This window comes from Anabrus simplex, chromosome X (assembly GCF_040414725.1).
Source record: "Anabrus simplex isolate iqAnaSimp1 chromosome X, ASM4041472v1, whole genome shotgun sequence".
Lineage (NCBI taxonomy): Eukaryota > Metazoa > Arthropoda > Insecta > Orthoptera > Tettigoniidae > Anabrus > Anabrus simplex.
This window is the reverse complement of record NC_090279.1, coordinates 25550886-25622974: the sequence shown is the minus strand read 5'-3', so window position 1 is coordinate 25622974 and position 72089 is coordinate 25550886.

The following is a 72089-nucleotide window of genomic DNA, read 5'->3' as shown; positions in this document are numbered from 1 at the left end:
GGCTAATCTTTTATGAATGTTATTTTGTCACACAAATATACATATTGTATTTGTACATTGTTATCATGTCACTATACCATTTTATTATATCACTCTGTCGCTTATTCGAAATATGTAGCTTTGATGTGCAATCAAACAGAGCCAACCTTCATATAGGACAGTAGGTTTATACAAGGACGTTCATAATTACTACCATGTACTACATCAGCCTACGTCTTAATTGCTGTATTTAACACAAGCCGTACGCAACACGGAAACCACTAATCCTGATGAAATCCTGAAAAAGCTGAAATATAACATGTATACGACGGCTCTCTCCCTAGCATTGATACTGTCTTTTCTCCTCCAGATACTGCTGTTATAGACATTATGAAGGCCACACAGAATATGGCTTTGGTGGTAGCGTATTATTACAATGTTCTAACATCCTGAATTTTAAACCAAACGCAACCTATCATGCCCTTGAATATTCTTAAATGTATTACTTTAACAATACGGATAGAAGGAGCTAGAAAATCAAGGCTTGAGCCAAAATTCGAGATGACAAGACGTTGAACTGCACCGTAGTGGATATTGCTGCTGTGTAAAGGAAGGAATGATATTCCATTTATTTCAAAAGATCGCGGGCAACGTGATTATTTTTAGTGGATTGATAACATAGTCAGATAGCATCCAATTCTGTGCCTGTCTCCCCACCGCAGAGTAGTTCTATATATTCTAGGAAAGAAGGGCGAGAAATACAAATTTCTTGGTTAAAGGTGAGATCCGCTTACAACTCGCACATGGGAAAATCGATCACACAGGCTAAAATATATTGTAACATTAACTGACACCTTGCTATCCATGCTGTATGAACTGAATTCACATGGCGCAGTCGAATGCATGACTGGCTCACAAGCAAAGTAATGGGAGGCTCGACCACGCATTGTTACTGCACTCTTAGGAGAAAATAATTGGACAAATAAAAGGGGGACATGGATTCCAGATATGACAGACTAAACCTCTTGTTCATCTCACAAGATATTGATGTTGACACCACTAGACAACAGGGGGCAGAAAATATGACACTGGATTGTATGTCATGCGTACTGTGGCATATCACGCCAAGCAAAAGTGCAAAAGTCTCTAACCGTTCTTCTTTACGTGATAACATGATTCTTGTGGCAAGTGATTTATCAGGTTCACAATTAGTTTTTCAGTAAAATAATGTTTCATTTTGCATTGATAAATATTCTCTACGAACCAGCTATTTTGCTGTAACACGTGGTGCATCCCAGGTGACGGATACGGGTTCCCCACTGGCCTGCCGATGAACTTCAGCAAAATATAATAGCTCTCGCTTACCTCACACATACAAGGTCTTTCAAGGCAACTTTGGCGGAGATGGAGACGTTCAGTATGGAGCAGATGGCAGAAGAGGTACCCTAAATTTCTGGAAGTTCTCTAGAGGAGTGGCTGCAAAAAGAGTCTGATCCCCATGTCCGGAGCTGCGTTACTACCTTCTGTCATAAACTCTAATATGCTTCAAGACAAGTCGGCCGTAAAATAATCCCGTCACATGATTACAGAAATATGTCTCATGGTATCGGAGCCAAGGTTAGTGCAGCCTCTGGAAGGGACGCGCGTTGGCAGGGCCCAGTCAGCATGAAAAGTATGCAAGGGTTACAGTCGCACGGGCTGTGACGGCTAACCAAGCGAGTACCCCCATTCGGTATCCCTTCATTGAATTATGCCTGGATGAAGTAGCAAATAAGTCACTGCACTAGAGAGAAGGCTAGTAGGCATCTGAGAGGCTCGGGAAAAATATGGAGTGGAAAAAAGTCATGGGAAAAGGGGAGTGGTTACTAACTGATGTACAACAGAAGCCGAAGAACAGCTCATGGTGTTGACATTGTCATATCAGCAAAATTTGACGGTTCAGTCTCCGACGTATAAAAGTTTGACACTCTCTTGATGTAACTCGTCCGCATTGGGGAGAGAAGGAAATTCTAATTTTTCAGCACAACGCTCCACAAACTGACGTGCGAACGGAAACCAAAGATGCGTTCTGGGCACTGTCTGACCAGAAGACCGCTGAATATCTCATCGCTGCCGATGATCTGAATGGACGTGTCGGACGGAGGAAAGAAGAACAAACAGTCCATGGCGTTCATGGACATGGAGAAAAGAACGACGATGGCCTACAAATTCGCGATTATGCAGAAACTCACCATCGCAAACACACGGTTCAGAAAGAGTGATATTCATCTAGTCAGCACTACAGTGGCTCCCATCCAATTCGCTTTGACTACAACCTTGTGAGAGGATGAAATCTCAAAGAAGTTCGAAAGATAACAGTTGTCCCTTATTAAATCCTTGCGATGCAACAACGACCAGTCATCTAAGCGGCGGATAAAGTCACCAAGATCCCAGTACTTCACAGGAAATATACAAATTGGGATCAAATGGTGGCTCCTGAAGAAGGAGACTAACGTTGTTGCAGAAGTTACAGAGCCAAAAATCACCACAGTTGAAGTGAGGCGGACTAAATTGAAAGACGCCTTTCGCCCTATTCCTGGAACAATTAAATCAGGGCGACTACAACGAAGGATTAACCATTACATTTGGCTAAAGAATGAAGATGTTAAATATGCAGTACGGTTGAAGAAGCAGTTGTACCACGAGTTCACGCTCGTTGGGATGCCTACAAAGCAGCCACTAGTAAGGTGAAGGAGGTCTTTGCCGTAACGAAAGCAAACCGGTAGGCAGGTCTATATGTGAAACTTGACATGCGTGAATACGAGCGGAATTTTTAACGGCTAGTCAAAACGAGCCATCGTAAAACGGCACAATGCCAACGTTTTTACGGCATCAATGAGGAAACAGACGATTTGCCACTGGACTGGCGTGAAGCGCGAGTACACTGGCGGAACTATTTTGACTAAATTTCAATCATGGAATATCCGTAACTACCAATCCTAATCACCTCCGCTGTTGAAGGTCCAATGTAGGAAAATGACGTCACTAAAGTTCAGGCTATGGTGAAGGAAATGAAACCAGGAAAAGCCATCTGTCCCGATTATCTTCCGGCAGAGTTCTGTTTCCCTCAAGGTGGGGATGCAGCAGTGTGGCTAAAGCAAGCTTTTCAACCAGATCATCAAAGAAGGTCAAAAACAAACAGACTGGCGACGAAGTATCCATTCAGAAATAAGGCAAGCCCTGCCGATTTTTATAATCACGCCCCGATCATACTTCTGAGCCATGCAATGAGACACTTAGAACAAATCTTCGACAAAAGGATTAGCGATTTAGCCAAACATACAACAAGCCAAGCTGGATTTGTGCTAAACTGTGGCGCAATAGGAGAAACCCACGCTGCCGGGCTGTTACTTGAGGGACACTGTGAGAAGTATAAGAGTCTTCATCACAAATTTCTGGACCCTGAGAAGGCCTTCCATCGGGTACTTCATGACCTAATCAGTCAGCCCTACAAGTACATGGCATTCCAGAGCACCTTGCTGAGAGGGTATAATTGCTCTACAAAGAACAAATGAGTTGTGTTCAAGCTGCCGCAGCAGCGTCTGATGACTTCCGCATAACTGTAGGAGTCCATCACGGCCCCGCTTTATCACCACTGCTGTTCATTCGTGTGACGGACACAATTACCTCAAACCTGCACAGTCGAATACCATGGACACTTCTCTAAGCAAATGATATCATTTGGCTGAAGAGAATAAGCTTGATCTGCAGCGTCAAACAGAAGACTGGAACAATCGACTAGCGCAACAAGCCCCGCGCCTCAACAAGAACAAGACAGAATACATTGCATTACATCGTTGCATGTTGACGTTGAAGATATAGCACGAGTAGGGATATTTAAGTATATTGGCTCGACAGTCTATGATGAAGGCCGACTTAGTGATGAAGACTTAGTGATGAAGTCAACTTAAGTATATAGTAGTAGTAGTAGTAGTATTAGTAGTAGTAGTAGTAGTAGTAGTAGTAGTAGTAGTAGTATTTATTAATGAACAAAACAGGCTTCCATCCCAGATACATGTTCACAAAGCAATAGTAAAATAATAATAATAATAATAATAATAATAATAATAATAATAATAATAATAATAATAATGATAATAATAGTAATAATAATAACAGTAAATATAATAATAATAATAATAATAATAATAATAATAATAATAATAATATTAAATAAGAATCTACCTACAAATAAACCAGTCTAGCCCTACCCTGACCTTGCCTACATCACATGAGCGTCACAACAGATAGTTCTGCAAAAGGAAAGAGAAACCGCTGACCTTACGCTACAGCAGATTCCACTTCAGTCCTTGTATACACATTTGCTTACTTCGCAATCCTTGTTCTTTAACATATCTAACCTGGATTTAAAGCACACCAAATGACAACAATCGCATACTGACTTGCAATCTCGCAATCGGTAAGGCCTCAACCCTTCCACACACCATATTATTTACATACTCAATTACTTCGCAATCTGCATGCCCTTCGCTGTCACCCGGTCATACTTCACCTCCAGGCTCGCATTCTGCATCCTTCACTATGACCACATAACCTACACGTCACTTACTACTGAAAATACCAAACAAACTCAGACCACTGGGTACTGTTATAGAAGACCCCCATAAATATCAAAAACACCCGTCTACATTCCAACATTTACCCCCTTATTCTCTCCAAGCTAGGCTCACAACCATCGCCCTATGTAACCCCATCTTCCATTTTTCTCACACATGCATTTTTAACCACACATAAGTACTTCTTCAAATCTCCTCCTTATTCCCATTCCTTAATAATCCACCTTATAATACTCCGCTCATCACTTATTTCTAACATTTTCTGATGTTAAGCACCCAACATACTAAATCTGATCTTACTTGTTACTTCACAATTACCTAATAAGTGAAAATCATTATTCTCTGCCCCACAAAGTATACATAACGAATTGTCTCCACCTTTCAACCAACCTCTATTTCTATGGAGCCCCATTATCCACCATATCAACCCTCTCCTATTTAACCTCTCAACGTATCTAATATTAATCCCCGTTACTTCCTCCACTTTATTAAAAACACTAAGGGAACTTCTTAATCTACTTTCTGCCAATAATTTCTGCCTACCTAGATCTCTAATCCTCCTTACCAGTACCGTCATCCCTCTTGCATCTCTCTTCGTCCACACCTCTTCCCACATGTACCCCAGGCCTATCATTTCCAAGTATCCCTTAATTTTATCTAGCCAGCCTCCCTTAAACATACTCTTCCGTTGTTGTTCGTACGCGGCCTGTAATACCCTCCCTCCTTCCTGTCTTTTAAAATTCATCCAATATCTAACCATTCTTTTCACACACTCAGATTCCGAATCCTCCCCACACATTAATTCCACCCCTGCATTGGCTGTGCACCTCGGTAGCTCCATCACCATCTTACGGATATTAGTAATAATTCGTCTTAACTCAACTCTTTTATCATCCAACCCCCAGATTTCCGCTCCATACAATGCCCTCCCGAAAATCACCGATCTTAGGACTAACCTCAGGGTTTTATAATTGATACCCGGATATTTCGCTAGCAAGTTTTTGACTGGGGCTAGGGCGGCGCACCCTCCGTTCTTCGCCCTCTTGATATGATCATACCAGGTGTCTTTACCATTAATAATTACTCCTAGATATTCTAACATGCTTACCAGTTCCAACCTTTCTCCCTGCACAACCCATTCCCCGTCATCCCTTCTTCCTTTGTGTGCCTGGGCTATTAGCATTTTAGATTTATTTCCATTAATTTTCAGGGCCCATTTCTTCGCAAAATCCGACACTGAATTTAAAGCCCTCTGCATCCCGCCTGGGGTTAGAGTCATCAAAATCACATCATCAGCAAAAATCAATCCTGGGACCTCCATCCCATTAATTACCGGCACGGCCAACTTGCTAACTCCATGCCCCTCCAAGATATCATTAATAAATAAAATAAACAAAATTGGCGTTAATTTGCACCCCTGCTTTAAGCCAATCTTGGACTCTAATGGTCTACTCAACCTATCGTCTCCCAATGTTACACAGAACCTGATTACCCTGTATATCCCCTCTACTGCCCTCATCATCTTTTCCGAAACCCCCAACCTTCCCAGTTTCTCTAAAAGTGCTTCCCTATCCACCTTATCAAACGCCTTTTCAAAATCGATTGCCGCCACATACACCTTCCTTCTTGACAGGCTCCTATACTTTTCCAGAACTGTCATCATTATCATTACATTATCCACTGTTCTTTTCTTTCTTCTAAATCCTCCTTGGAAATCAGACAATACTTCATCATTTTCTGCCCATTCACCCAACCTGTTCGCCAACACCCCTGTGTAAATTTTGCTCAAGGAATCTAACAGAGATATTCCTCTATAATTATTCAAACCGTTTTTATTACCCTTCCCCTTATATATTGGACATACGATTCCTGTTTCCCATTCCTTCGGGTACATCCCCTGATCAAAGATCTTATTAAATAGTTTCACTATGCCCTCTATCATTGTCTCATATTTGCTAATTTCTTTCCCAAATTTATTATTGATCCCATTACAGCCCCCTGCCGACCTGCCCCTGATTCTATTTATCACTCTTAAGGTCTCCTCCCTCGTAATTTCCTTGTCCAAATCGTAATTTGCCACTCTTCTATTTCTCCAAATTACTTCCTCCCCCGCCTTCCTCCAGCATTCTTCCTCCTTACCCCCGAGTAATTCACCAAAGTAGCTCACCCACTGTACATCTTCAATGCTCTTTACCTCCAAACTCCTTCCACCCTTTATTATTCTGTTAATCCTTCCCAAACTTTTTCAATGCTGTTAGTCATAGATTCTTTATTTATGGCTTCAGTTTGTTCCTCTAACCACGCCTTTTTTACCTCACTAATTTTCTTTTTATACTCCTTCCTCAACTTACAGAAAACCTCCCTTTCTGCAACCCCACCTTTCTTTCTATACTCTTGTAACGCAACCATCACCCTCCTCTGCATTCCTTCACACTCTCCGTTAAACCATTCTTCCCCCTCTTTCTTTTTCTTCCTTCTACATTCAACCTTCTGCGCTATCATCCTTATTGGATGTAGTATCAATTCCAAGGCTTTATCAATATTATTCTCCTCTAACCACCTTCCCAACCTTATTTCAGAAATTGTAATTCCTCTATTACTAACCTATCCCAATCCCGTCCTACTTTCTCTGACCATTTGTACTTGAAATATCCACTCCCTAATTTATCCTTCATTGCAACTTCCTTCTTTATATGCATCTCTTTCCACCTTTTCAACATAACCCACACTGGGAAATGGTGTGTTTCCATCCATCCATCCATCCATCCATCCATCCATCCATCCATCCATCCATCCATCCATCCATCCATCCATCCATCCATCCATCCATCCATCCATCCATCCATCCATCCATCCATCCATCCATCCATCCATCCATCCATCCATCCATCCATCCATCCATCCATCCATCCATCCATCCATCCATCCATCCATCCATCCATCCATCCATCCATCCATCCATCCATCCATCCATCCATCCATCCATCCATCCATCCATCCATCCATCCATCCATCCATCCATCCATCCATCCATCCATCCATCCATCCATCCATCCATCCATCCATCCATCCATCCATCCATCCATCCATCCATCCATCCATCCATCCATCCATCCATCCATCCATCCATCCATCCATCCATCCATCCATCCATCCATCCATCCATCCATCCATCCATCCATCCATCCATCCATCCATCCATCCATCCATCCATCCATCCATCCATCCATCCATCCATCCATCCATCCATCCATCCATCCATCCATCCATCCATCCATCCATCCATCCATCCATCCATCCATCCATCCATCCATCCATCCATCCATCCATCCATCCATCCATCCATCCATCCATCCATCCATCCATCCATCCATCCATCCATCCATCCATCCATCCATCCATCCATCCATCCATCCATCCATCCATCCATCCATCCATCCATCCATCCATCCATCCATCCATCCATCCATCCATCCATCCATCCATCCATCCATCCATCCATCCATCCATCCATCCATCCATCCATCCATCCATCCATCCATCCATCCATCCATCCATCCATCCATCCATCCATCCATCCATCCATCCATCCATCCATCCATCCATCCATCCATCCATCCATCCATCCATCCATCCATCCATCCATCCATCCATCCATCCATCCATCCATCCATCCATCCATCCATCCATCCATCCATCCATCCATCCATCCATCCATCCATCCATCCATCCATCCATCCATCCATCCATCCATCCATCCATCCATCCATCCATCCATCCATCCATCCATCCATCCATCCATCCATCCATCCATCCATCCATCCATCCATCCATCCATCCATCCATCCATCCATCCATCCATCCATCCATCCATCCATCCATCCATCCATCCATCCATCCATCCATCCATCCATCCATCCATCCATCCATCCATCCATCCATCCATCCATCCATCCATCCATCCATCCATCCATCCATCCATCCATCCATCCATCCATCCATCCATCCATCCATCCATCCATCCATCCATCCATCCATCCATCCATCCATCCATCCATCCATCCATCCATCCATCCATCCATCCATCCATCCATCCATCCATCCATCCATCCATCCATCCATCCATCCATCCATCCATCCATCCATCCATCCATCCATCCATCCATCCATCCATCCATCCATCCATCCATCCATCCATCCATCCATCCATCCATCCATCCATCCATCCATCCATCCATCCATCCATCCATCCATCCATCCATCCATCCATCCATCCATCCATCCATCCATCCATCCATCCATCCATCCATCCATCCATCCATCCATCCATCCATCCATCCATCCATCCATCCATCCATCCATCCATCCATCCATCCATCCATCCATCCATCCATCCATCCATCCATCCATCCATCCATCCATCCATCCATCCATCCATCCATCCATCCATCCATCCATCCATCCATCCATCCATCCATCCATCCATCCATCCATCCATCCATCCATCCATCCATCCATCCATCCATCCATCCATCCATCCATCCATCCATCCATCCATCCATCCATCCATCCATCCATCCATCCATCCATCCATCCATCCATCCATCCATCCATCCATCCATCCATCCATCCATCCATCCATCCATCCATCCATCCATCCATCCATCCATCCATCCATCCATCCATCCATCCATCCATCCATCCATCCATCCATCCATCCATCCATCCATCCATCCATCCATCCATCCATCCATCCATCCATCCATCCATCCATCCATCCATCCATCCATCCATCCATCCATCCATCCATCCATCCATCCATCCATCCATCCATCCATCCATCCATCCATCCATCCATCCATCCATCCATCCATCCATCCATCCATCCATCCATCCATCCATCCATCCATCCATCCATCCATCCATCCATCCATCCATCCATCCATCCATCCATCCATCCATCCATCCATCCATCCATCCATCCATCCAGAATATACAAATTTCCCGCCTCTAGGAGTTTCTCTCCATAGCTGTTGATAATTTTATCCTCACTATTTCTATTTCTCATCATAAACCTTCCGTCCTCCTTACTATATACTGGGCTCAGTTCCCCTATTCTAGCGTTCCAGTCTCCGAATAACAACATATCCTCTTCTCCTGCAAACTTCTCTCTTATCATACTAATATCCACCAGTAAATCCTCAAAAAGATACTTATTTGCATATGGGGAATTACTAGGGTGGCAATATACGAATGCTAGATTTATTTTGTTCTCCCTGCTCTCTCCCCCTCCCATATTCAACCTCAACCATATGGTTTCTTTCATATCTGTCTCTATATCCTCCACCATTTCACTAATTTCTTCCCTAATTAATACTATCATCCCTCCTGGTGCGCGTCCCTTCGTCCTCTCCTTTCTTCTATATTTATATTTAATCACAAACCCCTTCCATGAGATCTCCCTCCGTGTTTCTAGCCAGGTCTCCAAGAGTGCCACAACATCAAAACTTTCTATTACTTCCCGAACTACCTTATTTCCTAATTTGTTCATTAGTCCCTCAATATTCACACATCCTATTTTCCCATAAAGTTATAATTTTCCCTCCCTCCCTTCTAAGTCTCCCCCTCTATTCTTGCTTCTTGTAGTTATCGACCTCTCATCCCTTGTCTCCAATCCTCTTCTTTTAACCAACCTATTCCGTTCCATGTCCTCCGTATCCTCCACCCCTTTACGTACTTTTCCCCAGAGGTCTTTTAAACTCCTACTTCTTCCTTTACTCATAATTGCTTTACCTTCCTGTTGATCAGTCTTCTCGTGTACTTGAGGATATACAAAGCCTGACTGAAGTGGAGAATGACAACAGGCGCCCTTCCGAACTTTGACGAAGAACAACCTCTAAACTAAGTTCTACCGAACTGATGTTTGTCCTATCGTTATCCATCCTGTCGTTTTCTACGGCAACGAATGCTGGCCAGCTCTAGAGGTAGAACGTCAATTAAGCATCATGGATACGAAGTTGCTTAGGTGGAAGGCTGGCATAAGTAGACTAGATCACATTTCAAATGATGTTATTAGAAAACCTTTTTGCATTGCACCGATCAAGAAGAAAATTGGGGAAAGGCGTGTGCGCTGGTGTGGGCATGTGTTGCGTGCAGAGGACGATATATTGGGAACGTCAGAGTATACACAGAAAGTCGGCGAAAAGAGGCGCTAGGGACGAACCAGACAGCATAGACTGATAAAGTGCACAACGGCCTGAAAGTTGGAAGACTACATGCAGACATGGCCCGAGACCGAACTAACTGGAGTCAATGAACCACAACACCGGACCCTGCCACCAGATGCAGACTGATAAATATTCTGTTACAAAAATGGAATGCAATGGATATTTTACACATCCTATCATTCAAATTAGTTTATTGTAGGTTCAAATTTTCTCCCCTAAAGCCTGTGTCCGATATCTATAAAAACTTAGTTTCACAAAATAGTGTCTGCATGGCTGAACGCTTCTGGACTTCGTGTTTAAGTGAATCCTATAAATGCATTGTAAAGAAAAACATAAAACTCAAGAAAAAAAAATTGGTATATCTGTGTTAAATGGGAGGGACAGTTTGAATATACCGTGAAATTCTATGACTACCAACAAGAGGGGAGTCCGTCAGTGTATTCTAGTCTGAATAGAATTTTGCAATTCATATTTGTGCTTCCTTACGTCATAGACAGCAGACGATCATATTAATCAGTTTGTTATTTTCACTCCGATCACGTCTCTAAATACGAAGACCATGGAGGAGTGGCAGAAAGTGGTCAGGTCAGGGCCATGTGAGACTCGACGCTATAAAGCTGGAAGGAAACCACATAACTAAGTGGTTAGTACAGGACCATGTGTCCCTACACAAACGAAAGTAAGCCCCATCACTATTTACCTCAGGACGATGTGTCTCTCCACAAACGGAAGGTAATCTCATCACTAATTGGTAACCTCAGAAATACGTGTATGTCCAAGGCCAGCTATTAGGAAAATTTATGAATCTTAAAATCTTTTCTTATGTAATTCAATACCAAACTGACATGGCAAATATTTTAGAAATTTTAAAGGAAGTCATTTAAGTTGTGGCATGATATTTGTAGAGTTCTGAAATGAGAGTGAGGAAAAAATAGCGCGTGAGGTGAGATATAAAACAAAGTGGGAAGTAGCAGATAAGGTCCGATAGATTAAATACTTCAGAAGCATCTAAAATCTATGAAGTAAAATGGACTGAGCTACGTTGACAATGGACTGTCCTCTTCCATATATGCCAAGAAAAAAGAAGACACATAAAATGCAAGTCGCTTTGCTGGTCTGAGAGTTCCTCGGCACAAAATATGTTTAGAAAGTAGAAAGCTAATCTAGACTCCATCAAGAAATAGAAATATGCATTTTGTGTGTGAAAAGCATTCATAAGCAACATTTTTACTGGTGGTCATATTACAAGATGTTCTCTAGCATAGCTTATTGTGTCCTGTTACACATGAATTAAAAAGAAACAGCAGGATTTAAACCTCCAATAATTGACTATTTGGGCGAACTTCAGTTGTGTGCATGGTCCTACTCTGACTAGTAAGGGAGTGTGAGCTGGTACTGGGTAGTTCTGAGGACCGACATGAATATGAATATTTCTCGCCACTAGTTGTGAATGTACAGTAGGAACAAGTGAATGCATCACATAAGAGTCGAGAAGACTCTAACCACCCACAAAATCAAATAAACCATTCAGAATTCTTGGTTTCCATCACAAATCTGGTTTGAAGTCAAACCTTAGGCTATGACTAGCCACTGCATGACCTGCCGATACATGGGCTTGGTTAAGAGCACCCATCCGAGACTCTACAATCATTTCCCAGGGATTACCAAAGATCATTTCACACAGTAACCAATAAAGGTGAGACAGCTAGAAATTAATTAGCAATGGCACAACTACACTTCAAAAACACTACTGCAATAAATGTTTAAAAACAGGATATACACTTGTGCTACTTTGTAAGGTCAGTGACAATAATTTCAATTGTGAAAGAATATTATATCACTACGTTATTTACCTATTATTATTATTATTATTATTATTATTATTATTATTATTATTATTATTATTATTATTATTATTATTATTAGAATAGGGCAACAAGTTAGATACATACCATACGTAAAAGAATATAATATTTACAAATATACACAGACAAGAAACATGTTTTACAGCAGAATGCCCAGTTGGGTGTTCCACTGTATGGCCACATCTACTGGTTCCACAAAGTCACTCGGGCTACCTGTGTAGGAACGTCGTGTTCATTCACTTACAATATGGGGATCATCTGTCGAGATGCACCACAGTCGCACTCTGGTGATGAGATATATTTCCACTTATAAAGGGCATCCCTGCATCGTCCATGATTTGTTCTCACCCGATTCAGAGTGGTCCAAATCTTACGCGGTAGATGATGTTCACAAGGAAGATGTTCACCAGAAAAGATGTGTAAGGAACTGTCTGTGGCAACTTTCCAGCGACTTCTCCATTCTTCTAAAGGGTGAAAATTCCCATCAGCCAATGTGACAACATCATGCAAAGATGGATGTCGTGACTTGAACCTCGTTATCTTGAGAACAGGAATATCATCCAGTTGAGGGTTGATTTCTATCTTCCAGAACTCTAGAATGGGAGCATTTGATCTTCTTACATCATGCGGCATTATACCTGACAGAAATGGAAGCCAATAAAGGGGTGTGGACTGGACAGTACCAGATATTAACCGCATGCTAGCATTCAGTTGAGTATCAATTAGTCTTGTATTTGGGCTATCCAGCCAAACTGGTGCACAGTACTCAGCACACGAGAAAACCAGTCCCAAAGCAGATCATAAAGTCTTTGCTGATGAACCCCAACTTAAGCCATACAATTTCTGAAGGACAATATTACGTGTTTTGAGCTTTTTTGACAGATTCATAAGATGTTGTTTGTAAGATAGTGTGTGATCAAGTGTAATCCACAAATATTTGGGATAGCTGCTAATCCGAAGTTCTTGGTGACAAAAACGTATGTGAAGTTTAATGCCAGCTTGGCGATTATTCAGGTGAAAACATGACACTTCTGTTTTGTTAGAGTTAGGACACAGTTGCCATTTCTTGAAGTACGTTTCAAGTGAAATCAGGTCTCTTTGTAGCACTTCTTCTGCCACACTAAGGTATCGATGTTGAGTGGCTAGTGTTATGATTTAAGCATAAAAAAGTTTCGTGATGATGTTTCTGGGAGATCAGAGATATACAAATTGAACAGTAGGGAAGACAGTACCGACCTTGAGATAATCCATCTTTGAGCTTCCTTTCTCTACTCATACTATTTCCCATACACACTCAAAATCTTCTGTCATTGAGCATATTGCCTATAACCTGCACGATGGTCCTACAGGTTACAATTCGGAGAAGCTTGTAAATTAATCCTTCCCCCCAGACTGCGTCAAATGCTGCTTTGTAAGATCAATGAATGCAGCTGAGGGATTGGGTTGTTTCTGAAAACCTGCTTCCATGTGGAATGTCAGTGAAAGCACTTGTTCGCAGCAGCTGCGATTGGGCCTGAATCCAGCTTGATCAACTGGAAAACGCTGAACAATAGTTGCACTGGTTCTGTTGTGGATTAGCCTCTCAAAAAGAAGGGCAATTGGTCTATAACTGCTTGGGTCATTGGCAGGCTTACCTGGTTTCAAGATGGAAATCATTTTCGTTCGTTTGAATTCTGCCAGGAGTTGTCTGTTCTGTAGAACGTCGGTAAAAAACCTTGTCAGCAACCTTCTAGCATTCTTCCCTAAATGAATGCGAAATTCTGGATGAATGTCATCGAAACCTGGAGCTTTATTTGGTTTAACGTTTTTGAGAGCAGCATTGATGTCTTGCACCGTAAGCGGTTGTGAATTTGATTTCAGAGTTTGGAGCTGGCGCCGTATGTATTTGGTATGTTTCTTATCTGATGGAGTTGGGAAGTTGTGACGATGTGAGATGCTACTTCGTCCGGAGTAACTCCAGGCTGTTGCTTCATCAAAGGTGTCCTTCCTCCAAGTTTTCTGAGGAGACCCTAAGTTCTTCTACTGGAATGAGTTAAGTCGATATTCTCCACTGTTTCAATTCACCGTTCTCTCCGGGTAGTATCCATGCTAGAAAGAAGTTCATCAGCTATGTCTTCATGACCAGTCTGCAGATATTCGTTATAGAGCGCATCAGTCTCAACATTTCAACCAGGCATGTATTCTTTTTCATGGCCTCCAGGCATAATCTTCATAGCCGCCATCATAACTGCACCTACGAAACGCTAGTAATTGTTGTGCTTGGTAGCAATCCACGGAACGCATTTATCCAGTTCAGTGGTGAATGTTGACCAATTTGCTTTTCTGAAGTTCCACCGAGCATGTGGTATTGACCGTACAACAGGAATTTTCATGCCAATATCCACTATAACGGGGCCATGTTGACTGTGGGGAAAATGTCTTAACACTTTACGACTGGTACATAAGGGCTGTCCTCCCACATTGCAGCTAACAAAACACAGGTCAAGATTGGAATCCCTATTCCATGCAGCTGATTGGAAAGTACCAAGATCTATTGGGTCAAAAATCAGATGGAGATTGTTCATCTCTGTCCATTCTACGAGTTTCGTCTCACATTCACTTTTATTTGAGTACTTCCATAGTTCGTGATGGCTGTTGAAGTCGCCTATATAAACTGCAGGGTGTTGAGCAGTAGGTAGTACTGTACTTGGCCACTGTGCGCTTGGGGGTTTATAAATGTTAAAAATAGTAACATGTGCCACATGCACAGCAACACAATGGATGTCTTCGTCATCGTTTTGAAAGAGCATTGAGGCATCTTGGATATTATTACGAACATAAGTAGCTATACCATGTGCACTGTGATATGTTGCACCAAGAGCTCTGTAACCATTAATGCGGCCCCTTTTCCGAAACTCTTCTTCATTGGTTGTATGGGTTCCCTGTATAGACACAACATCTATATTATTATCCAGGATAACCTTGGATAGGTAGTCACATCTTGCTCTGCTGTTGCTTTCTACGTTAAGATGGAAGACATGGATGAAAGGTCCAATGTTTCTTGTCTGGTAGCTATGAGAAGAGCCATTTCCATGAAATAACTTTGTCATTGTTTGGAGATCTTTAAAAAGACAGTTCCAGCAGCCAAAGTTATTGCTTTCTTAGTACCACTCGGCGGTCACGTGTAGGGCACTTTGAGGTTAAACCTACGGACGTGAAGCAATAATGTACCCCCTATTTATCTAATTTTATGAGATAATAAATTCATTTACTTAAAGAATTCTGAATTTTTTAGGCAAGCTGCACAAATTTAAAACTCCACTTGTACCTGTCCATTTTATTTCTTTATACTAATTGTGTAACTATGTTTGCAATCAACACACAACAAGCACCCGACTGACAATGAAGACTAAAATGAATCAACAAGTGTGACCACAACACCGGAACGAACATAAATTCAATACCACATATTTTTGCGCTTACAATAATGCACAAGTTTTATTTGAAAACTATGATATCGAAGATGTAGCTTTACTGGCCTGAACGTTTCATTTCTACAACACATTATCTGCTTTGGCGTCCACAAATGGAGAAATCTGACATAACACACAAGAGACCAGAAATGATCATAAAAAAAGGAATCTAACAAAATAGTTGAAAATGACATTCTTTGAGTTATAACATTATTGAACTCAGCCATCATTATGTTGATTAATGAAACTGATTATGTTAGTTCGAAATAGTACAAAGTACATAAAACTTAACAATTTTGAATTTGTAGATTTAATTTATAACCTACAAACGTCACTTTATCTGTGTGTCACTGTTGGTGTGAACGTACAAAAACTTACTCAGAATATCTGGAGGCAATAGTTTCAGATGGCATTTCAGACGATAAGAATAAGATGAATAAATGATGCAGAGACAGTGAAAGAAAGAACACTTTCTTCATAGTTGCTTAAAGGTATTGTAAGCAAATACACTTCAAAATATCTAGCTTTACCAGAGATTTTTTTTGTAGATATATATTCCATGGTACATTAAATATGATCTTAAAGTTCTTGAATATTTAAGATGATTTTAACCAATAGAATTTTAAGATATTTGCATTTAAATGAAACCTTGTAAAGAAAGGATTCAACTGACGAAAATGGCCAGTTTTTGAAGATAAACCAACCAACACTGAACACAACTGTGAATAGGTACAACATATTCAATATTATATGGGATTTATAGTGTACTTACTTTGTTTCTTCTTTGATGTAAGGCAACAGCTGATCATCAGTATGTTCTTCTATGAATATTTCCTCCTTAGTATCTTCGGAAGGCTATAAGTAAGAAATAAGAAAAGTAGAATAAAGAAGTAAAGGAATACAAATATATAGGCCTAAACAAGAAACAGCTGAGAAAATAAATTTCACAGTGGCACAATAAAGATTAAAATTAATATACCTCTCATTTTAAAAATATAAGAATGGAAAAGAACAATCAATTCAAAATCAATCTAAATACAAGAGAGGAGTCTACCTTGGCGGCAAATGGTACACAAAAATACATTATTATCAAGCACTAAATTTTAAAAGAACAGAGAAGAAGTCAATTTCACAAAATACAGTATTATACAATTTACACTTTCTTTTCTATTAAGCATGTATATAATTTACAAAATTTTATTTATAATACCTTCTGTATTACAAACATAATCAACACATGTACTACTTGTCCAACTACTTCAAATAACAGTAGTACAACTTCTATTAGATTAAAATTTACATTACATTTATTTATTTCTTTTATTTTTTACCCTTTTTGGAACCTAACTTGCATAATGACCTGCTGCGTTTTAACCCGGTCCCTTTTGCCACTGCTTTTCAGACAAATGATAAGAGAGATAAGAACATGAAAAGGAACACAGTGTAGGATAGCAGTAGACAAGGTAGCATAGAAAAGGAGGATCATTTGCAAATATGTAAATTTAAAATTACCTACATATTTGTGATATTCACCAGAGTATGTGTACACATCCATGTGTGGGTGGAAGCACTTCCGTGTATGGGTACATGTATAATTTAAGGAAAATAAATAATAATAAACACTATCTCCAAACCACTACCCAATAACATTCCTTGATTGTGTTTCTCTTTCCGTTGATCCTTATTTCCACAATGACTAGCTATTTTCTTCATCCTTTTATGTTCACATTCCCCTGTTCCCATCCTTCTATACCGACTTGACTTATAACTTCTTTGTTCATTTCCATGTTCTTATACACTTTCTTTCCGAAAACACTTCACTGTAATATCAAATAATCCCACATTATTCCCACTACTTTCCCAACAAGTGGACAATGCTTAAATCATAAGCATAGAAATATCCATCATCCCTCTCTGTTCAAAACACATTAAGACCAAAAATTTAAATCAGTCAATGTCCCAATCAATCAATGAATCAAACAACAGCATTTAGGGCTATTGGTTGTTTATATAGAGAAAGATTGTGGAAATATATGAAACAACTCCCATGGTAGATTATTTCAATCACTAAATCATCTTCACATAAGTGAACATTTCCCAACATTTGTCCCCATGAATTCCAACTTATCTTCATGTTGTGACCTTTCCTACACTTAAAGAACATGACTTAAATGTATTCATCAACTAATGTCATTTCAAGCCATCTCTCCAATGACACCTCCGAATATACTGCTTAATCGAACAGCTTGTCTCCTTTCTCCAAGTCTTCCCAGCTGAAACTTTGCAACATCTCTGTAACACAACTTTTTGTTACAAATCACCCACAAGAAATGGAACTATTTCTGTGGATTATTTCCTGTTCTCCACTTAAGTAACATACTGCTGATGGTCTCATATTCTCATTGTGGTTTTGCTGGAGATTTATATGCCCTCTCCTTTAAAACCCCTAAATAACCTCATAAACATATTAAGGGACCTGTAAATTTTATTTTCAATATGTTTATATGATTACCACAATGAAGATATATACTTATTATGAATAAATAGGTACTGACAGAGGTCCCCATGAATAACTTTCACCCCATCAACACAATAATTAAACCAGAGTGGTCTCTTTCTATTTGTGAAACACATAACCTGACTTTTCACCCCGTTTACCAATATAGCATTGCCCGATGTCCTTCTTAAATTATTGTCAAGGTCCTTTTTGCAGTTACTCACAATCCTGAAACTTATTTATTACAAAGAGCCTCATCACTCTTTTCAGTTCATTATTGATATTGTTTATATATATCAGAAAATGAAGGTCTCATAATACTGCCCTGTGGGACCCAATCCCATAATTGTTATAGGATCAAATAAAGCTTAATCTACTCTAATGCTCTGAGTTCTATTTTTTAGAAATACACCAAACGAGGCCACATTTTAATGGTAAAACGTATATTTCTATCTTTATGTAAATTATTGACCTTTATAGCCTTTGGTAGTAAAGTTACCACTTGGGATATCCCTGTCCTCACTATTGTATTTTTTCATACAGTGGCTACAGTGAGAACCACAATGTAATTTCATTATTCATATGGTTTTGTGCCATTTTTGTTAGTGAACATGTTCTGTTGTTTATCGTCTATATCTGCATATTGTTGCTGTATGAAACTAAATAATGTGACCTATTATTAATACTGTGCGTTCTGTAAGTTACATACATTATTGATACTATTCACGAGATCAGTTGATATTTCTTAAGGGTGATTCTTGAGAACGGTCAAATTTTGAGGTTATGGGGAAACGAAAGGACCTTTCGCCAAGAAAGGCATTATCAGAGAGCTACTTGTTGAGAAACGTTATTCACAGCAAGATATAGATTTTAGACTGCATCCATCACAGCAATCTGTAAGTAGATTTTTAAAATGTGAAGATAAGGGGAAGACAAATTGTCAACAACGTGTTGGAAAATGTGGGCGAAAGAAGAAACTAACCCCAAGGAGGAAGCAAAACTGATTAATTTGCCAGTAAACAACCTCAAGGTTACTAGTTTGTATTTAAGTAAGAAATTAGAAGAGTATGGGTCATTGGTACCAGCCAGAACTGTGAGACGAGAGCTGTTTAATGATACAATGAGAGCAAGACGACCTCAAAGAAAAGCGAAGATTACTCCTACTATGACAGTGGGCCAAGACTCTCCAGAGTTGGTCATCTGATGAATGGAAACAGGCAAGTCCATGACAATTACTGTAATTCCTAAATTATCATCCATTATTCCATTTTAACCCAATCTAATTGGTGTAACTGTACAGTACAGTAAATGTACGAAATTTTTCTTTCAAACTGTACAGCTTATTGCATTTAATGCTAGGCTTATATGTTTTATTTATTTCAGGTTTGTTTTAGTGACGAATCTGTAATTCCTCTCGAAGAAGAGACAAGTCAATGTGTCAGAAGAAGTGGAGGAGAAGCATTCCATCCAGACTGAGTGAAGCATCCATCTTCAGTGATGGTCTGGAGTGTGTTTTCTTGGTACGACTGTGGACGATTATATATTGTAGAAGGAACTATGAGACGTGAACAGTATAGTATTAAGAACCCGTTTGATAGCTCAGGTCCAAGAGTGGTTAGGCCAAAGTGAATTTATTTTTATGCAAGATGGATCTCCTTGCCACAAAGCCTAGAAACAGTCCAGACATGAACCCCATAGAACATCCTTGAGCGATAGAAAAGAAAAGTCCGAAAAACGAATATAACGACAAAAAATTGTCTTTACTGAGAAGCTCGTTCAGATCTGGTGTCAAGATGACGATTTAAAGAGTCAGTGTTAAATACTGTTTGAGGGTATACCCAGTCTAATCAAGTCACTCATGAAAGCTAAGGGTACTAAAGTCATCAACTTAAAAATTGGTAATATCTTACGTTTTAAATTCTCATTTTTTAATGTTTAATAATTTGGCCACGTCCTTATAGTCACCCATTAGCCTCTATTTTATCTATCCCAACCACACTAATTTTTGTCAGTAGTTTGCCGAAATCTACCCCATGAATATCCTTAGATATGTCAATCGTGACACATTTGACCACGTGAATCTAATTTATCTGCTATACCCTGCTGGAATCTACAAGATGAGCTTCAGTGGAATAATGTTTCCGAAACGTTAACTACCTTCTATCGAACCAGTTGGTAATTTAGTAAATGTGAATAATATAATCAGAAAGAATGCATTCCAAGAGCTTGCATGCCACACCAGCCAAGACGACTAGTGTGTAGTTCTTGACTTTATGTTTAGCATATTTTCTTTACACACAGGGTGCAACTACACTAATTATTCATTCATCTGGTATAGCTGCTTCACACGTACACTAATCAATAACTCAAAGAATTGACTTTCGTATATGCCCAGAAATTTTAGCAATCGCAGTAGCTTTTCTAGTTTTAAAAATGTTGTATAATATTTTAAATGTCTTTTTAGAGTAGGTCCACGTGGACATTGCAAAGTAATTTCAAAAGATTGGATGAAATTGCCAACTGCGTCAGGTGCTGCAAAAGGACACGGCCATACCATTGGTGACATACCCTATGCCTCACGAGCGAAGGGTGCGATGCTCATTAGCTGGTGAACGGTGGCTTTTTTACGTGATGCAGGACTGCAATGCCCAATGACTATAGGCGTATACATATTTCCATGTTGTGTAATTGCTACTCTATACCTTTCTCAGTCTGTCGAGATTCAACACAGTACACAGGAACACTACGTAGTAACACGCAGTATATTCTGGACTTCAGACGTAGTGTTATCCATCAGTCACAGAGTGTGCCTGTGACTTCCCTTCATCTCATCCTTGCTGCCTTTATCATAATTCGCACTTCAACATCTACCTCACTACCAGTCTGTAGGCAAGATCCTAGGTACCTGAATTAATTTGGACGGAGCCTTTAGAGGGTTCGGATGACTCCAGGTATTCACTCTTCCTTTTATTTATTCTAAAGTTGCATTGTGAAAAACAGGTATTCAATCTTCAACTTGATGCCGCAGTCCCATTTTGGGTCTATCAGTAAGTGCAACATCATCTATATAAATAAAATTGTTTCTGTTTGTCTGTTAGTCTGTCTGTTTGTCTGTTCCACCATCACGTCGAAACGGCTGGATAGATCTCAACCAAACTTCATATTTAGAGTATACTGACCCCGGGGAAGGTTTCGATATGCATATCATTTTAAAATCTTTGAAAAGACGGGGGTTTTATAGGAAAAACGGTTTTCCTCCATTTTCTCTTATACTATTATAGGCAAAATATCGAATTTGTCGTATAAGGACGAGACAAAGCTCAATTTAATCCTCTTGACGCAAAGAACAAAACTCGGTAAGTCCTACGGGCCCGAAAACCATGTTTTAAGGCCCTAAAACCAACCGTTACGGAGATATTGGCACCACACTACCCCTGCTCTAGGAATCGGATAAAGAAATGAACTGCCGTAACCATGGCAACGTCAGCTCCAGGATTCTAGAGCAGTGAGATTATGGATGTACGTTTGGGCATAGCTGTCAACCAAAATAGGTACAAATAAGACTTAATATCTGGGAAAAAAATATACTGTTGTGTAAGGCACTCATAGGACTCCTTTGGGCGGGGATGGAAAGGGGGTGAAGAACGAGTGTAAAAATCTATATAAATAAAATTGTTTCTGTTTGTCTGTCTGTTTGTCTGTTCCACCATCACGTCGAAACGGCTGGATAGATCTCAACCAAACTTCATATTTAGGGTATACTCATCCCGGAGAAGGTTTTGATATGCATATCATTTTAAAATCCTTGAATAGACAGGGGGTTTATAGGAAAACCAGAATGGTTTTTCCACCATCACGTCGAAACGGCTGGATAGATCTCAACCAAACTTCATATTTAGAGGATACTCATCGCGGGGAAGTTTTCCATATGCATATCATTTTAAAATATTTGAATATATGGGGGGTTTATAGGAAAATCAGAATGGTTTTTCCACCATCACGTCGAAACGGCTGGATGGATCTCAACCAAACATTGTATTTAGAGTATACTAATCCCGTGGAAGGTTTAGATATGCATATCATTTTAAAATCCTTGAATAGACGGGGGGTTTATAGGAAAACCAGAGTGGTTTTCCCACCATCACGTCGAAACGGCTGGATAGATCTCAGCCAAACTTCATATTTAGAGTATACTCATCCCAGGAAAGGTTCCGATATGCATATAATTTTAAAATCTTTGAATAGACGGGGTGTTTATAGGAAAACCACAGTGGTTTTCCTCTATTTTCTCTTATACTATTGATTTTCTGTAAACTTCGTTTACCGTACGTGAAACGTCTCTTCATTATAAACAACTTTCGTTATGTTCATAATTTACCTTACTCTTCACATGACGGAGAAATTTACAATTTTCTGCTGGTATCATGCTCTGCATTTAGTGACCGACAGACCGACAACGAACCTACAGGTTACCATGGCAACGTCTCTGACTGCATGCCAGTAGGGAAGTAACGTATTGCCATTTTCCTCATCATGCTTTTAAATTCGTGGTTGTTCCTTGGGTAGATGGCAAGAGAGGCATCAATCGGCTCATCTGCGGGATATTGGCGGAATATCGTTGGAGGTTATAACCGCCCTCGAATAGATTAAGTAATAACACCATTAGTCATCTTCATATTTGTTTACCTAAGAATCACTGAACCTAAATTTCTCCTCTGTTAGCGCTTTATTATATCCATAACTCACGGCATTTATTTATTTGTCGTTATCCGGCTGTCCTCAGTTATAATCCATTTTCTATTAGTTTCAACATTCTTAACTGTATTATTTTCTTCCTTAATTACGCCGTATGTACGTGAATGCTAGAAACTACTGGATGCATTTCCACCAAGATTCGTATTTAGAATACACCTGTCCTTGATAGGTTTCAGGGCAAATATTGTTTCTAAATCCCTGAACTAACTGGGGGTTTATACGAAACCGAAACAGTGATTTTGCACTTCCAAAAAATATACACAACAAAAGTTTATGGAAGTCTACCTACCTTGGTAGAAATTAATGTCTAAACCTTTTTTTCTCATGTGCATCATTTCGATACGAGGATCAATAAGGGAGATATCATTAAAGGACCGTTTTTCTGTACAAGTCCCATCGGACTTAACTCACGAGCGGGTGCGTATAAAGCGTATTCCTTACAACTTGAAAACTACTGAAGACATTCGAAACAAAATTTATATTTAGCATCCACCTGTCCAAAGGTAGGTTTTAAACGTAAATAACATTTCATGTTCCCGAATGGACTGGCGGTTTATAAGGAACCGAAATGGTGATTTTACTCTTCCACAATATATACAGAACAAGACCAACCTGACTGGAAATCGACCAAACCTGATGGAATTCCACCTCTAAACCTTTTTTTTCATGTGCATTTTTTCGTCAGGAGGATTAATAAGGGAGATATCATGAATGGTCACTTTTGCAGGTTAAGTCCAGCGGACATAGCCCAAAAGGTGTTTTACATGGAGCAGATTCCTTATCTATATAAATCAAATCGTAACGACTGTGTACCTCTACACTGACTATTTTGGCGAAATTTTCGTACAGCTTTCCGTTTAAGGGGTAATAATAACAATCTCCATAATTTTTGATTTCCTGAAAGTCCTAATTTTTACCCGCCTCGCCCAAAATCCACATTGTGGCATAATCTGCCAGAAGAATAAGAAGATAATTGAAATTTGACAAAATTATACGTTTTAGCCTGTAACGAATGAAAAATCCTATATCATTAAATTTTTCATTTTTTATCCCCGAAGAATATCGAAATATGCAGGCAATTTTAATGATGGTGCAGACCTTCGGAAATTCCTATCACGTAACGGATTGCACAATCTCCGTTCAATTTGGAATGATCTACAACCTTGGTCTTATGACTTTATGCCGTATCTGTATCCCTTTTACGTTTGATTTTTCTCTATTAATCGATGTTAAGTCAATTTGGAATTTTCACATGCATTATTCATACTTTCAATTACTTATATGAAATACAGAATCATCAAACTCTTCACGAAAATTGGCCCACTCAGTAGCCATATGTGAGCCAAATGCTACGTATGTAGCTGTCACATTATTATCCGAAAAGTAATGTAATGTGAGATGATCTTACAAAACCTTTACCCTGTTCCACGTTTCTAAATCTGACCCAAGAATAGATGACATATCATTGGACCAGCCATTTAGGCCACTAAATCCGGCGTGTCTTATGGTATAATCCTTTGTCGATATGACGTACGTTTAGTAGCAGTTAATCTGTAAATGAAGGTCTTCAATATTGTAAACACGCATATACTTTCGTATGTCGATCTATATATATTCACTGATGTCGATTTAGCGATCGAGAAAGGGTCGGTCTGCTATTGTAATCAGTACTCCCCACACCGACTTTGACTGGCAGTAGGAAAGGGTTCCTTCTCCAACACCTGTGTAACTGTCATTAGTAAGGAAGGCCTACAATTGTAATGAATAGTTCCCTTCTCGATTTGACTTGCAGAAGGTAAGTGAGCATGCAGTTTTGTTTAAAACTCCCCTACCCGATTGTGTTTGGCAGTAGGCAAGGGTGCCCGCCATTATAAAGAAATGTACTCATCTAAAATGTGACTGGCATTAGGCATAGTGGCCTGCTATTTTGATGGAAACTCACCAACTTGGTGTGACTGGCAGTACGCTGGCTGGCAGTAGGAAAAGGGGCCTGTCATTATAATGATAACTGCACAACTCAATTTCGAGTGATAGTAGGGTAATTGCCTGCCATTATAATAAAAACTGTAATCTGTCTGGAGGTAGGAAAGGGGGGCTGCCATTTTAACGAAAACTCCCCAAATCGATTCTGTCCGCATAGTAGGCAATGGGGCCTGCAATTATAATGTAAACTTCCCAACCTGATTGTGAATGCCAGTAGGCAAGTGAGCCTGCCGTTATATCACAAATCCGTAACAAACACTTTACATTGGAAACGTACGGGGACCTCCCCATGCTCTTTCTCGGATAACGCTAAGAGACATGCAATTTTAAAACTATCTTATTTACTGCATGTACACTATTTACTTCGATATTCGAATACAATGTAGAATACCGTACCATGGCAACGTCAGCTCCAGGATTCTACAGCAGCGAAATTATCTATATAAATAAAATTGTAGGGGGTCCGCTGTCTGTAATTTCTTTTGTTTTGCCAATTTTTCAGATATTTATCCGTTTTAGGTCAACTCAAGACCGAATCGGTGGTTTTTACGTTTCGTGTCTGTTTGTTTGTTTGTCTGTTTGTCTGTTTGTCTGTCTGTTTGTCTGTTCAACCAAACTTCATATTTACAGTATACTTATCCCGGGGAAGGTTTCGATATGCATATCATTTTAAAATCTTTCAATACACGGGGTGTTTATACGAAAGCCATCACGTCGAAACGGCTAAATAGATCTCAACCAAACTTCATATTTAGAGTATGCTCATCCCGGGGAAGGTTTCTATGTGCATATCATTTTAAAATATTACAATAGATGGGGGGTTTATAGGAAAACCAGAATGGTTTTCCTCCTTTTTCTCTTATACTATTGATTTTCTGTAAACTTCGTTTACCGTACGTGAAACGTCTCTTCATTATAAACAACTTTCGTTATGTTCATAATTTACCTTACTCTTCACATGACGGAGAAATTTACAATTTTCTGCTGGTACCATGCTCTGCATTGAGTGACCGACAGACCGACAACGTCCCCCTGTGGGTGGGGGCGGTAGAATAACAAGAGAGGTGTCAATCGGCCATTCTGCGGGATAATGGCGGAATATCGTTGGAGGTTAGGCCTATAACCGTTCTCGAACAGCTTCAGTAATAACACCATTAGTCATCTTATATGTTTACCTAAGAATCCCTGCGCCTAATTTGCTCCTCTGTTACGGCTTTCTTATGTCCATAACTCACACCAGCATAATTTATTGAGGGGCATAAGTAAGAGCAATACATTCACTTGGTATTTACATATTTGTCGTCATCCGGCTCTCCTCAGTTATTATAATCTATTTTCCATTAATGTCAGATTTCTTAACTATTATTTTCTTCCTTAATTACTCCGTATGTATGTATGTTGATTGATTGATTGATTGATTGATTGATTGATTGATTGATTGATTGATTGATTGATTGATTGATTGATTGATTGATTGATTGATTGATTGATTGATCGATTGATTGATTGAATCCCAGCAGAAAGGCGTAATTGTTCAATACAATCCTCCACATTCGGTTGGCCTCAGGAACGGCATACGATCTTAAAATTGGGCCAACTCCCGAGATCTCTCAAACATAAGAACACAAGTCGGATGAGAGAAGAGAGTGGTGATGGTGCTGATTTTTGTTTCAAGAGGAACTACAACGGGGCAACCATCCTATATTAACAGTAATCAGTGACAAAAATGGAGGAATCCGACTCTTCCGAAATTAAGTTATCCGCGAAGGGCGTGGAAATGAGGCCTCGAATGTTCTTATGCCGTCGGAGTCTGCAAAGAACAAGAATAGACCACGGAAGTTCGGATAATATAGCTAAAGTGAGGAGCGTGGCATAAGTAAGTGCACCTAAAAGGGTCCGTGGTCGCGAGCCCACCCTGCCAAGTTAAGGACCCCTGGGGCGATTTCAGTCACCTGTTACGACAGGCAGGGAATAACCCGGATGTATTCCTCCCCCCCCCCTCCCACCTTCACCACGCAACAGGCGGTTCACAGAAACGAACTACGATGCACACGCTACGCAAAATACAGTAGGTCACTATATACACCAACAGCAATATAAGGAAAGAAATTACGTACAGATGTTACATGGAAATCTTTCCTTTATAAGAGAGACAGCTATAAACAAAGAAATAAGATACACGTGCGGTTGTGTGCTACACAGTCACGGTGCTCCTGTGGGGAAAACCAACATCTACTGTCGTTCTCTATATGCGATTTTCTATTTTACGCAATAAAAATATCACACGAGAACACTTTAACGTATTCTAAAAGCAACTTTATTATCGCTACGAACTTATCCTGTCAGATAGAAGAAAACATTCAGTGCCTCTCTCGGAATACAAAAAAGAAAACAATCGCTCTCTAAAACAATCTACATAGAATTTATACATGTTTTACATCAGAGATCTAATGGTGCTGTTCCTTGACGCCATATTGGAAATCTGTGTGCCGTACGTCCGCACGTTATACGTCCATGGACACGAAACATAAATATAATAACATAATAATTTCGGCTCATCATAAACCTTCAAAATACCAGTATTGAAGGTCTTATCCTAATTAGGATACCTGTCGTACGACACTACTGCGCAACCAATCTGGGCCACCCGTGAGTCACAGGCAACAGCTACTTCGGTCAGCTTCAGCAGTCTATATCATCCATGTCGATAAGCGTAACCGAAATCAATATTGCTCTGAGCAAAAGGAACTTGACTGCTTAATGGTATTCACACTGGTGGCGCTTAGTTCTTCTCTGTATTACATTGTTACTTTCTAACTGAGATTGTTAACATATCTATGTGAGTGTTCATGTCAGTTATTGCGTTTAAAAATATCTGAAATATTGTTTCCTGTTTCAGAAGTGTTGCGACGGTACGTTAATTTATTTCCACTTTAGAAATTTTCGGATACTCTAATTTCATTGGGAACCACTGCATCTGAAATTCTTTTCTGGGCGGGGTTTGTGGTTGTTATTTGGAAGCATTTTGCGGCCTTTCCCTTTCTTTTGCCGATATCTTCATTCTTCGAAGTATCGGATCTCTTTCAATTTCGTTCTGATTAGTGATAAGGCAGGATTGTTGAGGAGTTGTCCTTCCTTTTGAAACAATCACCAATATGGCCATTTCAATTCTGTTGCTGATTGCGATTTTTAACCCCTTTGTGGACTTTATCTTCCTTTTCCGATATCTTCATTCTTCGAAGTATCGCATCTCTTCATATTTCGTTCTGATTAGTGTTAACAGAAGATTGTTGCGCATTTGTACTACCTCTCGAAACAATAATCACAACTACCTCTATTTTGTTGACTATTACCCCTTAGTACTTCCTGCCTTCCCAGTTTCTGCTCTGGGAGGGGTTTCTGTTTTTGATATTTTCGAGCTCATTGCGGCCCTTCCCTTTATTTTGCCGATAACTTCATTCTTCGAAGTATCGGATCTCTTTCAGTTTTCTTCTGATTAGTGTTAATAGAGGATAGTTGCCCCGTTGTACGTCCTGTTAAAACAATAATCACCAACACCACCGTCACCAACAGAAAATAATCACCACCACATGCACTTTGCTGCCCATTACAGAGTTACTGATTGGGTTTCGACACTTTTGTGACTGTTCCTTTGACCATGCCTGCTAGGAAGCGAATTAACATTGGACGGTCCATATCAAAAGCTAAAAAAGTTAAGATATTGAGGGCTTCCGAGACTGCTTCAGACCGCGAGGCCAGACTCAATGCAGACAGACTGAGGAAGAGCACTCACCGTGATTCGGAGAGTGCTTCTGAGCGCGAGGCCAGGCTTAGCTCACAGAGAGCACGCCAGTCCACATCTAGGGCGTCTGAGACTGCTTCAGACCGCGAGGCCAGACTCAGTGCAGACAGACTGAGGAAGAGCACTCACCGTGATTCGGAGAGTGCTTCTGAGCGCGAGGCCAGACTCAATGCAGACAGACTGAGGAAGATCACTCACCGTGATTCGGAGACTGCTTCTGAGCGCGAGGCCAGGCTTAGCTCACAGAGAACACGCCAGTCCACATCTAGGGCGTCTGAGAGTGCTTCAGACCGCGAGGCCAGACTCAGTGCAGACAGACTGAGGAAGAGCACTCACCGTGATTCGGAGAGTGCTTCTGAGCGCGAGGCCAGGCTTAGCTCACAGAGAACACGCCAGTCCACATCTAGGGCGTCTGAGAGTGCTTCAGACCGCGAGGCCAGACTCAGTGCAGACAGACTGAGGAAGAGCACTCACCGTGATTCGGAGAGTGCTTCTGAGCGCGAGGCCAGGCTTAGCTCACAGAGAACACGCCAATCCACATCTAGGGCGTCTGAGACTGCTTCAGACCGCGAAGCCAGACTCAATGCAGACAGACTGAGGAAGAGCACTGACCGTGATTCGGAGACTGCTTCTGAGCGCGAGGCCAGGCTTCGCTCACAGAGAGCACGCCAGTCCACATCTAGGGCTTCTGAGACTGCTTCAGACCGCGAGGCAAGACTCAGATCGCAAAGATTTAGACAGATGCGTTTAAGAGAAACAGAATCAGAGGATCAGCGGATGGCTCGAATGGAGCATGACAGAGAGCACCATTCCCTCACACGCGAAAACCTAGCTGCGGAGGAATATTCTCAGGCGTTAACACAACGACGAAGTACCTACGCATCGTTAAACGAAATGCAAAATGTCCAGCAGGAAGAGAAAAGACAACGTGCAGCAGAAAGACGTTCATCAGAGACCACTGATGAATATCTCAGACGGTTAGATGAAGATAGAGTGAGACATGCCAATGTTAGAGAATTACATTCAACGTCAATTGAATCTAGGTGTCCTAATATGATTCCATGGCATGAAAAGCAGCGAAGTGCATTTGCTTATAACCCTCTTATCGACTACCATCCAAGAGCCCATATAGGGTCTTTGAGTAAAGTGTGCCCTTTCTGTAGGGCTCTCAAATGGAAGCAAGAGCCAGAGGGAATGTGCTGCTCTTCCGGAAAAATTAAATTAAATCATCTAACTCCTCTACCGGAACTTCTTATTTCTCTGTTAAATGGGACGCATACTGACTCTCGCCATTTTCTTCAATTTGTGCGAGCCTACAACAGCGCATTCCAAATGACAAGCTTCGGAGCTACTAAAGTAGTGGAAGGAAATTTTATGCCAACATTCAAAATTCAAGGACAAGTATACCACTTAATAGGTTCACTTCTCCCTGCAAACAATGAAAATTCTAAATATCTTCAAATATATTTCATTGCAGACCACAAAGCACAGGTAGATCAAAGAACAGCAATAATACCAAATTTAAAAACCCATTTAGTTAATGATTTGCAGGGCATGTTACATGATGTGAACCCATATGTCAAGGAACTGAAGACAACTCTAGAGACAATGCCGGACGGTGACACCCACAAGATTGTGATCCACGCCGACCGAGTTCCTGCTGGTGAGCACAGAGGCTGTTATAATCAGCCGACAACAAACGAGATAGCTGTCATATTGGTTGGACACGAATGTGATAAGCGAGACATCGTGCTTCGGACAAGAGACCAGGGCCTGAGACGAATATCTGAAACCCACCGATCATACGACGCTCTTCAATATCCCCTGATGTTCCCTCGTGGAGATGATGGCTACCACTTCCTACTGTACCACGTAGACCCACGAACCGGAGAACTAAAGACCCCTCTCAAGAAAACATCTTCTCTTCAGTTTTATTCTTATCGTATAATGATAAGACAAGGCGAGGTAAACTACTTACATTGTTACCGTCAACTGTCCAATCAGTTCTGGGTAGACATGTATGCTAAAATAGAGACTGAAAGGTTAGTCTATATCAGAACACACCAAAGGGAATTAAGGGCTGAGAGCTACATTCACCTTAAAGACGCCCTGAGGAAGGACGAGGGTAACATGGCAGATTTGGGACGGTTAGTCATTTTACCGTCCACTTTCACTGGAGGACCCCGATATATGCACAAGCGATCTCAAGATGCACTCTGTTATGTGCGAAAATACTCATGTCCAGATCTTTTTATTACAGCTACAACTAATCCAAAATGGGAAGAAATTGGTAATGCCGTATATAATGGTCAGTCAGCGAATGATCGTCACGACATTATTACACGTGTATTTCACATGAAATTAAAATCTCTCATGGACTTACTAACCAGAGAACAAATATTTGGGCCAACTCTTTGTTTTATGTACTCTGTTGAATGGCAAAAGCGTGGCTTGCCTCACGCCCACATATTATTATGGCTTGAGGACAAGATACGACCCGTCGATATTGATAAGGTTATTAGTGCTGAATTTCCAGATCCTGATAAAGATCCACAGGTTTTTAACATAGTTAAATGTCACATGGTCCATGGACCATGCGGATCTTTCAACGTAGGCTCACCATGTATGAAAGGTGGACGATGCTCAAAACGATACCCACGAGCATTCGTCAATGAAACTGTCACAGGGAACGATGGGTACCCATCCTACAAGCGCAGGATTCCTTCTATGGGTGGCTTCACTGCACGCCTTATGATAAATGGACAGGATATGGAAGTGGATAATAGATGGATAGTGCCATACTGTCCTGTTTTGTCTAGGGTATTCAAAACACACATCAATGTTGAATACTGTAGCAGTGTTAAGTCCATCAAATACATCTGTAAGTACATCAACAAAGGAAGCGATCAGGCAGTCTTAGGTTTGCAAGACAAAAATGATGAAGTGTGCCAGTATCAGAGCGGAAGGTACATATCCAGCTCAGAAGCAGTTTGGCGAATTCTTTCATTTCCTATCCATGAAAGGTATCCTCCAGTAATGCATTTAGATGTTCATCTACAAAATTTTCAAAGAATTGTCTTTACTGCAGAAACGGCTCATGACATAGTAGAAAATCCACGTAACACCACCTTAATGGCATTCTTTAACTTATGTCAGACAGATGATTTTGCTAAGACACTGTTGTATGAAGACGTTCCCTCTTACTATACGTATAACAAACAGCAAGGTACATTTGTAAGAAGAAAGAAAGGAGTACCTGTGGTAGCATTTTCGGGCGTTAGAAAGCAGCACGTAATTAGCCGAGTGTATGCAGTCCATCCTAATAATTCCGAGTGCTTCTATTTACGCATGCTTCTGTTCACTGTCAGGGGACCAACATCCTTCACTGACCTTCGCACCGTCAATGGCATACTTCACCCTACATATCGGAGTGCATGCAAAGCCCATGGATTACTCCTGGATGACTCTCAATGGGAAGAGACACTGAAGGAGGCGATAGTTTCACAAAGCCCAGCAAAACTTCGCCGGCTTTTTGGCATATTGTTAGTCTTTTGCAGTCTCTCTGATCCGTTGGATCTGTGGAACAAATATAAGGAGAGCCTAGCAGAAGATTTCTTACGACAACTTTCCCCCTGTAACGACGGTACTGCTCATGAAATGATCGCCCATGTGGAAGACAGATGTCTTCAAGACCTCGAAGAATACGTTCTATCGATTGGCGGTCAGCCTTTGAACATTTACGGCCTTCCTTCCCCTCAGATCTTACAAACGTTAAATGCTGACTATCTCAGGGAAACAAATTACAATAAAGAAGCGTTAAGGTCTTTTGTTCTATTAAATGAACCAAAACTTACAGATGAACAGACTGTAGTATATCGGGAAATATTAAACTGTGTTAGAAATAAGGAAAGTAGAATGTTTTTCTTAGACGCTCCGGGCGGAACTGGAAAAACATTCCTGATTAACTTACTGTTGTCTAAGATCAGACAGGATAGTAAGATTGCTGTAGCAGTAGCCTCTTCGGGGATCGCAGCCACTCTTTTACCCGGTGGCAAAACTGCTCACTCGATGTTTAAAGTGCCTATAGATCTTGACTGCACAGAGTCACCAATATGTAACATCACAAAACAAACTAACATATCCAAGGTTCTGCAAGACTGCAGTCTTATAATTTGGGATGAATGCACTATGGCTCACAGAAAGGCGATTGAAGCAGTTGACCGAACGCTGCGGGACATCCGAAACAGTGATAACTTCTTTGGAGGTGTCCCTATCCTCTTTTCTGGTGATTTTCGTCAAACGTTACCGGTTGTTCCAAGAGGGAGCAGAGCAGATGAAGTGAACGCTTCATTAAGGAGATCATCACTTTGGCCAAATATCAAAAAACTGTCTCTGACACAGAATATGAGGGTACATCTAGGTGGTGATGAAAACATACATACATTCACTGAAATATTGTTGTCGATTGGGAACGGCTCACTGGGAGACAGTAACGGGATCATTACTCTTTCTGATGAATTTTGTTTGTCGCTTTCTAACCTTGAAGCTCTCATTTCATCGGTGTACCCGGACGTAGAAAATATTAGGAGCAAACCCATCTCATGGCTCTGCTGCAGAGCGATCTTAACTCCAACTAATGAACAAGCGGCGTACATTAATTCGACTATCCTCACAATGTTCCACGGCGAGGAGACAGTTTATACGTCTGTCAATGAAGTAATCAACTCTGACGACGCAGTTCACTATCCTCCTGAGTTCCTGAATTCTATAACGGCTCCGGGGCTTCCATCGCACAAAATTACCTTAAAGATCGGCGCACCAATCATACTCATGCGCAATCTCAGCCCACCTAATTTGTGCAATGGGACAAGACTTCAGGTAAACGCCCTCCACAAACATGTGATAGAGGCAATTATCATGACTGGATGCGGTGAAGGAGAGTCAGTTCTTATCCCGCGGATACCACTAATCCCAACCAACTACCCGTTTGAGTTCAAGCGTCTGCAGTTTCCAGTCAGCCTCTGCTTTGCGATGACTATTAATAAATCCCAAGGCCAGACGTTGAGTATTGCTGGACTTGACCTCAGATCACCCTGCTTTTCCCACGGGCAACTGTACGTCGCATGTTCCCGAGTCAGCAGCAGCAAGTCCCTGTTTATATGTGCACCAGAAAATAAAACACGAAACATTGTTTATCAAGAGGTTCTTCAATGACTCTGTTCTTCCTTCGCTTCAGTACGTGTACTGGTGACAAATTAAATGAAATTGATCCCATAAACGAATAGACTCCTAATTATGGGAAGATCATCAGTGTTACTTAATTTTTCCAAGCACACTGTTGATTATCTGGAAGTAGAAATGGGGGCATGCCAACATAATGAAAACTGGCCAAATCGACACTGACTGGGAATAGGGAAGAAGACCTACGTTAAAATGAGAATTCTCCGAATTGACTGCGATTGGCCCTAGGTAAGGGGGTCTGCCCTTAAAATGAAAACTCTCGAGCTTGATTGACACTGGTGGTAGGCAAGGGGGAGTGCTATTATAATTAAAACTCCTCAACTCGATTGTGAATTGCAGTAGGTAAGGGGCTTGCTATTATAAAAATCCTTCCCAATTCGACTATGACTGGAAATAGGAAAGGAGATCGGCCGTTATAATAGCAACTTCAAACTCGACTGTGACTAGCACTGGTAAACTCTACCAGCATTGATGATGAAAACTCCCCATTTTGAATGTGACTGGTAGTAGGCAAGGGGAACTGCTACTATAATTAAAACTCCTCAACTCGATTGTGACTCGCAGTAGGCAAGCGGGACTACCAATATAACCAAACCTCGCCAATTACACTATGACTGAATATAGGAAAGAGGGCTGTGGCTATCGATAGGCAAGTGGGCCGGCCATTATAATGAAACCTGCGCAAGTCCATTGTGACAGGCAATAAGAGAAAGTATGCCTGACATCGTAACTAAAGGGTGTATTCTGCCCGAACGCAGGTCCGAACCTCCGTAGAGGTGTGCCTGAGCCGGAGTTTACGTACGGTAGGGTGGCCAGTCCCTTTCCGCTCCTCCATTCCCTTAACCCCACCCAACAGCGCGTGGCAACCCATCCAAATCTTGACCACGTCCAGTGTTGCTTAACTTCGGAGATCTCACAGGATCCGGTGCTTCAACACGGCTACGGCCGTTGGCTGTCATCATAACCAAAGCTGCTCAAATCTACTGTCTGTAGCGGTAGGGAACCTTCCACCTCGACTGTGACTGGCAATAGGCAAGAGGATCTGCCACTGTAATGAAAATACCCCACGTCGGTTGTGACTGGCAGAAGGTAAGGGGGCCTGCCAATATAATTTTAACTCCTCAACTCAATGTTTTTCGCAGTAGACAAACTGGAATAATATTACAATGAAAACTGTCCAACTTCGTTGTGACTGCCAATACGCAAGGGGGCCTGGCAATATAATCAAAACACGATAACCGGAAATAGGAAAGAAGATCTGCCGTTATCATGGGAACCCCCAAATTGACTGGGTTTGGCAGTAGCAAGGGGACCTACTTTTATAACCCACACGCCCGAACACATTTTTGATTGGTAATAGGCAAGAAGGCTTGACATTGTCATGAAAAGTCGCCAACTTGATACTAACTGGCCATAGGCAAGCGGAAATGCCATTTCAATGAAAACTTCGCAAATCAACAGTGACTGGGGATAGGAAAGACGACCTATAATGATAATGGGAACCTTGAAATTCGATTGTGACCGCCTGCCCACTAGTGGGCCTGCCATTATATTGAAGAACCCTAAATACATTTCGCTAACAGTAGACAAATGGGCCTTCTTTTCTAACCGAAACTTTCCAACTCATCTGACTGGGAATAGCAAAAATGATCTACCGTAATAACGGAAACCCTCCACCTCGACTGTGACCGGCACTAAGTAAGCAACCGAGCTCGATAGCTGCAGTCGCTTAGGTGCGGCCAGTATCCAGTAATCGGGGGATAGTGGGTTCGAGCCTCACTGTCGGCAGCCCTGAAGATGGTTTTCCGTGGTTTCCCATTTTCACACCAGGCAAAAGCCGGGGCTGTACCTTAATTAAGGCCACGGCCGCTTCCTTTCACTTCCTAGGCCTTTCCTATCCCTTCATCGCCATAAGACATATCTGTGTCGGTGCGACCTAAAGCAAATAGCAAAAAAATAAGTAAGCAGAACTGTCATTATAATTAAAACTCCCAACTCGACTCTGACTTCTACTCGAACTCCCCAATTGGACTAATACTGTCGGTAGACAAGTCCGCTTGCCATTATAGTTAAAACTCCCCAACTGATTATCATTGGAAAAAGGAAACAAGATATCCCATTGTAATGGGAACTCTCCAACTCGACAGCGACTGGAAGTACACACGGTGGCCTGGCATTAAAACGGAAAAACTCCATCACGTTTTTGATTGCTAACACCCAAGGCCACCTGCGATTTCATGATACTTCCCCAACTACACTATGACTGGAAATAGGGAAGGTATTTTCATTATAATGGCACGTTCCCTTTACTACTGTCAGTCGCAGTCGAATTCGAGTGCTATCATGATGCCGTGTCATAAGAGGCGACTACAAGCAACCTCAGGGGCTGTTAAGTAGGGAGTATGGGTTGGCGATCGCGGGGCCTTAGCTGAGTCCTGACATTGCTTCTGTTTCCTTGTGCTAGGCTTCTCACTTTCATCTATCCTTTTCGACCTCCCTTGGTCAACTTTCGTTCTATTTCAACTCGCACGGTATTACGTGTGGAGGCCTTTCATTTTCACGCCCTTTGTGGCGAGGCGGGGAGTGATATATACAAATAATCGAAAATAGTGTCGAATCCATAGATTTCGGGGTCGCTGACATGAATACTGACACTTCGGATTTTTTAAAGTTCAACTTCAGCCCCCTTTGCGGTGGGGGCGTACAAATATAACCTACTATGTGGAAAAAGTACTGTGGGAGCAAGACGCCCCTAGAACCCCTCGGTAGGGGGGTGAAATATAATATATATATTAATAAATTGAAGTCGCTTTGGAGACTCACCTAAGGGTCCGTGGTCGCGAGCCCACCCTGCCAAGTTACGGGCCTACTCACTGTCTTTACAGTAATTTACGGAGGAATCCGTATACAATGTAGAGTACCGTAGCGAAGCACGGGTACATTTGCTAGTCTGCATATAAGAGAGTCCTGCAAACACTCCCATGTGGTGGTGTCCATGCTGAGGACAAAGGGCAATGGGGACAGAGTGGAACATTGTTGTACACACCAAGTTTCAGTGAGAAGCTCCCCGAGACGTTGACAGCGCAACATACATAACCTCTGGTATTCCTGTGTAGCGTCTTGATCCGAATTATAAGCATTTCTGGTACACCATGGTCACGACTGCAGACCAGATCACACGGTGTGGAACACGGTCGAAAGTCATTTCAATATCAAGGAAGGCAATGTACACTGCCTGCTGATGCTCTCAGTGCTTTTCAATTAGCATTCTGGCAGTGAAAATTGCATGAGTTGTTCCGGCACCCTTAATGAAGATGCATTGGTTAGCAATATTGCTGACGATTTCACCCAGTCAATAATGAAGGATGCTCTCAAAGGTCTTCTCATGTACAATGGGGTGCAATTTGGACGATAATTTGCACATACTGCTGGATCGTCATTTTGGTTCAAAATAGGCACAAAGATGTTTACAGCCCAACGACTGGGAACAGAGCCAGAGTCAACTCTTTCAATGAACAAGCTTGTCAGCCAGTTGATAATGAGTTCTTTAAATTGCTATAATTTCCAAAAGTTTGTAGGAAAGTCATCTTGTCCTGGCGCTTTTTGGTTCTTCAGACTCCTAATGGCACTCTCTACTTCCTTTGATGTGATGCATAAGATGGGATTTACCATGAGGAATAGGGTGAGGTGGTAATTATTCCATGGAATATTTGGAAGCTAACACTCAGAGAAGTGTTTCTCTCATGGGTCAGTTCATCTCCAAAGGGAAGAGATTGGGTTGGATCAAAAATATTTCAATGACACTTGGATGAATTATCAATTAACAAATAGTAAATGAAATGATTATCACTATTTTACTGTAAAACCGGTTACAGTATTAAAATTGATAGCTAAAAGATAGCTAGGCATATCAGGAAACTGTTAATAATGTAGAATGACACTGCGTAAGCACTGTACAAATCTAAAGATAGTTTCACTTTAAAGTTCTACGCAACAATTTAATCCAAAAATGCAATTATCACATCACACATAGGATTTCTACAAAATATCAACCCATCAAAATATCAAAATAATACACTTTTAATACTTCTGTATAATTTATACAGTAGTATATACTGTGGAAAGAAATTCTTCATCTACAACATTTTGTATCCGAATATGGCATAATTATAGTTAACACTGAGATTGCTGCAAAAGCCAAATTTAATTCGGCCATTTACACTGACTGACAGTGACAATGCAACACCAAGGAGGAGTGGTTCGAAAGGGATGAAAGTTGGGGAAAAAACAGAGTCGGCACGGAAGAATAATTGATGTTTATTTCACACCGATATGCAGGTTACACAATGCGCACGGCATCGACTCAGTAGGATGTAGGACCACCGCGAGCGGCGATGCACGCAGAAACACGTCGAGGTACAGAGTCGATAAGAGTGCGGATGGTGTCCTGAGGGATGGTTCTCCATTCTCTGTCAACCATTTGCCACAGTTGGTCGTCCGTACGAGGCTGGGGCAGAGTTTGCAAACGGCGTCCAATGAGATCCCACACGTGTTCGATTGGTGAGAGATCCGGAGACTACGCTGGCCACGGAAGCATCTGTACACCTCGTAGAGCCTGTTGGGAGATGCGAGCAGTGTGTGGGCGGGCATTATCCTGCTGAAACAGAGCATTGGGCAGCCCCTGAAGGTACGGGAGTGCCACCGGCCGCAGCACATGCTGCACGTAGCGGTGGGCATTTAACGTGCCTTGAATACGCACTAGAGGTGACGTGGAATCATACGCAATAGCGCCCCAAACCATGATGCCGCGTTGTCTAGCGGTAGGGCGCTCCACAGCCGGATTTGACCTTTCTCCACGCCGACGGCACACTCGTCTGCGGTGACTATCACTGACAGAACAGAAGCGTGACTCATCGGAGAACACGACGTTCCGCCATTCCCTCATCCAAGTCGCTCTATCCCGGCACCATGCCAGGCGTGCACGTCTATGCTGTGGAGTCAATGGTAGTCTTCTGAGCGGACGCCGGGAGTGCAGGCCTCCTTCAACCAATCGACGGGAAATTGTTCTGGTCGATATTGGAACAGCCAGGGTGTCTTGCACATGATGAAGAATGGCGGTTGACGTGGCGTACGGGGCTGCCACCGCTTGGCGGCGGATGCGCCGATCCTCGCGTGCTGACGTCATTCGGGCTGCGCCTGGACCCCTCGCACGTGCCACATGTCCCTGCGCCAACCATCTTCGCCACAGGCGCTGCACCCTGGACACATCCCTATGGGTATCGGCTGCGATTTGATGAAGCGACCAAACTGCCCTTCTCAGCCCGATCACCATACCCCTCGTAAAGACATCTGTCTGCTGGAAATGCCTCCGTTGACGGCGGCCTGGCATTCTTAGCTATACACGTGTCCTGTGGCACACGACAACACGTTCTACAATGACTGTTGGCTGAGAAAGCACGGTACGAAGTGGGCCATTCGCCAACGCCGTGTCCCATTTATCGTTCGCTACGTGCGCAGCACAGCGGCGCATTTCACATCATGGGCATACCTCAGTGACGTCAGTCTACCCTGCAATTGGCATAAAGTTCTGACCACTCCTTCTTGGTGTTGCATTTGCTCTGTCAGTCAGTGTATAACACCCGTGGTGAGGGCCAGGATCTGATAACCTTATAGCACGTCGCCTTTATGCTCATAGCTGCATGCAGCTATCGAGCTCGGTGAGGAAGTAGCAACGAATAATGCATTATGGAGAGTATATTATTGAGCACATGAGGCGACAAGCGCAGTTTAAGGTAATAAACTGAGTCTCTGTGCTCAGTCAACTAAAACACCTAGCTTTTGCGTTACAAGATTCAAAGGAAAAATCACCAACAGAACTAGGATTTGAACATGGAGCTCGCTTGGACCCAAAGCTGAAGTGCTATTCAAATATCTAACACCAAAAATTAAAACTTTTAATTCTGAGCAATGAAACAATCGCTGAATTGGGTTCTCAAACCCGGAGCTAACTTCTACTCAGAACTAAAAGTTCACAAGAAGAAAAAATGTTAAAAGTCCTCAACCCGACCCGGAATCGATGACCGGCATTTCATTCACTGAAGACTAAGTGTGAACTAAGAGCACAAACTTTGTCAATTGAATGTGGAAAGAGAATGCAACAAATTCTGTACTGAGGTCGTGATACATGTGCGTCTTAGCAAAAAAAAAAGATTGATTCCAAGAACATTCTGATTAGACTTGGACATATTTGCTGTGACATGAAATACAAAGTTCATTGTTTTTGAAATTAGCCTAGTATGCACATCTCAGCAAAAGAGCATTGGCGGTACGAGCAAGTTGACTAGACTTCGAAGTAACTTATTTGGTAAGACAGGGAATACAAAGTTTATTGTTCGCGCATTGAGCTCTACGCTACAGATTTAAACCCTGGAGACGTGTAATTGCCTGCTGGTTTACATCACTTGGTAACTAACATTAGAGAAGCGAGCAAGTAAAAAATCACCAGGCCGCCTGGGAATCAAACTAACATAACAGCTAAAGAATCAAAACCCACAACCTTCGAGCTAAAAGAAATTAAAAAACACCGACCAGACTAGGAATCGAACAAAAGGCTTCTTTACACGTGCATGAAACGAGCATGCTAACTAAATGTACATTAAAAGCTCGTGTGTTTAATTGAAACACATCAAGTTCGACTTCCTTTCACGGGGTGGTGGGGGTGGTTGACAAAAAAATCGCTTTACACTCGAAAGTTTGAAAAATAATTTTGAAGATCCAAGCTGCTGTCGTACTGAATACTCAACGTTCATGCACAATAAGAAAGATAAGGCTAGCACTTTAACCGCCTACTCAGCTAGGCAATTAAATTATTAAGTGCCAAAACACATACACACACACTAATAATATAATAATAATAATAATAATAATAATAATAATAATAATAATAATAATAATAATAATAATAATAATAATTGTACCGCGTGCATTTCAATGAAGCGCATTGAAGAACGCCACCTATCATATAAAAATTGAAACTAGTGCAAGAAGTTGGTCAACAAATGTCACTACTAAAGTGATAGAATAATGTGTCCTAAACAGACTGCATTTCTTTTGTTCCCTTTTTGGTGTATCATAGTTGGCAACAGCTATTTCAAGAAGTTCGGATATTTCTCCACAGATGGCTCTATTAAACAACTGATGTCATGCACTCTGGTGTAAAGAGGAACAACTTATAGAAATTTTGTGTTTATAGGTTTCCTGAACTGAACGGACTTTCTTTGCTTTTGATACTACTAGGTTTTGAACACTTCTTACTCATCCCGCTATCCTTGTAGTCTGGCAAATCCAAAATTTCGTGTATTTATTTATTTTTCTGCCAATCATAGACTTCTTGTAACTTTTCGACTGTCAAATAAAAATGAACCTTCCTCTCGGGTATACAAGCTTACGTTTTTTCGAGTTAACTTGTTTTGCTGATCGTCGTGCTATTGAGTGTGTGTACTAAGAGAGGAGGCGGGGGTCTCATCCATCGGCAGGCAGAATATCAGCTAAGGTAATGGCCACCATTTTCCATTTCAGTAGTTAGGTATACTTCTCTTTCTTCTCATGTAAAAGTTCGGGTAAATCAAGTGTACTTAACTAAAATTCACGAATAGAGATTGTGACACCCTCTCGAGTTCCCTATCAAGTTGTTTTTGAGGTGACTAGGATTTTGTAACCACATTCTATCTATAGCCTTGTAACTTAAATTTCCTCTATATAGTCACCTCAGTTTTGTGGGATTAGCCTCTGCATCGTCGGGCCACTAGCCCAAGTAGAGTTGTAATCTTTGTTTTCAAGGAGCACAAGTTTCCGCCTCCATACCTTTTTATTTTTGGGCTAGTACAATCAATTGAAATGGTCTTGTTAAATGTAGGTTGTGAGTAGAGAGGCCAGAAAGTGTAAATATGATTGAGCAAGACGCTCTTATCCCTAGTGTAAAAGTTAAAGGCTGTAAGGCTTGGGAGCCTAGTCTCCTCAGTAAAATTGTAGAGCATTGAAGATCTTTTATTCAAATGTATACATATTTATGTGATATTGAATGGTGCCTTTGGAAGGCGATAACTGGTAACCTTTTGAGCAAACCGCTCTGGAAAATTGTGATTTAAAATTTCCTCTAAAACAAACTGGGAGATTCGTCTGCTTGCCTATCTAACTAAACGCAACAGTAGTGGCGTAGGGACTTTGTAAACAGGGAGCTGGAAGCTCGAATTTTGTAATTAATAATAATAATTTAAGGGATCCAACTCACCTTCACACTGAACACTTAAGATGCATACCCAATAAGAAAAAAGCTGGTGACGGAATATAGTCCTGCAGGAGTCTGCGCCTTATCAGAATCACCTACCTGGTAATAAATAATAAAATCCCTGACCCAGCTGTGAATTACCAAATCTAATAAACTTAAAGTTGCCTGCATTACACACACACACACACACACACACACACACACAAATAAGAATTTAGAGGATCCAACCCACCTATGTACTGAATATTCTACATGCCCACCTAATAAGAAAAAGAAATCTAGTGCCGGAATATAGTCCTGCAGGAGTTTGCATCTTGTCAGAATTACCGTATCAAGAATAAAACCCCAACTTAACTGGCAATTACAAAATCTAGAATATTTAAATCAGCCTGGATTACACCTACGTGCACATTATTCCTGTAATATTCAATCATCACCAAGCAAAATGCTTATCCTGAACCACAGACATGTTCCACATTCAGTTGTCAGAGACAAAAAAAAGGGGTTACTCTACTGTAGTTTCTAACAAGTAGGCTCACAGAAACACAAGTTTTCATGCAGCATTTAATAATAGGTCAGAAAACTCATGAAACCTAACCAGTTCTTAAAAAAATTGACGTAAATCTGTGATGGATAGGTTAGTATAATTACATACGAAAGGTAAAAGATGATCGTCGAAGAGAAATACGCAAGTGCCGGCCAACAAGCGGTATACCATGGATGGTACGCGGGGGAAGTGTTACGATCTCCGCTACATGCTACGTGCATTTCCTACCTTCGCATGCTGTTTTCTCCGACCACAACGCCGCTGCTTCACTCACTCTACTGCTCTGCTCACCTGCCGCCTGCCTACTCCGTCCATCCCGTGTCTCTCCCGTTCTTCTCCACGCATTGCCTTCTCCGCTTGCTGTGTGTGTTTGTGTTATCCTGATTATGACGTTCTTATTTCTGGAACATGCTGGCTTTCAGCTTCTCTATTCATCTTGACGCTTCCATACCGCTATATATTCATTCTCTCCTCCACCGCTCTAAAATTGAGCCTGCCTTCAACTCGGAGTGGTGCAGCACCGAACAAATGTGCTACGTTTATATTGTCATTACCATCTGGACTATAATTCGTCGCATTATTTGGTGAGCAAGACTTATCATCACGTTATTATGTCATTAGATTCTTCTTTGGGCCATCTGCCCCGGTTTGAACTTCTCTTTCGGCAGCTTATTTCGGCATCAAATTACATATGCGATTCATTATTCCTACTAAATATTTTTAAACACGAACTGTACTACGGACAATGGAACTTTGATCTCACACTATCTGCTTCCTAGGAGCATTGCTACTTTTTGCAATAATAATAATAATAATAAAACATCCTGAAGACTAACTACACCCGGCAAAGAGAATCCTTAACCCAGTTCGATCCCTACTTCCATTCCAATTTTCCCCTTCTTTTAGCATCCTTTCTTCTCATTTTTTTAGGTTCCTCGAGTTTACCACTCTTTACTGTTCGCTTATACTTATTCATACGGCTTTCATGTATTTCTGATATTCTTTTTTTGTAAATATGGCATAATTTCCGTGTCTTCTGAGGTTTCGTTTATATGCTTTATTGTCTGCAAAGCTCTTGTCGCACATTTACTATCTAATTTACTTATCGTTAAATATATATCTTATTTACGTTGTTAACCTTTGGTTTTCTCTTGCCCCTATAATTTTCTCTTAGTCTAGTTCCTTCTCACTGCGCGTTCCTATCTTTATTGTTCAATTACTATTATTATGATCATTATTATCATTATTATTTATTGTGTTTCTTCTTCCACTACTTGTACGCTTTATCTAATCTATCTACTAACTATTACTGTAACTATATTATCTCAGCATCGTACGTACATAACGATGATAGAAGGGCAACAGAAGATATAAACACACAAGCAGTCACGCAAATAAAAGGACAATAGTGTATGAACAAGAACTGGCTACTTCGGATGTATTAAAACACAAGACACAACAAGTTACAAATAGTACTGCACAAAAATATTGAAAAATATTTCAAAATTAATCACAGAGGAAATATTACAAAGATCAGTGAGAGGGACACCAACATTTACAATTAGACTCATTAAAAAGAACAGATGATTCCTAACCAACTGTACAATAAGAAACATCAGGGAGGATATCGAAGTAAAAAAGAATAGGGGAAACACACTGACTTAGTGACAAGACGACTACAAATGAACACAATCATCAACAATACATTTTGTTGCCATGGACCCAGATGGTTGAATCAAGATCCCTGGACTATCCCAAAATGAAAACGTAATGTTCAAATTAATCTCCCAATTCAAAAAATGCCACTAATGCTTCTTACAGTCATGCATGGTGGTCTGTTCATAATAAAAGTTGCAGGATTAAACAAGGTATAGAGAGTAGCTGTATATTGTTTGCGAATTATCTCACATTAATTCAACAATGGTACAAAAGTTTATTGAGATCCACCTATTCAGTACACATAGCGTTCTTATAATTAAGATTTACATCTTGTCTTAGTAATTTAATGGGACATGTTTCGCCCATTGCATGGGCTTCATCACCCGTGCTCTCATGCCTAAAGAATAAAAATCAGGATCCGGATTACTCTAGTCAAAGTGTTACATAGAGAAACATTTGTGTTATAAAAATGAGGAAACTTGTTGTAAGTTCACAAACGACAATTTACACAATTAATGCATGTCTGAGAAATGTGTGAGAATAATGGTTAATGTTGGTGGAGTTTTACATTGATATCTTTAAAACAATTTAAAAAATAGCCAATGTCTATATTTACATGAACAATAAGAATGTCTATGGCTAAGATTATGGCCTCAGGTTACAAGTTTAAAATATGAATGGAACCTGGTTTAAGGCAACTCAATTTTAAGTCATAGAATGGTTACTATGAAACTTAAGTTGTTTTATCATTGAAAGATGACATTGAATATTCTTGTAAGAAGCTTGTAGTGTTATCAGAGAGTGTACAGCTGTGTGACTGATTGAGTTGTTACTGTTATTAAACAGAGTGTCCACCAAATCCAGATTTTGAAATTCCCTGACAATTCCCTGTTTTCCAGACTTAAAAACCAGTTTTTCCCTGACACACAATGACAAAAAATAAAATTAGAAAGGGAGTTTCCAGCTGTGACAGCAATATTAAAATACATTTTGAAAGCTTAACATCCAAAAAATAAATGAGCAATTAATGTGCAAATTAAATTTTATAACTTGGAAGTTGAATTTATTAAATTCAATTTAAGATTTTAAAAGAATTGATTACCATTACTGCTGCAGCAAATAAATTCCTTTGTCTATAGACACCAAAGACTGTTGATCTTCTGTTCTTCTAATTCTTTCAGCAACAAAGTGGCCATAATACTCTGGCTGCAAACACAATTTGTCCTCTGCCTACCACAGCTACCACAATGAACTCTATCACTTATGACTCCACTTCTTCTTCTTCTACTTCCATTACAGAAGGTTCACCAGAGGCAACATGTCTACAGAATTACCTTTCAAGACAGCAAGTAACCAAAGCTGTCATTATATGGTGCATGCATACTGTCATGCAACACCATTAGTTATGAGCCAGTGAAGCTAGAGTACGTTTGTTCCCTGTAATGTTTCCAGACTCCGCAATCGCTTCAAAAGTTCAACTGCACAGAACGAAAGTTGCATATACAATCACTCATGGTTTGATCCCTATTTTCATAAACAAGTTCTTGAGATGTGTAGTAAGTGCATACCTTTCAACATTGGTTTTGACAAGTCGCTGAATAAAGTTTCTCAGATGGGCCAAATGGATCTTGTAGTTTGCTGTTTCAATCCTGATACTATTGAGCTATGCACTTCTTATTTTGATTCCATGTTTCTTGGTCACTCTACCTCGTAGAATTTGTTAAATGTTTTTATGCAAGCACTGCAAGGACTCAATCTAAAAAACTCTAACAAATTTCAATGGATGGTCCAAATGTTAATAAAAAGTTCCTTCAGGATATCAGTAATTTATTAAATGATGATCCAGATGCTCCTATTTTAGTGAACATTGGACCTTGTGGCTTGCATACTGTGCACAATTCATATAAAATGCCAGTAAAAGAAACCCAGTAGAATATTGCAGAGTTTCTTCGTGCACTTCACTTCTTGTTTTGATACGTTCCTGCAAGACATTATTCAGGTTCAAACGTACTTCCTTTGAAATACTGTGCTATAAGATGGCTTGAAAATTCAAAATTCACTCAAAGTGCTATAGATAACCTACCTAATGTTGACAAATATGTGGAATGGAAAAACAGAGGCAAAAGAATCCCAAACTGTAACAGCTTCAAAATAGTATCTACTTCAATATCACTAACATAGTGTATGCACTTCCTAACAATATCCCACACTAAAATAAGAATACATCCATTATTATTACAAATAAAAGAAATAAATTATTTGCAGCTAATGACTGGCATAGGAAGGATGTTTTGGCTGATTGAGACCATGGTGCCAAATTTTGCGGAGTCACATTCTTCTCACTTGTCTTTGATGAACTATACTGAGGCATGGTACACAGACGAACAATATACTAACCAACACACGGACGTAAATAAAATTACATCTACACTGAAGACTATGAAACCTATACCGTAAACGCTGAGCCAGGTAGCTTAACCACATGGCGATGTATTATAGACAATATAGTTGGCAGCCAGGTTTCAAGATTGCACTTAAACTATATAAATCGATATGAATGGCAGCTTGGGATTGGTTAGATCAAGACTGAATACACAGAATCATGCTTCATAAACTCCAAACCAAAAAACAACTTTCATCTTATAATGTGATGTCACTTTATTTTAAATCTAGTTCTGTATTCACAAAATTACACGTGATATTACAAGCTACTAGTCATGCCTCAAGCTTCCGAACACCTTGCATGATAGATAGATAGATAGATAGATAGATAGATAGATAGATAGATAGATATGGTTTATTTTAACTGGCAAAGTTAGGGACACGTGTCCCTGTCTTACACATAACCAGTGAAATACATAAATAATATAAAATAAAAATTTCTGAATACTGAATTCAAAGAGACAAATTACTATGCTACTGTGCTATCCTACTGTACATAAAATATCTATTATAAAACACAATATAAATTAACATTTCCTAAGTATAATAATATAATAACTGCTAAAAAATAAACATACAACGAATTGCAATAATAATAATAATAATAATAATAATAATAATAATAATAATAATAATAATAATAATAATAATAATAATAATACAGACAAACCTAATATTTGCAATTAATTTGTCCAATTCCAGAAATATATTACACTGACAAATGTTACAATTTTCGGGTTTTTATTGTCGGCAATAAATATTATAAAATGGGGATCGGGATAAGGTTAACTATGCAGGGAACCACAGCTGAGTACTCTCTAACACTATTGATGAATGATATTATAATAATAAGAAGAAGAAGATGAAGAAGAAAGGCCAGGATGAGAAGGAGAAGAAGAAGATGAAGAAAAAAGAAATCTGTCGCACTACGAGCTCGTTTCATAGAGATATTTTGAGCACATACATTTAAACCTTCCCAAGTTTGATATCCCTCTGACCTCCTGTGAAAGGAAGTTCCATTCACAGCTGGCCACAACAGTGAAGGAATTGTAGGTTGAGGATTTATGCTTAGGAATAGCTAGCAATATCGAAATCAGCACTCTGATGTTCTTCACATGGTGTTCAGGGAGGCGATGAAATCGTTCATACAGGTAGGATGGGGATTGTAAGGTAAAGATTTGGTGCAATGAAGTCGGGGTATGCAGCTTGCATCTGTTTTCAAGGCGTAGCCATCCCAGGTCGACGTAAGACTGGGTAACATGATCCTGAAAATTTAAGATTACATATAAATCTTACACAGGCATTCTGTGCACATTGTAGTTTATCGCGAAGCTCAGTCTTCACGTCGTTGTAAACTATGTCACAATAATTGAATATTGGAAGAACAAGGGTTTCAAATAGTTTCATCTTTAAACTGAACGGGAAAGTAAATTTGAAATTGTTTAATATGTGCAGAATTGCGAAAAATCGTCTACTCACAGATAATGTCTGATCCGTCCAAGAGAAGTGCTGGTTAATGATCACTCTGAGATTGTTTATCCTCTTGCAAGAGGATAAAGCTTCATACTGAAGTCATACATCAGGGATGGACATGCGGTAATTACTGGAAATAAGTCTTGGATGGACAAATGCTATGATTAGGGATTTTTTGGGGTATATAATAAGTCCATGCTGGAAAGACCATTTGCTTATGGCCTCTAGATCCATGTTAATCTGCTCAATTGCTCTTAAAACATCTGCTGGTTTTGCATGGATGTACAATTGTACATCGTCAGCATAAATGTGACATTTACAATGTGTCAGCTCTTTAGCTAAGTCATTGACATAGACAGAAAATAGCAAGGTTGCTAGGGTTGACCCTTGTGGGACACCTGTTTTCACATATTGCCATGACAAAAAGGTACCTTGATTGACGACACGTTGACGTTCATGTAAATAGGCTCCCATCCATCTCAGAGTACTGTAGGAGAACCGTAGGCGATAAAGTTTGGATAGGAGCAACACATGGTCTACAGAGTCAAATGCTTTGCTGAAGTGCAGTAAGACTAGAATTGTCAGTTTTTGCTCATCAGTAGCCTGTCTTTCAGTCATGCTTAGTAAGGTAGTACATGAACTGTGATTTCGGCGGAAGCCTCACTGGTGTGGGTCCAGTATGTCATGGTCCTTGAGATAGTTTGTGATTTGATTATGCACCATGTGTTCGAGTCTCTTGGCTGTTATAGACAGTATATTAATAGGTCTGAAGTTATAGTTTAGTGTAGGATAAATTATTTTCAGTAAAGGATGTACCAGGGTCGTTTTCCATACATTTGGAAATACACTGTTTTGAAGGGAGAAGTTGAATATGAATGTCAATACTGTAATAATGGCGTCGAATTTCCTTCAGCTTTATAATACATAGATTATCCACCCCTGTGGAATTAGTTTTAATTTGCAAGATAGCCGCTTTCACTTGCAGGGGTGAGACATAACTACAATAAAATTTGTCTCTGCCTATGGGTGGTGTGTTGTTATTTGCTCTCAAAAGATTTTCTCTTGCTTCTTCGATTAACTGAACATGGGAGGATACAAAGTGATCATTCAATTCATTAAGAGAAATCTCCAAATCGTCTACTTTGTCCAGTTTATTTAAGCCAAATATTCGTGTTGACTTCCATAAGATAGCGGGTCTTACTAGGGTTTTATAAGGTCATGGGCGTAATATAGTTGAGCGTTTCTTACTGCCTGAGTCATTTTATTATGTAGTCGTTTGTAATAGATAAGGATTCCTCCTTTGGGTAATGTTTATATTTCCTACGAGCTGCATCCTGCTTAGGCATCATTGCTCTAATATCATCATTTAGCCATGGGGAGAGTCTTTTACAGATGCGTGCTGTTCATAGAGGGGCGTGCTTGTCAGAAGTATGTAGTATCATGTTACTGAAAGTCGTGACCATGTCGTCAATGTTAGTTTTATGAGTTATATCCTGCCACAGCATAGAAAAAGAGTCTTCCAATAAGTTTCATTGTCACGGCTATAGTCTCTGTAAGTCACGTACTTAGGTTTATGTCTGGGGCACTGAAGTGCGTAAGATATAAAGATAATGTCATAGGCTGACAGTCTGGGAGCACACGTCTGGCCATGATATAATACCATGTCAGGGTGGTTCGTTCCTATCAGGTCCAGTAATGTGTGCGGTTTTAGTGTGCTGAGTTGGGGAAAGTGGCAGGATCGCCATACTGCATGCCTGAAACGTATTCCATAGATGGGTGGTTTCAGATGAATCTGGATCTAGAAGGTTTGTATTGAAGTCGCCCATCATTATAACATGTTCGCATATAGGTAACAGTCTGTTATGATCAGTCTCTAAGTCATTCAGATGGCGAGATTTATGCGACTTGTATACAGCACCTACTAAGCATTTCACAGTACAGACCTGCATCACTATGAACATGTACTCAGGTTTTCGCTCATACTGTTGAGGCGACTGACAGATAATTTGAAGTTTCAAGCGCAAAGAGACAAAAGCACACACCCCACCTCCCCCTTTGCCAAGTCTGTCATTCCTCAGAAGGCAGTAGCCTGGTAATTCCTGATTCTTAGCCTGATATTTGACTTTCAACCAACTTTCACTGCATAAGATTACATCAAAGGAGAGTGGTAAGAAAATCGCTTTTAGTTCGTCTATACGAGTTTGAGAAACTAAACTCTGGGCATTAAGGTGACATATGTCAAGTGCGCTTTTATGTCTATTTAGGGCTGAATGGAGAATGTGTGTTGTAGCTTCAAGGGGTGGAGTTCGGGTCAATGGACAAGCAGGTAGACAGGTTGAAGGGATGGGTGCAGAAGGGGAAGTGTGACAAGGTAAGTATTGCTATGGTCACAGGGATTTCGGCTGTTTGTGGTATGCATTACCAACTGCTAAAATGAAACTAACTAGAATACAGCATGCGTCTACATCCTAAGAATGGTCAGCAATTAACGTATTTTAGATTATTAAATTGTCAGTAATAATAATAACAATAATAATAATAATAAAAATAATAATAATAGTGATAACGTGCAACAGCAGATTAGGCATACAGAATACTCAAGTAGGAGCTTATTCTATGTAGTGTTGATGTTAGATTTATGTAGACGTAATACAGGGGCCTGACTTAAATTAGAACCAGTTAGGCAAATCTTATTAAAGAGTAAGTAGATCGACAGGTGGGATAAGTAGACAGGTAGGATAAGTAGACAGATACGCGAATAGCTATTTAGGTAAATAGATAAATAAATTTGGTAAATGGATAGATACCTAGATAGATAGATAAGGTTACTTGAAAATAAGAAAAGCTAGCTTCTCAGCTGCGATTTACGGTAAACGATGGGAGTTGACTCAAATTGTCAAGTGATAAGGCAGCACTGAAACAGAAGCTTATGCCATAGGAAGTTCCTTTAGCTGGAACACTCTTAATTCCATCCTGTCCTCCTTGATTACGATGTCTCCTGAGTCAGTCCAAGTGTTTGCTGTCTTCAAGATGGACATTCTGATAGCCGTAAGATCTTCATGGATTGTTGACGATAAGCCTTTCAGTTTCGTCTTCCTAGTGAAGACATCATGCTGTGACTGATTAGACACAAATTTCACTAGGATACGCCTTGTTTTCCCTAGTAATCAAGGTCCTACTCTGTGACACCTATCAATGTCATTATGTCTAACATCTGCACATACTACTTTGCACACGTTGAGCACTAGTTCATCACAGTTTTCGTTCGAACATTCAGGGTGCCGAAATTTCTTACATTATTTCTCCTTCTGTACTGCTCCAATGAATTGCACTTGGCATCCATATCCTCCTTCAGTTTGCATATTTCTGCCTTCTTCTTATCATGTTTTTCAGTTAACTCTGAAAATGCTTCGATATTAAAATTTAAACTCTTTTCAAGTTCTTTTATAACCACTTCTGTCATGCGGGTCGAAATGGCCAGCACAATTTTTTCAAACAAGCTGTCCGAGTTAATGAAGTCCTCCAGCACACACTTCACGAGGCAGTCTACGTTGGCAGCACTAGTAGTGGCTGGGCTACCAACTCCATTGTTTTCCCATTTTCTTTACAATACAAATTTGGGAGAAAAAGATCAACACCATCAAAACATATGGGTATATCGATTCATAAATACAAACGTAACACTTCCGCAAGTTTCTATCACTTCCACTGATGTACAACACCTTCAAATCACTTGATTACTGTGGAGCCTCACTCACTGACGTCTGTCACCAACCATTTCATCAGATAGGTTAGAAACTCAACATGGCGCATGGTGCGACTCGAAAAGTGTCATGGTGCATTACACATTTATACCAGGTTTACCTACATCAGCACATTTAATAATTGTACCGGGCGGTACACCTCCACTCCGCTAATTTAAAATGTGCGCCAGTTGAAACTCCTCTGCTGGAGGAAGTCTGAACTTTATCTACGCTATTAATTCTCTACTTTCTCAGAAGATGTCACCACGTGGAAAATTTTGAGTTTTGAACTGTGTCATTTTTGATGTGGGTTTGTTTCACTTGAAGTAAGAAGTGTGAACTTTCTCTCCTAGAGGACACTACTGAAGATCTACAATAGTGCAACCTAGTGCGGAGTCAAAGAACTATTTTGTTGGAGAAAATTTAATTTCAAGAGTTTGTTCTTTGTTAAATTTCTTTCTGTCTTTGTTTAAGTTGGCAATATTTACCCCTTTCTTCCCCTTGTTATGAATGTATCCAATCCCGAAATTCTTCTATTAATTTCTGACCAATCTGGTGTATCTTCCCCCAACTTGTATCGGTTGCGGGGTCCTAGCCAATAAAATAATTCTGGGCGAGTGTTTTCATTCCCCTAACGCCTAGAACCTTCCACGAGAGGTTATAAACTGCTGATTTTTGGGTCTCTGCGTCACTTCTGTTCCATCTTTCAGTGTGTTAAGTACATAGCAGGGGGCGGGAAGCGCCTTTCTTCGGCAGCGGTCAACAACAAGGTAATGGCCGATTTATAACTTCTTTTTTTGCTAGCTCAGCAGTTTAACTTTCGGGGCGGGTTCTAAGCGTTCAACCATGTAACCTTTTCCTAAGATGTAACTACTCTTTTCATATATTCTCTTTTAAAACGACATATCGGGATAGAGAGTGCTTAACCCTCTCGAGCTCCCACTCACATCGTCTCGAGGTGAACTTATTTTTCTCAACCAATTCTTCCGTAATGTAATGTAAATTGCTATTAAGTCACCTCTGTAGTATGGGATTAGCCCTTGTATTAACGGCCTAGTGCCAAGTAGGTCTTAAGCAAAGTGTATTAGGAGTGCAAGTTCGCCTCCTCTCAAATTGTATTTTAGAGGTCATGTATTAACCTTCTTGTCATTTAACAGACCTCAGTAGGTTGGGTATTTTACCCCTGTGTATATGTCCTTGGAGGACAGCTTAAAGGTGGAGTTCGGAGTGGCCTATGATAGGCTTGTATTTTAGGGGGAAATTGCCCTTTCTTGAAAATTGTATTTCTGCCTCAAGGAGGCTTTTGGGTGTAATTGGAAGTAAATGTTTCTGGCATGTTTGGGGGTTTTCGGCCCCTTTGTTGTATGGTGTTCAGTGTAAGGGTGGGCTCATTGCTCAAGAATTATGTTTCTGACTTTTGAAGCCCCAAATGAGGTACCTATGTAAATGTATTTTTTTCAATCGTGTTTCGGCTACTAAGTACCTGTTCTATTTGTTGTTACCTAATTTTGAAAAGAAAATATAACCTTGTTAAATTTTAAAATTAATTTCACTTTAGTAGTTTGAGACCTATTCACCACCCAGCACCTTCTTTCATGCATAACTACCACAAAAACACGGTAACAAGTGGTAGCAGAGCGTGGTTGAATGGGTCTCAATTTAGCCCCTTTTGACGGCTATACATTGTTTTGATCCGAACTCTAACCATTTTCTCAGTTGCTGGAATTTTTTGACTTTTTCAAAATTGTTCTGTCATCATGCCAGGCCCTCGCGATGTTCTCCATCTTAATTATTTGCGCAAAGAGGAGTTGATCTATGAATTAACTATCAGAAATGTGCAATCTGGAGGCACGGTTGCAGTAGACACTAACAAGCTTAGAGAGTCCCTAGATTTGCCCATTTCCATCCCCAATTTGGGAGAGAAAGAAATTGATGACTCTCTTTCCACGATCGTCGAGAATATTACTGGGCTAGCTTCTGTAGTTAGTTTTTTTGATGAAAATGATCCGTCTCCTAATCAAATTAAGCGTGTGCAAGGCAGGCTATATCATTTTTCGAATAGGGTTAACGATCTGTTGTCTCTAAAACTGAATGACGTTCAGAGGAAGGAAGCTAGTACGCTCCTGGAAAATATTTCCGAATTATCTAGTAAGGTCACTCTATTGTTAACTGGGGAAGTTCCTCCCAAATCTGATCAACCCACCATAGTGAATGCAGGTAGTGAGGAAGCGCCTCCCAAGGGAGAAGTTAATAGGATAACCGTTGCTGCTCAAACTATCCCTGCCCCATTGGACAACGAATCTGAACGTCGTGCATCATTGAGTAACATCCGTTCTGAATTAACTTCCTTGCCATTGAAACCTTTACCTACTATGTCACCTGGGTTTAGCAGCTTGCCTCATCCATTGGCAATGTTGCTCAGAGGTATTTCTAAGTTTTCTGTTAATACCACCAGTGATGTAATTTCATTTTTAAGATTTCTGGTTGAATTTCAGGATCATGCCCTCGTGTTTTCTCTTTCTCCATGTCAAATTTTGCAAATCATCTATCCTTATGCTATTGGTATTCTCTCTGATAAAATAGTAAGAGCCATTGCCGAGCAATCATCTATTGAGGATTTCCATGCCCATTTGCTAGCTAACTTCATCCCGGCTAGGGCCAGGTCCTCCATTATTCAGAAGTACTATTATCGTGTACAGCGCTTGGATGAAAACTTGGCTGATTTCATACAGGACATTAAGTTTTACACTAGGGTGTTTGCCCTTCATTTTCCTGAAGATCAGATTGTACAGGCTATTGTCGAGGGAATTTCACCTCCCTATAGGTCATATTTGTGTTTCGCGGCGTGTCCGCAAAGTTTCTCTGAACTTGAAGCATTGGCCGTCTCAGCGGAAGGAGTTAGATACGCCGATTCATTGCGTGTCGCGAAAGAACCCCCGCCTTCCTTTAGTAACACTCGGCCTCCACCTCGCCGACCAGTCAATCCCCGTAAATGTTATGCTTGCGGGTCGCCTGACCATCTTCGCAATAAATGTCCATTGGTCAAAAGTAGTAGGGCAAGGAATGGAACCGGGTCATCACAAGGCTGTTTTAAATGTGGGGCTTTCTCACATATCGCCAAGAATTGCCCAAACTCAAATAGCACCCCCTCCTGCTCAACTTCCGGTGCAAATTCCAACTATGCCAATAATAAAAAGTGACTAGTGGCTTCGGCTGAGTCGACTAATCCATCTTCCCGAGACTCAGCCCCTAGTAAACAGGTTGTAAATGCAGAGAACGATCAGCCTTCAAATTCATCTTTTGAATGCCCTAAAGAATGTCTTAGGATTGCGGCGGATTCCCCCGCACCGGTTCCTTTTCTTAAGATTGAGTTAAATAACGAGCCTATTACAGCTCTCTTAGACTCAGGCAGTGTTTGTTCGATTATTTCGGCTGAATGGTATTCTAAATTGAAAACGGTTTGTAAACTTCCTGACTATGTCTCTTCTCCTGTTCAATATGTTTCGGCTAATACATCTCCATTAGAAATTCTAGGTTCCTTACTGGTCAAAATTCGTATTTTTAAGTTTACATGGAAAGTTAAATTGTTTGTGGCCAAGCAATTGTCTTGCCCCATTATATTGGGAGCTGACTTTATTTCTCACACTGGTCTTGTGCTCGATCTCCAGTCTAGGTCGTGCACATTCAAATTTGCTTCTAATGGTAAAATCCCACTATTAAAGTGTAAATCTGCATCATGTTCTTCGATTTCGCCTCCCCAGGATGAGATGTTGTTAGACCTTAGACATCTACCTGAGGAGCAGGCTGATAGTATTCGTAAGCTGTGTCAGTCGTTTCCAGAGGTGTTTTCTGATACTCTTGGTGTTACTGACCTGATCGAATACAAAATTGAGGTCACGGATTCGGTTCCTGTTCGTTTTCCACCGTATAGGCTATCTCCACCTAAAATGAAGGCTCTGAAAGAAATTATCGATCAGATGTTGAAGGATGGTATTATTAGGCCCTCTAAGTCGGCGTATTCATCGCCTATTTTTCTAGTCCCGAAACCCCAAGGAGGCTTCAGGCCTGTCATTGATTACAGGGCTCTCAATCGGAAGGTGGTGTTGCAATCTGTGCCCCTTCCTGACCTTCATTCTTGTTTTTCATGGTTTCGTAAGGCCAAGTTCTTCACCATCTTGGACTTGAATCAGGCCTATAATCAAATTCCCCTTGCCGAAGAGTCTAAACACCTTACAGCGTTTGCCACGGACTGGAATTTATATGAATACAACCGCGTACCTTTCGGACTCCCCACGGGGGCAGCTGTGCTCACTAGGCTACTAGATAGGGTCTTCTCCGACATCAAATTTGAGTACTTATATCACTACTTGGATGATGTCGTCGTATTTTCAGAGACTTTTGAAGAGCATCTAGATCATCTGCGAGAAGTTCTCGATCGCCTTCGTAAGGCTGGGTTAACTGTTAAGTTGTCCAAGGTTGCCTTCGCTAAGCCCTCTATGTCTTTCCTAGGGCATATTGTGTCACCTGATGGTGTAGCTGTCGATCATTCTAGAACACAGGCCATCCGTGATTTTAAACCTCCTAAGGACATCAAAGGCATCGCCAGGTTTATTGGTATGGTAAATTTCTTCAGGAAATTTATTCCTAACTTCGCTAATAGAGCGGCGCCCTTAAAACTTCTTCGTAGGAAAGGCATCAAATTCGAGTGGGGACCTTCTCAACAAGCCGCTTTTGAAGACCTTAAATTAGCACTTTGTAATGCCCCTGTACTTGCTATGCCTGATTTCTCGAAGAAATTCATCGTCCAAACCGACGCGTCGTCGTCAGCTGTAGCGGCAGTCCTTCTTCAAGAGACTGAACTAGGGAGGCGACCCATCGCCTATGCATCTAGGACTTTGTCGGCTCAAGAAGCCAAGTATTCCATCTATGAGCTCGAAGGTTTGGCAGTCTTATTCGCCTTAGAGAAGTTCCGTCTCTATCTGGAACATGTCAAATTCGACCTGGAGACAGATAATCAAGCCTTAAGCTGGGTCTTAGGTAGGCCGCGTCGTACTGGTCGTATAGCCCGTTGGGCCATCCGTATTTCTGCCTTCCAATTCGATGTCAGGCATATCAGAGGTACTGAAAATGTTGTTGCTGATGGACTCAGCCGTATGTTTTCAAACGACGTTGAGAACCATGAACCGGTCGACCGTTCATCACCTCCCGAGTCCACACTATTTGATGTTAATGCCATTTTAACTGATGCCCCCATGCTCTTTAGGGATATCGAGAAATACCAACGTCAAGATCCGACGCTGGCTCCGATAATGGAAACCCTTTCTTCTGGGGAACATGTTGTCCCTTATGTTCTGAGGAATGGTGTTTTATGTTGCCCTTCGAGGCATGACAAGATGATGAAGGTTGTCGTTCCAGCTGTTCTTGTGCCTATGATCTTCAAGTACTATCATGAGACCCCATTAGGGGGGCATCTTGGAATCTTTAAAACTCGTGAAAAGATTCGTGAAATGTTCATCTGGAAAGGTATGGACGGTGAAATCCGTGAACTAGTAAAGGCTTGTAAATCCTGTTTGATTAGTAAACCCACCATGTCCACCAAGGTAGGCCTTTTGTCTTCGCATCAAGCATCGCGCCCCATGGAACGCCTGTATATTGATTATGTAGGACCCTTCCCCCAGTCGAAGGGAAATGCCAACAAATTCATCTTTGTATGTGTAGATGGTTTTACCAGATTTTCCTGGTTATTTCCGACTAAGCTGGCTACCGCTCAGTCCACCATTACTTGCCTAAATTCTATTTTTGCTTCTTTTGGTCCGTGCCAATATATTGTATCTGATAATGCTAAGGCTTTTACATCTAACTTATTTCGTAAATTCTGTTTTGACTTATCCATCTCTCATGTAACTACTTCTGCTTATTACCCTCAACCATCTCTGGCTGAACGGGTTAATCGTAATCTCAGGTCCGCACTGATTGCCTATCATCATGATGATCATTCCAGGTGGGACACGTCCCTGCATTGGTTAGCTTTTGCTTTGAATTCGGCGGTTCATGAATCACATAAATTCACTCCAGCTTCTTTGATGTTCAAGTTTGTTCCCAACTCGCCGCTCTCTAACCTCTGGTCTCTGAGTGACATTCTACCCGAGACAATAGATCCGGATAATATTAAAGATCTTTGGAAGAAGGCTAAAGCCAATCTTAAGGTATCTCATGAAAAGGTCAGGGAAAGGTATGATCGTGGACGGAGACCCACCACTTTGAATGTAGGTGACCAGGTAATGGTCAAGAATTTTGTTCCCGCGGGCAAGCTTGCCCCCAGATTTCATGGGCCATGCATTATTCTTGATTTCCTTACGCCGGTTACGTTGTTAGTATGCAATCCAGCCACCGAGAGGATATTTAGTGTTCACCTGTCACAGGTGAAACCAGTGTAAATTTTGTGTCAACTTGCTTCATATAATTTGAAAGGAATATGAAGGTTATATTTTTTTTTTTTTTTTTGGAGTTCAACTTTTAAGGCTTTCTGCCCCTTCTATAACATTTTGTCTTATATGTAAGCCTTTTGTAAAACCTTCCCCGATCCGTTAAACTGCCATTCTGTCCTTGCCTCGGCCATTACCACGCTCCCGTCTCCTGCTTCAATACACACTGTGGCTTGATTTGAGTGAATGCCATGGATATCTGCACGCCGCTGACCCCTCAACCTCCTCACCAAGCCTGTGCCCTCAAAAAAATGATGATGGTCCAACAATATTCTGCCGCCTAGCTTTAATGTTTCAAAGCCCCCGCAGCCGCGCGGCGCCGTGCGGCAACTGGGTCCGAGGACGGGCCCCCTCGGCCCCAGCGAGGACGACATGTGCGCGGCGAGCCGGAGCTCTCCTCCCGGCCAAGGCTGATGTGCGGCGCACGACCTGCTACTTGCCCGCAGCCTGTATATGTTCACCGCGGGCGCGGCGTGCTTCAACACCTCTGCTCCCCTCATAGTGCGGGCGAGCGGTATCTCAGGGTACTTGAGGGGTCCGAGCGGCCTCCTTTGGACGCAAGCCGCAACGGCCGGTCTGGCCATCCCACTTCATCACCATCAACTACATGAACAGTTACTATAAGCATCGACTACACTTGGGAATTCAACAGCAATATTTGGTGGACATTGCAAAATTTTTCATCACTTTTAAGTATTAAAAGTTAATCTTCAGAACTCAAATTCTACAAACTTAAAAACTTTACTTCACTTGCAACAACAAAATTTTGAAACCAAATCAAACCAAATTAAGAAAACCTTATAAATTTTTTTGGCAATTAATCTTCATATCCACAGCATAACTTGGACCTTGTTTTCAAACAATTTCATGTGTCACCCTGGGAGGAACTTTTTGGGGGGGGGGAGGTCTGTACCGGGCGGTACACCTCCACTCCGCTAATTTAAAATGTGCGCCAGTTGAAACTCCTCTGCTGGAGGAAGTCTGAACTTTATCTACGCTATTAATTCTCTACTTTCTCAGAAGATGTCACCTCGTGGAAAATTTTGAGTTTTTGAACTGTGTCATTTTTGATGTGGGTTTGTTTCACTTGAAGTAAGAAGTGTGAACTTTCTCTCCTAGAGGACACTACTGAAGATCTACAATAGTGCAACCTAGTGCGGAGTCAAAGAACTATTTTGTTGGAGAAAATTTAATTTCAAGAGTTTGTTCTTTGTTAAATTTCTTTCTGTCTTTGTTTAAGTTGGCAATATTTACCCCTTTCTTCCCCTTGTTATGAATGTATCCAATCCCGAAATTCTTCTATTAATTTCTGACCAATCTGGTGTATCTTCCCCCAACTTGTATCGGTTGCGGGGTCCTAGCCAATAAAATAATTGTGGGCGGGTGTTTTCATTCCCCTAACGCCTAGAACCTTCCACGAGAGGTTATAAACTGCTGATTTTTGGGTCTCTGCGCCACTTCTGTTCCATCTTTCAGTGTGTTAAGTACATAGCAGGGGGCGGGAAGCGCCTCTTTCTTCGGCAGCGGTCAACAACAAGGTAATGGCCGATTTATAACTTCTTTTTTTGCTAGCTCAGCAGTTTAACTTTCGGGGCGGGTTCTAAGCGTTCAACCATGTAACCTTTTCCTAAGATGTAACTACTCTTTTCATATATTCTCTTTTAAAACGACATATCGGGATAGAGGGTGCTTAACCCTCTCGAGCTCCCACTCACATCGTCTCGAGGTGAACTTATTTTTCTCAACCAATTCTTCCGTAATGTAATGTAAATTGCTATTAAGTCACCTCTGTAGTATGGGATTAGCCCTTGTATTAACGGCCTAGTGCCAAGTAGGTCTTAAGCAAAGTGTATTAGGAGTGCAAGTTCGCCTCCTCTCAAATTGTATTTTAGAGGTCATGTATTAACCTTCTTGTCATTTAACAGACCTCAGTAGGTTGGGTATTTTACCCCTGTGTATATGTCCTTGGAGGACAGCTTAAAGGTGGAGTTCGGAGTGGCCTATGATAGGCTTGTATTTTAGGGGGAAGTTGCCCTTTCTTGAAAATTGTATTTCTGCCTCAAGGAGGCTTTTGGGTGTAATTGGAAGTAAATGTTTCTGGCATGTTTGGGGGTTTTCGGCCCCTTTGTTGTATGGTGTTCAGTGTAAGGGTGGGCTCATTGCTCAAGAATTATGTTTCTGACTTTTGAAGCCCCAAATGGGGTACCTATGTAAATGTATTTTTTTCAATCGTGTTTCGGCTACTAAGTACCTGTTCTATTTGTTGTTACCTAATTTTGAAAAGAAAATATAACCTTGTTAAATTTTAAAATTAATTTCACTTTAGTAGTTTGAGACCTATTCACCACCCAGCACCTTCTTTCATGCATAACTACCACAAAAACACGGTAACAATAATAATAATAATAATAATAATAATAATAATAATAATAATAATAATAATAAGCACTCGAATGAGTGTTAAATTTAAGCGAATTTCACACTTTCCTGCATTGGGTGAGTGCCTTTTCTCTTTTTACATTTTACGAGGTAGTACTATCGCACATATCATTACATAGTAAACAAACACGGTCATTTGTTGGGTAGTGGAATTTTGCCTATATGCATATTTTGCTGTGGAAGCCATACATTTAAGCGACTAGAAAACTGAGAACGCAATATAGATCTCACCATTCCCCAACAACACAGAATATACAATAGTCAACGTATCAAAACATTGAAAATTTGATCGAACATAGTCGCTACTGCCTGCTATATGCTATTCATATAGCTATTGAAGATATCGGTTACTTCATATTCGTTATCACACTTGGTTTTGTTAATGTTTATTCAGGTTTCTTTACAATTTATTCCTGGCATAAAAGACATGCCCAAGATTAATCTTACAAAAATTGAAAAATGTGATTCTATTAATGGACAAATAGGGTATGTCCATTTTATCGGGCAGAAGAACAAATTTCGAGATTATTTTCTGAATTCCCTGACATTTCCTGGTTTTCCCACTATTTCTGGAATTCCCTGACATTCCCCGGTTACCGGTATTTCATAGGGGTAGACACCCTGTTAATTCCATATTTGTTTGGTGAGTCCACAGTCTTCTTATTTTTGTTGAAAACGTGAAAGAAGGTTCATGATCGTGTGTTGCCGTATGTGTCTTTACTAGCTGATGTGATAGCCTCCTCTTGTCCTATTAGTCAAATGGGGATGCTTGTGCTAGAAGTTGGCTACAGCTTCAATGTTGAAATCGAATACTGAGGGATGTGTGGTGAAGAATCTGTAATGAGACGAGGCTAGAAGGATTTTTAAGATTAGAGCAAAAAGGGTAAAACTTGACGAGAAAACGCTGTGTATTAAATTACTCACCCCGTCGACCTTTCTGATGGGAAATAGTTGCCTTTGCAGCATCAGAACCAATGACAGTTGCACTTCTTGTATTATATCTGTGTGATATTGATGGAAGGGGGTGTGGCGGAGGAGAGGAGATGGGCGGAACATTGAGCTTATGCACTGCTGGCTGTAGGCTGAACATTTACAGTGATAATGGCACAAACTTCTTTGAAACAGCAAAAGAAATCAAGGCCTTTCTGCAAAACAACCTTCAGAAAATTAACTCTTCACACAACTGCAGGCATGAGACTGACATGGCATTTCATCCCACCTGCAGCACCACACTTCGGTTGAATCTGGGAGGCAGCTGTCAAGATTCTGATATATCACCTCATAAGAGTGATGGATTCTTATCGCTTCACCAACAAAGAAGGTACCACTCTTAAAACACATACATCCTCTCACCAAATATTTTTAAGACGTGTCTTAATTAGGTAAATTGTCGTTTGTGAACTTAAAAGTTTCCTCATTTTTATAACCCACATTCCGCTATGTAACACCTTGACTAGAGTAATCAGGATCCTGATTTTTATCCCTTAGGCATGAGATCACGGCTGATGATGCCCAAACGATGGGTGAAACATGTCCCCTTAAATTAGTATTACAATATATAAATCTTAATTTTAAGACCCCAATGCATATCGAATACGTGGATTTCAATAAACTTTTGTAATATTGTTGAATTAGTGTACATTCGTAACATATAATTATCTGAGATTGTCATAAACAACCCACGTAGTGAAAATAAAGTCTACTGTTCATATAGGAGTTGAACCCTCTACACAAATGTTAGATTAATGTTGTGTAGGGAACTATCAACTCATAGAGTATAAAGACTATAAATCCAATCATAGATCATGAAGGCCATCTTCTTGTAGGTGGAAGACTCCAATACTAGTGGAGAGAAAAAATTAGAAATTCTGTATCATCTCACAAATATAATTATGATGGCGGAACACCTTCGACTATTTCATCCTGACACTCAACTCTCTGAGAGACAAGTTTAGGATCTCATCAGCAAGGGGGACAGAAAGAAGCCACACTCATACACGTCTCAAGTGTTCTAAGATGAATGCAGATACCTCAGAACAATTAACTTGAAATACACAAATGGTGCCTGTAACCCAGAATTACCCATTCCTTAAAACTGCTGGCCTAATTCTAATGAAAAATCGTGTGAAATCGAACAAGACCAGACTGCCTAGCTACCAAGGCTGTCTACATAGACATGATACCTGATCTCACCACAACATTTCTCTCTGCACTTTATAGACTTAGTTCTCATAGAGGTCAACCCCTGAACATTTACAGCAATTACAGCACAAACTCCTTCGGAGCAGCTACAGAAATCAAGGCCTTTCTGCAAAACCACCCTCAGAAACAATCTTTTCACACAACTGCTGACATGGGACTGATGTGACATTTCATCCCTTGTGCAGCATTACACTTTGGTGGAATCTAGGAAGCAGCTGTCAAGATTCTGATATAACACCTCAGATGAGTGATGGATTCTTATCACTTCACCAACAAAGAAGGGACCATTATTACAACACATCCTCTCACCACAGATAAATGATGACCTTTCTGACACTTCTTACCTAACTACATCCCATTTCCTTATAGGAGAGCCAATTACTACACTCTCTGATCATGATTATAATAATAAATTTTATTGCGCACAATGTGCATAGAAGTTCACAATTAGATAAGACAGCGTGGCGTCTAATGCGCTCTGCATAAGTGTTAGTCCTTAATAAATTCACTAATCGAGCAGGACCTCGAGGAACACTTCTGGATATGATATCTTTCACATACTTGGTCACATAGCCTACACACGCAGTTTATGTTCGGATCGTGAAAAACTTTATTTTTGCACATCTTGAAATGGAATCCGTGTACAGCCAACCTCGTAACTATGTGTCTCAGTTGGTAGCCCGTTTCCATCCATTTTCGATTCGTCATGGCCTCCGTTGAGTAGAAGTCTTCCCAAATGTCCCTCTTTTTTTCTCTAAGTTTATGCAACAGGTTATCGTATGCTGCGCCTCCTGGTAAAACAAGATTGTATCTCAGGTCCTCAATCAGGAAGGTTTCTCTCGCGAGTTCATATACAAGTCGAGATCTTGTAGTCTTTGAAACACTGAGGACTCGCTTCAGATATCTGGATTTTATCTTTTCCAGGTCGTTTAATTGCTTCAAACTCAGAAATTCCCCTATGATCTCAAGCCCATAGGTTAACACTGGTAGCACTTTTACTCGAAAAAGCACCATGGCTGTATCCACTGCAATTTGTGTTCTGATCATGATTATACTTCCCCTCTCATCACAACCTTGCCCACATAGCTATATTTTCAGCAGCTAACCCAGAACTCCTGGAAGAGATGGTGAAATAAATATCTCGATAAATGGGTAATGAAATACCCCATAGCAATGTAGTCATACAGAAAGAAAATGACACTCATGCTATGAAGTGGACAATGGCATTGATCAAATGTGCATCCTGGTTAAGATGAATTCATTCATGCAACAAATTTTCAGGTGAGTAATTGTGAAATTATAAGGCCTATCACAAATGCTATCTCTTATGAAGTATGAAATAGAAAAGCAAGAAAACTCTTGAATGGCTTCTTAATTCCATTGTATGTTTAAGTAATATTATCAGTCACAATGGACAAGTACCACCACAGACCACATTAGGTCACTTGCCACCAGATGTCTATAATGTGTGTAGTATATTAAGCGAACGCTCACAGTAAACAAGCATATCACCAGCAACTTGTATCAACAAATTACTGTATTATCTAGAAATCAATACTTAATATAATCATTAAGATAACAAAGGTGTTTCATTTGGAAGCAACTAGTAAAATATCCTCTAACAGTAAGAAAACAATATACCTTATAAATAGTTTGTGTTCAAAACTATTTACGAATTCAAAAATATTAGTAGGATTGATACCAGCTCTCAAATGATAGAGAGTAGAGGTCTTTGGAATAATCCTAACTGCTGTACAATTCATAACGCAAGATTATGGAACAACTCGAAGGAAAAGTGAAAATAGGTAAGTAAACAGTCAATCTCATAAAACAGTATTTTCTGTAGGACTATCAATCATGCGCACTGAAATGAAGGGTCACACCCTAGTATCTGTTGAACCATTTTCTAACCATTTCAATTACCTGACGATGGCTTATCAAATTATGTACAATACCTCAAGAGAGTTTTCCTGGACCGAACCTGGCTCGGTTAACTCTGATTTAACTTCTCCTTTCAGAGTTATCACTTCTGATACATGTTCAAAATTTTCCTGTGGAAAATAAGATATATCAGGTATGCTCATAACACACACCTACAAATACAATCACTAACAAATGAGCATGTTAATTCATTAATTTCCAGTATTACAGTTACTTTACAGCGATAATGGCACAAACTTCTTCGGAGTAGCCAAAGAAATCAAGGCCTTTCGGTAAAACAACCATCAGAAAACCAACTCTTCACACAACCGCAGGCATGGGACTGACATGGCATTTCATCCCTCCTGCAGCACCACACTTTGGTGGAATCTGGGAAGCAGCTGTCAAGAGTCTGATACATCACCTCAGAAGAGTGATGGATACTTATCACTTCACCAACAAAGAATGGACCACTCTTATAACACATACTCACATCCTCTCATCAAATATATTTAGACGTGTCTTTATTGTGTAAATTGTCGTTTGTGAACTTACAAGTTTCCTCCTTTTTATAACACACGGTCCTCTATATAACACTTTGATTAGAGTAATCAGGATCGTAATTTTAATCCCTTAGGCATGAGATCACGGCTGATGATGCACATGAAATGGGCGAAACAGGTCTACTTAAATTAGTATGACAAGAAGGAATTCTTAATTTTAAGAACAAAATGTGTATTGAATACCAGGATTTCAATAAACTTTTGTAACACTGTTGAAATAATGTACATTTCAATATGGACCAGTCATGAGATTGGTAACGTTTAATTATCTGAGATTGTTGCAAACAACCCACGGAAATTAAAGTCCACTGTTTGTATCGGAGTTGAACCCTGTACAGAAATATTACATTAATATTGTGCAGGAAACTAACAACTCGTATGAACACTATTTATCCAATCATAGATCAAGAAGGCCATCTTCTTGTCAGTGGATGACTGCACAATACTCCAATACTAGTGCACTGGAAACATTAGAAATTCTGTATCACCTCACAAATATAATTATGATGGCAAAACACCTCGGACTACTTCATCCTGGCACTCAACACTCTGAGAGACAAGTTTAGGATCTCTTTAGAAAGGGGAACGGAAAGAAGCCACACTCATACACGTCTCAGGTGTTACACCGTGTCATACTAATTTATGTTTCGCCCATTGCATGGGCATCATCAGCCGTGATCTCATGCTTGGGGGATAAAAATCAGGATCCTGATTACTCTAGTCAAAGTGTTACATACAGGAATAATTAATGAGAAATACACAAATGGTGCCTTTAACCTCGACATACCCACTCCTTAAAACTGGAATAGACTGTGCTGGCCCAGTTCTAATAAAAAAATTGTGTGAAATCGAACAAGACCAGACTGCCTAGCTACCAAGGCTGTCCACACAGACACGATACCTGATCTCATCACAACAACATTTCTCTCCGCACTTCATCAACTTAGTCCTCATAGAGGTCAACCCTGAACATTTACAGCAATAACGGCACAAACTTCTTTGGAGCAGCTACAGAAATCAAGGCCTTCCTGAAAATCAACCCTCAGAAAACCAACTCTTCGCACAACTGCAGGCATGGGACTGATGTGGCATTTCATCCCTCCTGCAACACCACACTTTGGTGGAATCTGGGAAGCAGCTGTCAAGAGTCTGATTTAACGCCCCAGACAAGTGACGGATTCTTATCGCTTCACCAACAAAGAATGAACCATTCTTGAAACACATACCTCCTCTCACCAAAGCTAAATGATGACCCTTTTGACACTTCTTACCTAACTACAACCAATTTCCTTATAGAATAGCCAGTTAATACACTCTCTGATCATGATTATACTTCCTCTCTCATCACAACCTTGCCCACATGGCTATTCAGCAGCTAACCCAGAACTCCTGGAAGAGGTGGTGACATGAATATCCCAATAAATGGGCAATGAAATACCCCATAGCAACATAGTCATAGTGAAAGAAGATGACACGCATGCTATGAAGTGGACGATGACAGTGATCAAATGTGCATCCTAGTAATGATGAATTCATTCATCTAACGAATGTTCAGGTGAGTAATGGTGAACTTACAAGGCCTATTCACAAACAGTATCCCTTATGAAGTATAAAACAGAAAGGCAAGATAACTCTTGAATGGCTTATTTATTCATTGCATGTTTAAGTAGTATTGTTCCGAGATTATCTGTGGAACTCTGAGAGGTGAAAGAAGGTGCTCCCAATTCCTTACAACCTACTCAAGGAAATATTACACAAAACTATACAATTTCTGGCATCTCTAGGCACAACCTACAATTCCTTTACACAGCGGTATCTAGTAACCATAGTACTGGGCCTTCATGGAAGAGAACAACAGGTTATATTACTGGTCCTAACTCAAAATGTATGCAGTCGTAAACATGCACTCCTTGAAAACCAACTTTTGAAACCCTACTTGGGCTTGTGGCCCGATGATGCAGAGGCTAATTCTACACAACTGAGGTGACTCGAAAGAGAAGTTAATGAGTGATTTACAGAAGAAAAAGGTTACAAAATCGTAGTCACCTCAAGATAAACTGAAGGGGAATTCGAGAGGGTAACACACTCTCTATCCCCAATTTAAAGTCTGTATGAAATTTTACTTTAGCAGAATGAAAGCTTACATTTTTGAAAACAGATGGTTACATAGTTAAACATTAGAAGCTTCTCCTCCTGTGAGTTTAAGGAGACAGCTACAGATAGAGAAAACTGGTGGCCATTACCTGGGCTGACGTTCTGCCTGCCAAAGAATTAGGCCTCCTGTCTTAACACACACTCAGAAATTTGACGAGAATAAGACAAGGTAACTAGAAAAAGTCGCGGCTTTTATACCCGACGGGAGGGTTCGAGAAGGCTCTGGGCAAAATCTGACCACACCCTCTCATTTTATTTGATACTCAAAAAGTTACATGAAGCTTATGATTGGCTGAAAAATAAATACAGAAAATTTGTGATTGGCCAGACTTCAAAACTGGCGAGATGAGAAGGAAGTGTTGCAAAACATTGATGTATCAAAATAAATGAAAGTAAATTTAGTTGAAAAAACTTATAAACCCAAAACTTCTTTAAATCAGTAATTATTCCACCTTGCACCAGAGTGCATGACCATAGCTTTTTGTGGGGACATCTATGGAGAAAAATTCAAACTTTTTGATGTACACCAAAACAAAACAAAGAAATCCAGTCAGTTTCGGAAACGTTAAAATAACATACTCAGTTATTAAGTAGTGACATCTTCTGATCAATGTCCCAACTATATGCATTAGTGGTTTCAAGTTTTGTTCGATAGATAGTGTTCCTAAGGCGCTTCTTTTCAATGTGCGGGGTTGAGGTGCACCTCCCGCTACAAATATTATAAGTCACATTGGACTAGTACCATCACAGACCACATTAGGGAGAAAAAAAATATTTTTCACTTGCCAAGAGATGGCTACAATGTGTGTAGTATAGAAGCGAACAATCACAGTAAACAAGCATATCACCTGCAACTTGTATCAATAAATTACTGTATTATTTAGAAAACAATAATTAATATAATCAATAAGATAACAAAGGTGTTTCATTTGGAACGACTAGTAAAATATTCTGTAACAGTAACAAAAGAATGTACCTTTCAGCTACTTTGTGTTCAAAACTAATTAACGAATTCAAAAGTATTAGTAGGAATGATACCAGCTACCAAATGACATAGAGTAGAGTTCTTTGGAATAATCCTAACTGCTACACAATTCATAACGCAAGATCGTGGAACAACTTGAAGGAAAAGTGAAAACTAGATATGTAAACAGTCAATCTAAAAAAAAAGTATATTATCGGTAGGACTATCAATCATGTGCACTAAAAAGATGGATCAAACCCTGGTATCTGTTGAGCTATTTTCTAACCATTTCCATTATCTGACGATGGATTATCAAATTATATACATTACCTCATGAGAGTCTTCCTGCGATGACTCTGGCTCGGTTAACTCTGATTTAACTTCTTCTTTCGGAGCTATCACTTCTGATACATGTTCAAAATTTTCCTGTGGAAAATAAGAAATATTAGGTATGCTCATAACACACATCTACAAATACAGTCACCAACAAATGAGCATCTTAATTCATTAATTTCCAGTATTACAGTTACTTTCAGAATTTCACTAATGTTTAAGGAAGATTTCTTCCAGCAGAGGATTGTTATAACCAAAGGCTGTACTGAGAATGGTGTTACTATTCTTGCTCACTCCTTATGTCAGAGAAAGGATGAGACTGAGAACAAAGTATAAAATGCCAAACGTTTTCTAGCCATACCAGAAGATATAATACCAGAGATGGAATGGGGGCTATCTCACGCAGAATTTGGAAGGACGCAGCCATAGGCATAAACACTAAATTGTATGAACTGTTTTCATATGTTCAATCATATCAATCAAATGATAAAAATTGTCTGAACCAATTAGAAGTGTTACATTTCTAAATGATTTTTTGTTTTCAGCATAGAGTTTGTTTATAGACAGATTAAAATTACTTGAAATAATGGAATCACATTCTCTACTATGATTTTGCTGAGATCACAAGGGCTACATAAAACTTTAATACAGTTCTGTTTGAAACAGCATATTTCAATGCTTCCAAGTGTAAAATAAAAAACATAAACATGAAAGAAGCAGACTTATCACAGTCATATAACAGTGAAAGATGCGATGTAACCTAAAGTCAAAGCAGCTAGAAATGAAATATTGCACTAATATAAGCATGTTATCTAGTGTTCTGTGAGGAGCTGAGGGGATGAGGACACCGTCAGTGGAGAATCAGCAGTGTTGGAGTTAATATCTGCAGTTTCAGAAGATATTTTATGATCTACTACGAGACATTTAAATTTCAGTCTTAGATTCATAAAACCTTGTCAGGATTACAGGGGGGAGGGACTGTGATTAAAAGCTTATGTTCTCATGTACATTAAGTAACTAATAAAAGTGTATTAAAGTAACAAGTTCTAGAATATGCCAACTTAACACATTCAATACAGAAGAGAAGAGTAGCTGAACTAAGGAATGGATGAAAAGGATGCACTAAAAGGACAGGGAAATAATGACAAAGAGGAAAGAAAAAAAAAATCTGTTTAATGTGCCTTAAGTCCTTAAAGTGTCAGAGCCCACTAAGAAGGGGCATATAAAAGAAATCATTCTCAGAAATCATACATTCTAGTGCCCTTAGACATGGTTCTCTATATAACATAGAATCTGACCTGTATTTGAGGAATAAAATGAACTAATCACTATTCTATTCATCGCAATACCTAAACAGTGTCATCCAAAGAAATGCAGTGACTACCGTCTCATAAGTCTGATGAGTCATATGCTAAAAGCATTCTTACGTATAATACACGCACGCATTAGAACAAAGTGCGAAATAGACTTGGATGACAACCAAATGGGTTTCAGAAATGCCTTTGGCACACGAGAAGCCTTATTCAGCGTCAATGTCCTGCTCCAAAAATGCCGCCAACTACACAAAGATGTATTTGCATGTTTCATTGACTATGAGAAAGCTTTTGATAGAGTGAAACACGAAAAATTGATAGAGATTCTCCAACGAAAACATCTCGATGGAAAAGACATACGTATCATACAGAATCTCTACTGGGGCCAACAAGCAACAGTCAAAATCAACCAAACCAAAACATCCGATGTGAAAATCAGAAGAGGGGTACGCCAAGGTTGTATTCTCTTGCCGCTCCTTTTTAATATGTATTCTGACATCATTTTAAAGAAGCTTTGCATGATGTTGAACTGGGGGTGAAAGTAAATGGTGTTTTGATCAATAATATTAGATATGCAGATGACACTCTGATTCTGTGCAACACTATAGAAGGCCTTCAAGAACTCCTGAACAGAATCCATGTCAGAGGTTTACAGTATGGTCTCAATATAAATGTAGAAAAAACTAAGTTAATGGTATTTAGCAGAAATAGTAATGCAAATGTCACCTTGTCATTAAACAACCGTAAAATAGAACAAGTCCACCAGTTCAAGTACCTCGGCAGCATAATAACAGAGAGTATGGATCCAGATAAGGAAATCAGATGCAGAATTGAGAACGCTAGAGCAGCATTTCACAGGATGAGCTCTTTGTTCTGTAATAATCATCTAAATCTGAAGCTCAGACAGAGGTTAATGAAGTGCTACATCTGGTCAGTACTGTTATATGGAGCAGAATCATGGACCTTAAAAGCCGCAAGTATCAAACGACTTGCCGCCTTTGAAATGTGGTTGCACAGAAGAATGCTTAGAATACCCTGGACAGATATGATAACAAACGATGAAGTCCTAAGGAGAGCTAGGACAAAGCAAGAACTAATAACAACTATAAAAGTTTGCAAAACAGCTTATCTAGGCCACATATTAAGAG